We start from the raw sequence: 70,168 nt of genomic DNA, 5'->3' as shown, positions 1-70,168 counted from the left end.
ATTCCACCCATTCAAGGTCATGGAGGTCAAAGTTTTATGCCACAGCGCCCACTTTCTGCTCCATGTTTTTTGCCAGGCCATCCATCTTCAACTCGCTCAGAGTATATACACCATGTTTCTCCACGGTTTCCGTCAGGTCGAGGATATGTTGAATGTAGACCGGAAGTAACTCATGTGGATCAATTCAGGGGTGCTTCATATATTCAACACCCAGTTTCTAATTCATCGGCATTGAGACCAAGTAGTTTAACGTCTCCCCATCAACCTTATTTTCCATCAGCTCCCTGGGGTAATCGTACAGGGCTGGGAAGCTCTCATACTCCTGACCCTTCATTCTTTTCAACACAAAGTTCGAACACCCCTGCTTATCGAGGAATTTCAGGTTTACAACCATATGGGCCTCATGGAAACCGTCTCCCTTTAGTACAGAGTTCGGACACCCCTGGTTATCGAGAAAATTCAGGTTATCAACCATATGGGCCTCGTGGAAACGGGTTCCCTTTGCCGCAGAGTTCGAATGCCCCTGATTATCGAGCAGATTCAGGTTATCAACCATATGGGCCTCATGGAAACGGGTTCCCTTTGCCACAGAGTTCGAATACCCCTGACTATCGAGCAATTTCAGGTTATCAACCATATGGGCCTCCTGGAAATGGGTTCCCTTTGCCGCAGAGTTCCAATGCCCCTGATTATCGAGCAAATTCAAGTTATCAACCATATGGGCCTCATGGAAACGGGTTCCCTTTGCGGCAGAGTTCGAATGCCCCTGACTATCGCGCAATTTCAGGTTATCAACCATACGGGCCTCCTGGAAATGGGTTCCCTCTGCCGCATAGTTCGAACACCCCTGATTATCGAGGATTTTCAGGTTATCAACCATGTGGGTCTCATGGAAACCGTCCCCCTTAATGCTTCCACAGATTTTGATTTAACCATGGTATTAAATTAAATCTAAGTCATGACACTGAGATACTGTTTTGAGGTTGGGAGATCACCAAGACCTCATTTTGACGTTAGTCGCTGCATTTAGTGAGATTAGGCCACAGCGCCAACAGAGCCAATCTCGCACTGTGACCAAAACCGAAATTAAGTTTTATGTATTGAACAGCGTCCACCATTACGGTTCCATCATGAAATGGAAAGCGCAGGGATGCACAACTTAGTATGAAAACTGAGATTTAGTTCTACGGATTGAAGAATTTCCGTCATTGAAGTCCCTTGTGAAATGGAAAAATATTGCAGGGATGCAAATTTTGGTGTTCTTGTTAGAATTAGCCTCACCAAGACCCATATGTAATGGTTATTTTGTTGTATGAACATAGGTTTAAACTTAGCATGTTAACAATATGCTCTTTCTCTTTCTCCAAAGTATGCAGCTACCCAAAATGTAAATCATAAATTCAAATTCAAAAATTTGAATCAATGAAGGTTTCCAGCTGCTTCAATCTTTTAAACTTTCTACCTTTTCTGTGAAAATATCAGAGGGCTCGACTTAAGATTTTTTCTCCGGCCGATCTTTAACAGTAGCGACGACTTTTGCGTGATTTCGGCTACTATCGTATTATTAGTCATGTTACCAATTTATTTCAAGATCAGGTCATTATCTTCATATATGTGCTATTCTAAGCTTCCATAAAATTTAATTAAGTTCGGTATAATTAAGAATTGGTTTCATACAGGGCTTGAAAATCACCTTAAATCTAGTTCAACTCAATTCAGTAGATTTCCAGGTTCCATTCAGTCAAGTTACAAGTACGTAGTTTGCATCTAGTTTTAGTCGAGTTATCTTTCATCTGCTCGCTCTAGTTGAATTATTAACACAAAGCGAAATTCATCGTTATATCATCTCTTATGAGTTATTTTGTCTCCGCCGATTAGATCCCTTGATGGGTTGACTCAGTTAAACACAATCTTTCTGGGCGAAAAAAATGTTTTCCTTGTATTGGTGACTACAACAGTTGCAAGTTTGCCACTGAATTCAATGTAAATGAAAGCGCTACAGCTAATACAATCCATTATGAACAAGAATATTGGGTATGACTTCTGAAAATCCTAGCAGTGAACCTACAAAGCTATACCTGTAAGAAGAAAACTCTTCGTTCCCAAAAAAAACGATTGCTAAAAAATTACTCCCTACCATCTATCTTCACAATGTAGTCTCTTGTGTGTAACGAAAGAACCGTGGACAACTAGATCCGCAGAAATAAAGCGAACGAATACCAACCAAATCCGACGAATTTGAACGCTGTCCTTCTGGTTAAGCCAAGAAGCATACCTTATCTGCAACAACAAAAACACACTATAAAGATGGTAGCACAACACAATGATCTAACAACTTGTAAGCTAAAGCGTCACTACATTACTAAATATTGTTAATCTTATGAATCCTAGAGCTGATCGACCAGACTCAAACAGGAAATATAGGTAGGTTTACTGAGAGAGTAAGAGTATGTTAGGTATCGGGATGGTGAAAAATATAAAATAACGAGAGGAGAAACGGGCAAAAGGAAGCCACTACATGGTATATCAATGTACCAGATTACCAATTTGAGTAAACCATCTGTAAATGGAGTGCTTAAATGTTAACCCTTTCGTTCACAAACTGACGTAATCCGTATTGGGTAGTGTAAATGCAGGCGAGTGTGGTAATACCAAGTTCAAAAATAAAATAGTAAAAATGGGATAGATACTGAAGCTGGTCTTAGATGATGTGGAGGAGAGTAAAAGAGAGGGTGAGAACAAAGTTAATAACTAGGCATGAAATAAAAACACACTGATGAAAGCGGGATGAACTCTTGTGAGTCTTTGGGTACAAAATCACAAGTCTGATTGATCCTTTACAAGCCCATGAGTGGATATTACTAGTCTACTACTAGCTTTCCTCGACGCTTATCTTCCCAAAATGCAGAAACAAGAACTTGACATACGATTGCAAATATGAAACTAGAACTAGGCAAACTGCTCAACAACTTTTGCAAAATAAGGTGGTTTTGGTGTCAAGAACAAAGTACCTTGCCGAGAAGTACTACAGCAAAGGCGATTATCATCAATGTACGTCGACTGCAATCCCATCATCCATGAACCAACTGAAGTATCGTCATGCGCATAGGACTTCAAAGATACACTACAAAAAATAACAGAATTTTAGCATCATGAGTTTAGCTAATTGCAAAGCACACTTCAGGACATGAAAGATTAATAGCTATGGGCGTAATTTTGGATTTTGACAAGTGAATATGTGACGCAGAATATCTATACCATAATAAGCTTGAAAGCGTCGCTACCAAGAAGGGCAACCATGATATCTTTTATACGACTCAAATCTTGAAATTTAGTGCTTTATGCAATTAGAAATAAAGCCCAGTAAAGAATCGGCAAACCCTCTAAGGGGGCACTTTTCCATATAGGAGAAAATTCCTACAAATTCTATTAGTGCAACCAACTTTGAAATGACGAAACTTAAGGAATACATACCTATTCACGAAGATGTACTCTGCTAAACCTTTGGAGAGTATAAACAATGAACTAGCAGCATGCCGAAAATACCTGATGAAAAAAAACAGTTATCAATACATTAATACAGCAACTGATCATGTCACTACAATAATTAAGTTTTAGCTTGTGTTTGCAAGTTGCAATAGCAAGCTGTACAGGTATTGAACTATGGCGGCATGGTAAGCAGATTTTCCAGATTTTATTTGAAGTTGAATAGGCAGGTTTCTTTGTGTTGTAATAAAAGGGGCAGGTTAAGTAAATCTGAAATCCCTCCCCTCAACCAATCCCAACGGCCCAACCCCCATATGTGAGAACCTTTGAGGTATTGAAGTAAAGTTTTTGTTGTTTAAGTAGGCAGGCTGAATGAGAACAAACATCATTTAAGTAGGCAGGTTGAATAGGCAGGTTTCTTGAGCACGAGTATATATCCAAGTTTGCAAGTTTCGAACTCTCATATCCCGTCTCACTTTAGACAATTTCAAGTCTTCAGTTCATAACCAAAGGCAAATTAACATCCAAATGCTACAAGAGCAACTTGGGGAAAAATTGAACTACTTACGTCTTCTGATCACCAAACTTCCACCAGTCAGGCTCATACCATTGCTTTCCCCTGAAAATAATTACCTACCTACCATAAGCATCCTAACATTTTAGCAAGACACTATCTGTTACAATAGGTAGAAATATTCAAATTGTGACATAAGATATTAACATATAGATGGAATAAGATTTACTCTTCACTTATCACATCTCCAGACTTCATACATCCAATATAAGCATTATGTTGATCGCGCCGGCTCTCAAGAAGTCCAATCAAGCCGTCTGACCATTTACAAAAAAAACAAAGTGCTCTTTAGAATGTCAAAATTAAGAGAGAATGTGTATAACCTTGGCAAGGATGGAAAAACTTTTAGCACTTTACCTAAATCAAGGTCAATATTGTCATCAACTTTCACATAAAACTCAGCATCCCAGTTTTGTACAGCGGCACTGAAGAAGAACTTTGCTTTCTTTGACAGCTCTTCTTGAGCCTCCTCATGGCCCTCCTGGATATGTCATATAAAAAGCAATTATAATATGAAAAAAAAAATTCTTTAATCAAATTTCCTAAATGCAGCTGAGATTAATGAGACATAGACCGGAAGAGTGGCAGACAAAAAAAATCGTTTAGCATCAACCTAAATAAGCAAACAACATTGCCAAAATGCCTCAACGACTCTAGTAAACGGGGTAAGGGGAGGTCGAACATACACAGCCTTACACCCTTACGACTTAAGGGTCTGAGTACAGAGACACAACAGATAACTGATGGCAGCCCATTGTTCTGCCAAAAGGAAATGAAATCATTTCCCGTTTCAGTTAGCAACTAGAGAACCTGAATACTAAAAAGTCAATTTTCATACACAACATAATAGCACATAAAGAATCCGAATTCAAGAGTCAATTTGACCTAAAATATGTTTGCATCTTTGACATACTACAACAAAAGATGATGATATGATGTAAATCAGGGGTCAAGACTTTTACAGAAAATCACCTTAGATTTACCACAACCTCAATAAAAGTTGATGTCCAGGTATCCAATACAGACACGATCTTTTAAATGGAAAGAAGAATTATACTGCAATGGGAGTTTGCTAACATCCATCAATACACATATAGAACTATTTCCCCGAGAGTCCGAGACCCTCCTCCATGCAGGTTCTACCATCAAATACATATTATTGACGTTGCCAAGTTGTGGGGAACTTGGTTACCGCCTTGACTCACATTTGACCAAGAGCAATACTTGAAAAACCTACTATGGCAACAAATAATATCATCCTCCAAAGATAAGGCCCAGGGAGTTTTTCATAATTCATACCCTTGGAACATTCTAAATCATTTGTAACCTGAAGTGAGTTACTCTCCACGATGACTCTTGTTAATGAGGAAAGGCTATGAAATACCAATATAATGACGTACAGTAAAGAAATAATCAAGTACAATTACAAAAAAATCGATGAAGCAAACACCTTGAAATAAATCACATATACTGGATATTCAGTAAAATGGATCAAGGTCTTTCAAAGCAATGGCACTCACCAGTATCAAAAAATCTTCAGTTTTCTGGTTCTCGTCATCAATATTCCGATCCAAGCTATCACCTCGATTCGGACTGTATTAGCCAAATCAATAATAAAGTAGATGATTATTTCACGAGCTGCAGGGGTTAATCATGCGTGACAATGATTCACATCAAGTAGACTATTGTAATGGAAGTACAAGTATAAAAAAAAAGGAAGTGGGAAGAAGAAAAGACCTCCGACCAATTACAAAACGTATGACTACTCCTTTTTCCTCAAGCTTTCTTAAGTTCTCACCTGCACCAATGACATGTAAGAAAAAAATCACGCACTTCCTATGTTACTTCAACACTTCACTTTGGTGGCGTGTCCAACACCACAGGATACTCTGACACTTCATTTTAGACCAAAAAATTGAACACTTTGGGAAAATAAACGTATCCGACACCGTGTTGTGTCCGCTATTGGAAGCCCAAAATAACATAGCGCACTTCTGATTTGGATGCATTTAATTTGATACATTATGCATGTGTATTTCAGGCCTTTGGCTGGCTGATTGACTGTTCTAACTTAATATTCAACTAAAATTGCTTAATTTTGAATATGCAATAAAATCATCAACTATACACAAAAGAGTAGCAATATAAATTGGTAAACTGTAAAATAGGCTGAAAGGTGCCACATAAATAAATGGCATCAAGAAGGAAAGACCTTAGAAATTTGGCAATCACATAAAATCAAGAAGTCCAACCTCTAGGCATCCACGATCCTCTAAAAGTGTTACGCTTCAAATGACTTCCAAATCCAGTGTAGACTCCAATAACAGCAAGGAACTTCCTTTCAGTGGAACCAGTTTGTTTTGGCTGGTTTCTAAGATACCCCTGACTCTTTGCTAATGTCAAGTCCATCTCCGCCTCGGAAATCCTCTTCTCTAGATCTCTAAAAATACCAAAATGAACAACATCAGAGATGTTCTGAATATGCCAACTCAAATCCCAATAGAATGAAAGTTGTAGTCAAACAAGTAGAAATTGATAAAAGAAAAAAAAATGAGATGAGAGCATTACTTGCACCCTAGAACCACCAGCTTATCCTCTACCGTGAGAACCTTTGGTCTCTGCATGTGAAGGAGAAGAAACAATTGTCATCCTCAAAAAGGGAACCCCCATAACAAACTCAGATAGGAAGACTATGGGCATCGTTGCTAAAAAGGTCACGAGTGGCCTTCCTTCATTAACTAGTTAGAAAGGCAAGGGGAAAATCTATGTAAATAAAATACCTGGTTTAAATTCTTTTGGAGAAGGTTGACCAATACAGTTCGGTTTTCTGCGTCCTGCCACAACCTGGTAATGAAAGACACAGCATTACATAATGGAAGTCGATTCAAGAAACATCCATGTTCAAGATGTCAGTTTTGATTTTGCATAGAGATCAAAATTTTCTCCCAAGTAATTACATCTTCCTTGTCACTGTTCTACTTGATTTTTCATGGGTCATCTATTTTAAGTGTACTTCTGATTTGTCTTTGTATGGATTTAAGATGTCTAATGTTGTTAATACTGATGTGGCTAAGATAACTGAGACTCATTCCTCAACATGATAGGTATTGTTACTCCTAATTTGATTAAGGGTGAACAGAATACTCCATGTTGTGCAACCTTAACTTAAACTGGGTATGAAATTGCATTTTTGTCATATGGATACTGAAATTGAGGACGTCACGATTGAGTGCTAAGCCATCTGTAAAACAGATTCTGGAGACGATTGGAGAGGCCAAAAGTGAATTATTATAGAAATGGTTTGTTTATCTTCAAATTTACTAGTCAGAATGCTATGGATGAGATACTAAGATGAGATTTCTATACGACATGGTTCACAATCGGGGTTGTAGGACATGGTTGATGGGCATGTCATTAATCGCAAATACAATTACTCCATCACCAAAACTAAGGTTTGATCAACATGATCAGTAATGGTATAGTGTTGCAGTATACAACATGATCAATAACGAGATCATATAATTCTACGCAAAATCATCACTCAAAATAACATGATCAGTAACAAAATCCAATAAAAGCCAATGCAACAGCGAAACCAAGACTCTATACAACTACACCATACAAAAACCAATCAAAGATCTAGAAACGTACAACCTCAATCAATCAAACGACAAACTACGAATTCCAACAAACTAATCACTCAAAATTCAAACGACGAAGTACAAATTCCGACAAAACCGTCAATCAAATCAAACACAACTGATTCAATCATCAAACTCAGTAATGGATATACCTTCCGGCAACGTAGAGCCATGCGAAACAGGAAAGAAAGGCTAATAGAAGCGAAGGTTTGAAGGTTGAAGATGAAGATGAAGATGAAGATGATTGAGGTTGTGAATTGTAGTATGAAGATAATCTTCCTCCGCCACCGCCACCACCGCCGCCTGATACGGCGATTCTTCGCTCGATCTTGGCCGCAGCCGCTGCCGTTAGTGGCAACGAGGACTCCATTGACGCGATATCTGAAACGACAAGGGAATTGGGAATTTTGGATTCAAACGATTTGTTATTTATTTATATTTACGTTATGTCATCGTAACATTCGTAACGATTAGTAAGCAACATCAAAACTTATTTCGCCGTTTGTTTGGGGGACGATTGATAATGAGATGAGGCAGTTAGCGATTAGCTTAAGTTTAGATCGGTTAAAGCTTGGTCAAAGTTTGATTTAATAACGAGTCGAATCATGTTATAGTTGGTTCGGCTCGAAAAGCTTACAAACGTTTCGAATATGTATGATTAGATAATATCTTTTTGTTATTTTGTAAAATATTTATCATGATGAAATAATATCAAATGCTTTTATTGATTTGTTTAAAATTTCTATATGTAATCTGGAATCATGGTATTGAAGAAAAAAAAAAAGAAACCAATAACGTAACAATTATATATGGGCTTGAATTGAATTCGAACTCGGGTTAAAGCTCTGTTTGGTAAGGCAAATAAGGTACTTTATTTCACCAAAATTGTTTATCTGACTAAAATTTCAGCTATCTTATTTGTTTGGGGGTGTTTGACAAATGGCTTAATATAAGATAACTGAAATGAAAAACTAGATAGAGTAGCATTTGGAAAAAATAAGGTACATGTTTTATTTTATTTTACCTTTTTACCCTTTTAATTTATAATATTAATATTAAATACTCCCTCCTATTCTACATAACATTCTCTCTTTCCTTTTTCATCTATTTACAATACCTTCCCTATTTTCTTATTTAGTAAAGTTTTATACTTATTTTAATCACATCACCCCACAACAATACCCCACCTCACCCTACAACAATATTTATTTTAATCAACTTACCCCACAACAATACTTATTTTAATCATCTCACTCACAATAATACCTCACAATACATTCATTCTCTCCAATTACTTAACCCCACTATAATAAAATACTTTACCTAATTTTAATCCATCTCCTTAATTCTAGTGCCCCCATGAATATGGAGGGTTATTTAGAATAGGAGAGAGTACTTCTTATGCACTTTTATGTCATTTTGCTAAAACTTAGCTACCATTTCAGGTAGTTTGCCAAATATTTGTTTTGTATAATCAGATACTTTATCAGCTCCTAATTTTCAACTACCTTATAAGCTACCTTTTCAGGTTTCAGTTAGTTTTTAGCTTTCAGATACCTTTTCAAGTTTCAACTAATTTTTGAGTTAATTTTGTCAAACAGAGCCTAAAGCTTTCGAGCATGGTAATGAGCTCAATTTTTACGAGCTTGGGTAAGCTCGAGATCGAGTTTTGTTTCATGAGCAAAAGTCGAGCAAGGTCAAGCTCGGGCTCAGCTCATTATTAACCCTACTTTGCCCAATCTTTTCAAAGCATTTTTTTTTTTTGCTAAAAACATAAATTGCCCATCCACACAACTATTTAGAAGTTAAAAAACCATTTTTTTCTCAAGGAAATTTTTTAAAATGTCATTTAGAACATTAAGCTTAAAAAATAAAAGCTCTTTTTTTTTTTTACCGGGCCAAACATGTTTTTTTAGCTTTTGTTTTGGCTTAAGGTTAAGGGAAAAAAGAGGGGATCATTTGGGTTGTTGTTATTGAGTGATAAATGGATAATAGGTTAAGTGGGAAAGTACCCTTTAAAAATACACCAATTCTCCCTTGTGATGGTCACAATTTGCGACGGGCAAATGTGACCAATTTTTGATTAAATGTAACCACTCAAGTACTGTTCATAAAATGTTACCTATAAAAAAATGGTCACATTTTCTCATAAAATGGTCACATTTGGCCCGTCGCAAATGTGAACAGTGTTTGTGACGGAATAGTACCCGTCACAAGGGAGAATTTGTGTTAAAAATATACCTAATACAAAAAGGTAATCAAATGACTGAGACGCTTATAAATGGAATAAGGTAAACAAATAACCGGGATGAAAAAATAGAATTTTATTTATAATAATGTTATTAATTTTATTTTTCTTATTGTTTTCGGTTCATAATGACATGGGGTGTACTCGATGAACAGTGGACACAAGAATTTCTACAAGTGTTTGTCGCCAATGCAACTCTACTTATTTTTTTTTGGTGCACACAAATTCTCATTATAGACGGACACTATCCGTCTATACGTATAGACGGATACCATTTTCCCTCACAAAATATCCATTTGTCATTGATGGGGCATATTCTGCACCGCTGACCAAGTCAACATATTGAGCAAGGTCAAAGATATCCACAGCAAGTCAACGACTTAGACAGCCTAGCCGATGCAGCCCATCGGCCTGCTAACCTGGGTCTCGGCATGGCAACCTGCCAGCCGGGGCACACATCCGCGTACTCATATCCAAGACCCCTCGGCGGTGAGGCAACAGGGCCCGCCGGCCTGCCATAGGTCCCTCGGCCGAGGGGTAGATCAGTCTTTCCACCTGCTAGCCACTTGGCCACTACGTGACAAAAGGTGAAAGACTATAAATACTCCTCAACCTTCATTGAGGAAAGGATCCATCAAATACACAACTAAACCTAAATACACTATTCATCTGGTAATATCTTCCTTATCTCTCTACAATATACGTTCAACCAAGTAACAACTTATCCTTTAAGTTTACTGACTTGAGCGTCGGAGTGAGTACGCTTGGCACAAAGCCAAGCCCTCAGTTCGTTCATTGTTGCAGGAGAGGCCGAGAGGAACGATTAAGACCAAAGGAGAATCCAACTCAAGACATCATTCAACAAGCCACGGGTGGTAACTATACTTGCTCTGGAATTACACCCGGAACAATTGGCGCCGTCTGTGGGGAAAAGACACTAGAAGCTAGTCACATTCATTCCCAAACAACAAAAACCCACCCAAAAAGCTAAGATGTCAAAACAACAAGACGCAGTCGTGACCGACGAAACCGCATTCTACCACGATGATACTTTCAACAATTCTGGAGTCGTGCAGCCCTCCACCGGCGGGGTAATCCAACCGGAGTTCGGGATGCCAACAATGCCGGACACGCCGCTGCCAGCCAACCAGATCACCATCATGGGACATGTGGTTGACATAGCAAAACTGAAAATGGTCCTGGACCTAATTAGTAATACGCCTGCTCACACTGTCACGCCGACAAGAGCGGCGGAAACCGCCCAGGAGACCAGGGCCCAAAACGTGACTCCGAGAAATTTGAACGGAGCACTGGGAGAAGCTGACCCAGCCAAGTCGCCGGGGGAGCCCAAAGTGGGCGTGGTAGACCTAAGTCCTTCCCGCACTCATGGGAGGACAGCGTCCCCGCAATACGAACGAGGCTTACCCCAAAGGAACCAGAGGAGCCCGACTCAGCAGAGTTGGAGAAGAAGTCCGAGTCGAAGAAGAAGTCCTTCCCGCTACGAGGAGAGGAGCCGGATTAGGAATGCGAGGAGCCGATCGCCGCGTGTCGTTCGACACGTGGTCAGACACCCCTCAACGCCACGTCCTAGAAGTCCGGTGCCAACTAAGCTCAAGTTGCCACCCCTATCATACAAAGGAGATAGTGATCCAGCCGACCACGCTGAGGCTTTCGAGTCTTACATGTCGGTATGGGAGCAGCCCGATGAGGTCTGGTGCCGAGTCTTCCCAACAACTTTGCATGGGATGGCTCAAAGTTGGTACAAAGGGCTTCCCGACGGCTCGGTATACTATTACGCCGACCTAAGGGACGCCTTTCTAGCCCAGTACTCTTGCAACAAGAGAAGGGCCGTGGAGACATCGGACCTCCTAACTATCAAACAGGAGGGGGGCGAGTCTCTACGAAGCTATGTGAAGAGGTTCGATGGAAAGGTCCAGCAGATTCGAGAAATTAATCCCGAATTGGCGGCCTTCGCGCTGATGAAAGGCCTCCCAAGGGGAGACTTGAAAAATGAGCTCATCAAGTGCGGAGGCCTGAACTTGGACGCCGCTAGGAAGATGGCCGACCAGGCCATCAAGGTAGAGGACTATCACAAGACCTGGGTAGGCCCCAGCGAGGCCGAGCACTCAGAAAAGAAGGGTCACCGGGAGGACAACCCGGATGAGAGACGCCGTGACAACAACGGGTCACGGTCCGATGAAAGACGCCGTGAGAATAATAGGTCACGGTCGGACAAACCCGCCGGGAGACGGGACTCGACAGCGCCGGGTGGAGTTCGGGAACGTACCACCGAGGCGGTATAGTGATAAAACCCCTCTCGTCGTATCGCCGCCGAGGTCTTTGCCCGAGCAAAAGCGAGGGCCGAAGTGGGAGAGACCCCCAAGCCAAAAAGTGACGGTGACACGAGCCAAGATTTGTGAGTACCACGGCCACACCGGCCATTTAACCAACGATCGCCGGCATTTAAAGAATGCCATTGAAAAGTCGATCCGGAAGGGGAGCCTCGGCAAATACGTTGCCAAAGGCCAAAAGACCGACGCCGAAACGGTTCAGTAAGAAATCCGTCTTCGAACGGATAGGAGTGATCCATGTTGTCATCGGGGCAACGAGAACGGAGGGTCCGCCCATGGGCACAAACGGCACCTGAACGAGCTATATCAGGCCATCAACTTTGTGCCCAACACAACGATCCCCGCTTCCAACATCCCCGATATAACCATCGGAAGGAAGAACTACGAAGGAGTCATCGCTCCTCACGGCCGACCCACTTGTAGTCAATTTGGACATATCCAACCACCTGGTCAAGAGGTGCCTGACCGACACACGGGCGCGTACACGAACATCATGTTCGGGGAGTGCTTCCTCACCTACCGAAAGTCAAGGACTTGAGCCCCCGCACCAACCTACTATACAGCCTTCTCGGGGGCCGGCCTGGTACCACTGGGATCAATCGGACTCCGGTGACGTTCGGCGAAAAGAATGCGGCTAAAAATGTCCTAGCTGAGTTCGTGGTCATCGACGGCTCGTCCGCCTACAACGTTCTCATAGGCCGAGTCACCCTGAGCGAGGCTGACGCAGTGATGTCCATCCGGGCCCTAACACTGATGTATGTCTCGGACCGGGGGGAAGCGCATAAGCTCGTCTCCAAAGACGAGAATGACGAGGTGGTCAACGTCCAGATAGCCGCCAGAGGATGCAACATGCAATCCCTCAAAGTGGCAAAGAAATCGGAAAAAGGGAAAAGTCTATCCTTACAGCAGGAGGGCGACCTCATGGATGTAACTAGCGGCTGACTAGGACGTTGTGCCTTTGATAGGCCATTAGGACGCTGGTAATCTCGGGAATAATCTATGTAGCGGCGGAGGTGTCCAAAACAGCTGTGGGCACCCCGACGCATGTTTTTACCTAAATGAAAAATCATCCAAGTCTTCCATCAAAATGTTCACTCTTCCCATAGTCACTAGGAAGCAGCAGACGCCGACTCACACTGTCATACCGACAAGAGCGGCAGTCTTTATCAGTAAGCAGATGTCGGCTCACACTGTCATACCGACAAGAGCGGCAATCTCCTTGAAGAAGTAGGCGCCGTCGCAGTCACCCCAAGTAGTAGACGCCACGGCAGTCACCCCAAGAGGTTGGACGCCGTCGCAGTCACTCCAAGTGGTAGACGCCACGGCAGTCTCATGAAGAAATAGGCGCCGTCGCAGTCACCCCAAGTAGTAGACGCCACGGTAGTCACCCCAAGAGGTTGGACGCCGTCGCAGTCACTCCAAGTGGTAGACGCCACGGCAATCTCCTTGAAGAAGTAGGCGCCGTCGCAGTCACCCCAAGTAGTAGACGCAACGGCAGTCACCCCAAGAGGTTGGACGCCGTCGCAGTCACTCCAAGTGGTAGACGCCACGGCAGCCTCATGAAGAAGTAGGCGCCGTCGCAAGACGCCACAAGTGGTAGACGCCACGGCAGACAGTAACAAGAAGCAGATGCTGGCTCACACTGTCACACCGACAAGAGCGGCAATCACGACCAGCGCAGTTGATACTCGCAAAGCAATCAAAATGCCTTAGAAGCGTTAACACAATTGAGATACGCGCTTAGATCGCTCGCCAAGCCGAGGCGGAAACAAAAGAGACACTCAATTAATAACGTAAGGAGACAACCCAGACGAAGACAGAGACGCTAAAAGTACAGTTGAGGCTCAAATACTAGCGCAAGAAAAAGAAGTAAGGTAAAAACCTCGGCCAGGCCGGAGGCAGAAGAAACGAGCTCTTATTAAAAATGTTCAACGAATTACAAGAAATTACAAGGACAAACCAAAAGACAAAAGGCTACGGATATCATCTCCCTATGTCTGCCGTTGCTCGCCATCAGCAGCGGTAGCAGCACCTTCTTCGAGGGGCAACCCAGTAGCTCCCTTAGCAGCCTCAGCTTCAGCAGCCCCAGCCTTAGCCTCGGCAGCCTCAACTGCCCTTGCCCAATCGGCTTCCTCCTTGGCCGCTTTAGCCTTCTCAGCGATAGCAGCTGCCTCCTCGGCCGCCTCTTGCTCTATCTTCACTCTCACCGCCTCCTTGACCTTCTCCTCCACAGCCTTCTCCTTAGCTTCGAGCTTGTCGTCAAACAGCTCGTCAAATCTGCCCCACGGAAAGGAACCTTCAAGAGGAAAGAGCTCCTCAATTACTTCCCTGGCAGCTGCTTCGGCCAGATCCCGGAATTCGGAACACAGGTCAGGGAGCATTTTGGTTTGGAGCATCTCAATGTCGTCCTCCTTTTGCCTGATGATGGCCTCCTTGCTCCGGATCACCTTCCCCTGGATCTGAAATTTGCCCCTAAATTCATTCCTCTGCTGGAGATAAAGGTCGGCGTGCCTCTGAACAAGGTCACACTTCTCCAGCAACTTTGCAACTTCGGCCGCAGCAGCCTCGGCCTTGGCTCTCTCAGCAATGACCTCCTTTTCAGCGTCCTCCCTAAGCTTTCTCTCACCCAAGAGCGCTTTCTCGACATCTCCCTAAGCCTTTGCTCATTGAGGAGATCGGCCCCGCCTTCGCGGCCACCTTCTTAGTGACATCAAGCTCAAGAGCGGACTGAGCCACGGCCTTCTCTTGCTCTATAATGCGAGCACCGGCCAGCTCGTTCCACCTCGCCAGCTCCTCGACCAACTTCGCACCTCCCGCCATGAGCCGGGAGGGGGAAACCTTCTGGGATGAAGAGTCAGCAGTGACATTTCGATCACTAGTCTGCGGTCGGGAAAGGGAAACCTTCTGGGATGAAGACCCAATGGCGACGTCATGATCATCAGCCTGCGCGGGTTTCTCTCCCACTTGCTGCTCAATAAGAGCGGCGACTGACAGCGACTGATCTACAAAATTTAAAGAAAGCATCAGCATCAACATACGTCGACATGCCGAAGAGCCTGTCATCGGCAGCGCCTGATGAACCGGCTAAATCTGAGCCACCGGATAGATCAGTACCGTGCTTGGCCTTCTTGGCCGAAGGGCGCATCTCCTCGTCGGCCAGCGAGGCAACGGCGGCGGTAAAAGCGTCTCCGCTTTCTCTTACGGACAAGGGGAGACCCCTCCTCCTCGTCAGAGTCATCCCCATTAGAGATGTAAACGATCTCCACCGTCTCCTTCTGAACAGGGGGGATGGAAGGTGGAGCCGATGTCGACGCCATCACCGCCGAAGGCTTTGTTTTTCGAGTATGGCGCGGCATGTTACTAACAACCTTCGCCTGGGCCTCCACCGCATTCAAGCTTTTCAGCCGCTGGTCCATAAGATCATTCGGCGACGTCCTACGGTCATGGGCCAGAGCCTTGGGGTGCAGGTTAGCAACGGTTTTGTCTTTGTGCAGCCCCATTCTCCGGAGGATATCCTCAGACAAGTCCCGTCCAAAGTGGTCTGCGAAAAAAAAAAAAAAAAAAAAAAAAAAATATAAAAGCAAGAATTAAGTAGAAGAAATAAATCGAAGTTCGAAAAACAGGAACATTAAGAGCGGTGATGGGCCTCACACCGACCCCACTCACCCTGTGCTAGGGCCGGTATGAGGCCGACATGGCAGAGCGGCTCATCCTGAAGAATGATCTGCGTTGGGGAATCCATCTTTTCGGCACCCCACCCTTGTCCGCCTCAAAAAGCCTCATCGCCGCCTTCTCATCCTCTCGTAAGAAGGACCTTGCGGCATCCATCTTGAGCTTCTTAGGGCCGACCCATCCGTCATGCTCCGCCTTAGTCTCACACCGCAAATTCACTTGGTCTTTGAAAGGAGAGGGCGGCGGATAGTCATCCAAGCACCTTAACATACACCCACCGATCTCTCCAGTCTTTACAAGAAGTAAGTTTGTCAACAGAAACATAACCTTTCTCCGTGTGCACACTGTACCAACCGACGCGCCCGGCCGATTGACGGTACTGGAGATAATGAAGCCGGCGGAATAAATTCACCGTCGGGGCCTCCCCCTTGAAGAGACAAAGCCACACAAAGCCGACTATCGTCCTCATGGCCAACGGATGCAGTTGGGCCACGGCGACGTTCATAGCCTTAATGATGGCCATGACGTACTCATTCAGCGGAAACCGGAGCCCGAACTCCAAGTGTCGCATGTATACGCCGGTATGGCCCGGCGGAGGGCAACAGACGGCCTGACCCTCCTCGGGGATAACAATCTTGTACCCCGCCAAAAAAGAAATGACCCTCGAAAAATTCCTCACCGAACAATCGCCAACTTATGGGTCCAAGTTCGGTCAACGCGCACCCTGCGACGACGTCACCGTGATCCATAACGCATCGCCTCACCTCTTTGGGACGAGCCTCTTCAAAGATCATCACCAAAATCGCCCGCGTCATCATCGACATCGAGTCATCCTCCCATTCCTCCAAAATTCGAGGATCGACTTCGGGAGAAGGAGACCGGGGCCCCTGTGCCTTATCGGAGGGCGTCCAACTTCTCCCCCTCATCAAGACGCGACGGGGAACCCCGGCGCCGCCTACTAGGCCTGGCATCGCAGAAGACATGTTTACCATAAAGACTTACAAAATTAAGAAATGGGAAAGTTTGTTTGTTACCTTGAAGAAAAAACACTCACGGAGTAACAACTCGAGAATTAGAAGACCAAGAAAACCCTTGAAAATTTAGAGAGGAAAATTTTGGGGAGAATGAAATTGGTGGCCAATTTCACGGGATAACTGCCCTATTTATAGGGAAAAGCCCATAAAGAAGGACCAATCAACGAACGACCCATGAAGCGTCAACCAATCAAAGATGCGCAGACACGTGTCGGACATGCAACCACGGATGTCAATCGTTGCAACAGCTTAGACGTCAATCAATGCACAGTGACCAAGCGTCTTCAACACGCCTATTCATATCTCTACGCCTATTCGCCTTCCTCAACAAATTCCCAAGCATCCGTTTCTCCGCCGGCCATATGATCAACCAAGCTAAGTAGCGCGGCACGGGGCAATCAAAAACAACCTAAGCACACCCAATCCTCGGTCTCGCCAACGTCACTTTCTTTTCCACATCGGATGCCCTTTACACATCCATGTGGAGGGGGATATGGTACGGCCTAAGAAAGACCAAAGCCGAGGTAAAAGAAGCCGCCGCAGAAGAAGCCGATGCGTAAATTTTCCGCAAAAACTTACGCAGAATATACGCTCAAACGTACATCGGAGCCCATACCACGGCATAGACTACGCCGGGGGCAAATTGATGGGACATATTCTGCACCGCTGACCAAGTCAACATATTGAGCAAGGTCAAAGATATCCACAGCAAGTCAACGACTTAGACAGCCCTAGCCGTGCAATTTGCAACGATCGGCCTGTTAACTGGGTCTCGGCATGGCAACTCACCCCGGGGCACACATCCGCGTACTCATATCCAAGACCCCTCGGCGGTGAGGCAACAGGGCCCGCCGGCCTGCCATAGGTCCCTCGGCCGAGGGGTAGATCAGTCTTTCCACCTGCTAGCCACTTGGCCACTACGTGACAAAAGGTGAAAGACTATAAATACTCCTCAACCTTCATTGAGAAAAGGATCCATCAAATACACAACTAAACCTAAATACACTATTCATCTGGTAATATCTTCCTTATCTCTCTACAATATACGTTCAGTCAAGTAACAACTTATCCTTTAAGTTTACTGACTTGAGCGTCGGAGTGAGTACGCTTGGCACAAAGCCAAGCCCTCAGTTCGTTCATTGTTGCAGGAGAGGCCGAGAGGAACGATTAAGACCAAAGGAGAATCCAACTCAAGACATCATTCAACAAGCCACGGGTGGTAACTATACTTGCTCTGGAATTACACCCGGAACAGTCATAAAGTGGGAAGTACATGGGGGTGCCCCACCTTGTCCCCCCTACCCATTTTATTAGAGGTCTTTACCGTCTGTTCGTCCCACCTGTCTATACCAAGACCTATTGTTTGGTGCAAGATGCAACTCTACTTATCAAACTACCAAAAATGAGATTGGATAACCACTAATCGGTAGTCGCTACCGAGTAACTTGAAATTTTGTTAAATGTTATTTTGTGGGTTGGGCCTTGGAATAGCCCACCACCTTTGACAACCTCCCTGATATGACGTGTTTATACAGTCTTTATCGAGTAAATTCTTAGCTATTTTAGCCTCGATTTATGTTATTTATAGTTATTTTAGCTCGCTTATGTATTAGAGTAGTGGTCATCTTTATCGAGAAAATTCTTAGCTACTTTAGCCAGACTTATGTTATTTATAGTTATTTTAGCTCACTTATGTATTAAAATAGTGGTTGTATTGTTTGGATATGTTTATTCGCATTTTAGGTTTAATGTGTAGGTGTCGTGATTAGGAATCGTATTCCGAGCTTGGGAAGCGACTTGGACACCATTGCACCATATCTTGGAGCAAAAACATACCAACAAATAGGCTAAGCCCATATTCTTTTGAACTGAAACCGTCTGAACTTAAACCGTCTGAACTTAATGGAGCTGAAATGAATTGAACTGAACTTAATGAAGCTGAACTGAATAGAACTGAACTGAAATAAGAGTTAATTTGTGAAGAGAAAAGCTGAATTGAACTGAACTGATTGAAGCTTAATAGAACTAAATTAAAATTAGCTAAAATCAAGTCCAAAAGAACATGGTCTAGGTGTTAGAATCTTGTGATTTTGAAAAGTCAAGGCCCAAAGTATAAAAGTCAAAACAAAGAAGCAAACAGGGAGGAAAAACCGCTATAAGCGACCAATCAGACCGTACCAAAAGGAGAGCCGCTATAAGCGGCTGGCTCGCTATAGCACGTCGCTTTGTATTGCTTTCTTCGATTGCTACATCGGTTTTAAGACCTAAAACTTGGCTATAATTAATCCTTAATTTTATCATTATGATCGTTCAATGGACTTATAATCCGAATTGAACTCAATTGAAAGAAACACAATTCATTCTCATTATTTTAGGCTGATTGTTAAAGCCTCATTTCGGCCTTACACAATAAAAGCCCATCAAATACAAAATTCAACCCAATAAATTCAGACCAAATCAAAAACTACTCCACAAATAAGCGAATCAATACTTTGTACATTACCGAAGCCAAGGGAATACATTTCTGGTAAATAAATACTCTCTGTTCGGTTAATAATTGACACTTTTTTTCCCCCTCAAAAAAAAAATAATTGACACTTTTTTTTTCCAGCGTTTCAGTTAATAATTTACACTTTTTTTTTTTACTAAATAAACTAACCCATATAACTGAGGTCCATTACATTTCCTCCTCATTTCAAATTGCTTTTGATTTTTTTAATAATTATAAACTCGTTTATCTCACTTTACCTTAATAATCATATATAAAATAATACGGAGTAGTAAATTATCTAGTGAAACGGAGGGAGTATAAATGTATAATTAACACTTTGTAAATCATGTGCTTACAATATTATGCCAAAGTTAGAGTAAATTAAAATCTCACTTTTTTGGAAAAAAAAAAAACTTTTCAAATCCAGTTTTTTAAAATTACTCCCTTATATAATGTTTTTCTAAAATTACTCCCTCGCTTTTATCAAAAATTGCTTCAAAACTCCAATTTAGGTGACTTATTCTGTATGTTTTTGAACTTATTATCCATTGTTATGAGTACCTTTTAAAGTGTAAATTGGCTAAGCCACAAACAGAATAAGTTCATAAATAGACAAAATAAGTAACTCAACTTGGAGTTTGAAGCAATTTTTGATAAAAATGCATCTTAAGGGAGATTTTAGGAAAAAATTTTATAAGGGAGTAATTTTAAAAAAACTGGATTTTAAAAAAGAGTTATTTTTAATTTACTCCCAAAGTTATAATAAAAACGATACTATTCAACTACCATCATTCTTTTTGGATACCCATGATGCTATGATGTATTGTCATGATATCTCTGTAATTAACCAATAAATTCATGGGATTAGAATTCCATGAATTCTGGTTTTTGGAAGTTGTTTGCTTATCCCATTTTATTTTACAAAAAAATGGGAGAGTTTTAAACTTCATAGGAGTTTCCAACCTCTATATAAAGGTTACCGGAAACTCCAAGGAAAAGGGAGTTCCAGCATGGCAACCAAACATAAAATCGCAATTCTAGTTAGTTCTAACGTATGAAATTAAATCAGGTAAATTGCAAACTAACACATCATTTTAATTCCTATATGAACCAAACGAGTTCAGTATTCAATTACCATCAATCATCATGATTGTGAAAATGAAGCCACTTGATCATTCGGAGTAATTAACATCCACACACACAAATCAAAACAAGAGCAAAAACAAATTCTTGAAGAAAATTTTCAAAAGATACAAACATTTATTAAGCTAGACGTTCGACAAAACGGGCATGATTGATGTGTAGGAAGCCACTTGAATAAGCATCCTCTATGGAAAACATGTTTACAACGTACCAATTCCGCAATTTCGCAATGCAATTCCATCTTATCAACAATATTTCGCAATTGTGTAAACTCAATGGTTTCCTTCACTTTGTTCATAAATTCAGGCATCGCGAGCCAAGTTAACTTATTTCCCGTATTTCCATTAAAACTTTTTAGCTGTGCTATTATACTACTAGTGTAGATCCCTGTGTTACAGCACGGTATTTTTTATAACGTACTAATATAATCTTAGTAAGAGGTAGAAAATGAAAGTTTATTTATTTTTGTCTTAAACCATTTTTATATTACTTTACTATAAAAATTAACTCTGTAATGCTATATCATTGCATGAAACTAATTTATGACATTAAATTACAATTAAGTGATGTAAAAATGTAATCTAATTAAAACGCATATAAACCTTATAAAAAAACAGGTAAAAACAGTATACCACGCACTTCAAAAGACGATTTACGAATAAGTAGACTAATATATTTTTTTTAATTAAAAAAATACATTAGAATTGTTACGTCCTTTAAAATATACACCATATTTAGAGTGTAACTGATGAAGGATAATATAAGAAACAGATTTACGTAATTTTAAGGTGTAAGTGATGACAATAATTATGTTAAAAACTTCATAAGAAGTAGGTTTGCGTAATTTTAGAGTGTAAGTGTGTAACTGATAAAGAATAATATTTATGGAAATGAAAATGATTGCATAATAAATTATGGATTTTAATGAAAAAGTCATAAATATGAATTTTAATTAAAAAATTAGATTTTAATTATAAGAATATATTAATTAAAAAGATAATAATGTAATGAAAAAAAAAATTTACTTGTTACCTTATTTAGCTAGATGCTTTTTGGAGGGAAAATTAAGAGACTTTTTATTCTCTTAGTAGTAGGGGATTCCTGGTTTTGTAGTTTAGAAGGATATATGAGAATTTTTTGGCAAATTGGTGTTTATTAGCAAAATAATTAGGGAGTTGGGGTTGGTTTGAAACTATTTTGACTTATGGTGTCCACGTCATCAGTTTTTATTTTTTTTCCAATTTTTATGGTAAGCCGCTAAGTTTATTTTCTTTTTTTTTTTTTTTTTTGAAAAAAAAAAAAAAAAGTGAATAGTAAAGCCGCTAAGAAACCTAGCGGCTTTACTATTCATTTTTTTTTTCAAAAACCGCCACCTTCTAACACTGATGACAACTTATTCTAGAAATGAATAACCACCAAAGCCGCTAAGAAAGTTAGCGGCTTTCCTATTTCTCTATTTTTCATAAGCTTATGACATTTATTATCTAAAAAATGACAAAGAGACAAAGCCGCTAAGAAACTTAGCGGGTTTGCCTAAAAATTGGGAAAAAAATGAAACTGATGACGTGGACACCATAAGTCTAAGTATTTTCAAACCAACCCCAACTCCCTAATTATTTTACTTATAAACACCAATTTGCCAAAAAATTCGATATATGACAAGGAAACATGACAGTCGATAAACGAAACCTTAGTCGAGATTGCATATGACATTTTTTCTCGTTCAAGCTGACGTCCTAAACAGATCACATCCGACAGTTGATTAACGTCCTTTTGGACCTTTTCTAGGTATTCTCCAAGATTAAGGGCATCCTCATCGCCCGAGTGATTATGAACATCGGGATCATAATCAACAACGATATCAGCCAAGAACACAAGTCGAGGACTAGGATCATCAGTAATAGTAAAAGAGTAGCAGCTGCGAATATAGTCTGTTACTTGCGTAACAAGTAACTCGACCGTGTTAGGGTCGAAGAGTTTTGTCCTGTAAATCACGTCTCTTGCAAGTCAGTCGTAATCTTTTCGACGAATAAAATTGTGACTAAAGTACCTAATCATTTGAGTTTGGTTGTTTGGGTATAAATCAGTGCTATGTATTTTGAATTCGTCTTCTCTTCCTCCTAGTATTAACATACTACTGCTCGGACATGGTTTATGAGAGATGTAGAAGAGAAACAAACCGTCTTCGGGCGGAACGACGTCGTTCCAAATGAAGAGGCTTAAGCCTACGAGTTTTGCGTCTTGATGTTGTATATTATTACTCATGTCTTATTTGAATGACGGCTACAAACTCTGAACAAGAAAAATTTATGGGGTAGAGTTAAGTTGGAGGGTTCTATATGGGTTTGTTTTGTGCGTGGATATAATTTGTAATCTAGGTAGCACCAAAACGGACACGGACACGGACATGACACGGACACGTGACACGACATCCCATGAAATTTAGGACACGGGACACGTTATTTAAATTTAATAAAATATATATTTTGTAGTTATATATGTGTGATTTTATTTTTGAAAATGTATTTGATATTAAATTTAAATAAATGAAGGTAAATTTGACGTTAAATAAAACTTATTCTCATTTCTAAAACCAAAAACCAACTTATCAATGCTATATATTAATTCCAGAAACCAAGGGACTTCAATGTAATTAAAGAAATCTATATAAATTAATTATACTATATAGTTTTAAATCGATAGCACCGTGTGATGGACCTGATAAAGGGATCTCAATGTAAATATTATATAGTTTTGGTTAAAAGTATAATATACAGATTCTTTGATAAAAAATATTTATGGAAATTACATTAAATTAAAGTAATTATATTTAGAAAATACAAGAATATAGTGATTTTCCTTAAAATTAACATGCCCCACTTATGGAATTAATTAGTATCATCATAGAATTATACATTAAATAAATGTAGTAAAAGTAATAGTAGTAGCAACGAGATTAATAAAATTAGCGGTAGTAATGTGGGAGTAGTGACAGTTATAATAATGATAGTGAGAGTAATGAAACTAACTACGAATGTAGTGAAAGTAACAATGGTAACAATGAGAAAAAGCATGAACAATTAAATAATCAATCGACTCAAGGAAATATTTTATTTATTTAAATATAGGTCGGATAAAATTAACGGGAATAATGAATTTAACGAAAAAAAATAGAGGAATTAGTAAAAGAAACAATAGTAACCACGGGAGTAGTGAACGTAATGATATTCAGAAAGAATGTCGTGAAAGTAATAATATTAATAGCGGGGTAGTGAATGTGTCTCATAATTTGAAAATAAATTTTACATTTCATCATAATTACAAGATATGCCGTAGTTAAATATATTACAAATAGTAAACGTGTGAGTTAGACAACTCCAACATAGTTTATTTCATTGAAAATAAAATTTAACGGTAAACAGAGGTAGCCCGGGCGAAGCCGGGCACCAAACCTAGTAATCAATATATTTCGACATCTCATTACTTGTCTAAAGAACATCATTTGCCCACCAAATTCAACCATATAACAATTCACGTCATTTACTTTAAATTCAACTATCCGTTTGAAGGTGTGTCCAAATACCATGGACACGGCTCAAAATACCATGGGCACGCGTCGGACACGTGCCCAAATAAAAGATGAAAGTTAGACACGGTTTTACAGGTGTCCGACACGTTTCGACGCGTGTCTGACGAGTGTCGTGTCCGACACGGGAACACCGATTAGGAGGAGTGTCCGTGCAACCTAGTTTGTAATTAGGGGTGTTTATTAGTTCGAGACCGGACCGGATCGGATCAGGTTAAATTCTCTAGAACGAAAACTAAACAAGGGTTAAAAGGTGGACAGAGTATCGTCGGACCATATTAATATTGATCTGGTTTGTTTTTGACTAGAAAAATGGGTGGACCAGATCAGACCGGACCAAAGTGGATCACGTATAATTGTCATCGACATGATGTGGTATAATAAATTAGAACTCTAGAAGTTCGTGATATGAACAAAATAAGAAACGTAATCTTTTCACTACATTTAAGTACATTACTACATATTATGTATTGTACTTAATACTCGTACTTGTAAATAAAGTAGAAAATAAATCAATAAAGTTATAATTTTAAAGATTTTTTTGTCATATAGATTCGGTCCATGGTTCGGTATGTGGTCCATTCAATTTGGACTAGGATCGGACCAAAGACGAAAATTAATTAAGTAAATAGGCGGACCGTGGACCGGACCAAATAATATACAGTCCAATCTAGTCTGGACTAAATGGTCTAGTTTTGTCTGATCTTTAGTCCGGACCACTTAGTGAACACCACTATTTCTAACCAGGAATTACATCGTTTCAACTCGTTCATGGATATGGGAATAACAAAACACAAAAGGTAAAAAATAAAAAAATGATCACGGTAATTGTTAGGGAATATTACGGATAATAAAGAGTATAACATAATAAAGGAAATTGTATTATTATTATTCAGTTGTCTCTAAACGATTACAGTAGAAGACTAAATATAATGCTCATAAGTTTGATAACCCTAGATTTAAAATCTCCTTTAGTTTATTCCACAAGGCAATAATATATTATTACGATTTCCGTAATATTGCCTAACAGTAATGCTTGTATAGACAATCGGAGTAAATAAATAATGTTGCACTGCATCATATATTCATACTCCTATACTAGTTCCTAACCTAAAAACTCAGCAATATTGCTTTGGCGTCATGGCTAAAATGGCAGTCGTATTCGGATTTTATCTGTTACAAGTCCTTGTGTTACTACTTGTGTCTAACTGCCAAGGTATGTTCTTCACTAATAAATTGTGATAATTAGCTTGTTTTGAGATGGACATTGATCGGATATACCCGTCTTAAAATTATTTCTTTGCTTAGTTTACATCCAAAAAAATTGTGAGTTCGTGACAATTATCTTAGATGTGTACAAGTTTTCGACGAGATGCCACCCACTAGCGTAGCCACATATATCACAAATATGGTTGTGGGGGATTGAACGAGAAAAAGGATTGTACATTAGATGTACTAATATTTAATGATTTTTTTTGAGTTTTTGTATATTTTTTTCGAGTAATATAGATTTTATAAATTACATTTTAGTTTTATAATGTCAAAAATCAAATTTTTTTGAGTTTATATGTAATTTTTTTGAGTTATAATGTAACTTTTTGAGATTATAGTTTAAGTTTCAAAAACTTTATAATAAAACTCAAAACATTTAGATAAAACTCAAAAACTTTATCTTAATGCTAAAAACTTATACCATCTGATCTACTACATCAAAATTAAAAGTATAATCCAATTACTGGCTTGAGACCCACAACTTTCCGACAATTACATTAGAATAGACCCACTGGCCTAGCCACATATATTGGCTTGAGACCCACAACTCTTTTCGACAATTACATTAGAATACACCCACTGGCGTAGCTAGACCTGTACTCGGGCCAGGCTAAGGCCGAGTCGGGCTGGCGGGCCTTAGCATTTTATTTTTTTTACTTTTTATTTTTGCTAAAATGTCGGGCCAAGGCAGGACCGGGCTGGAATTTCAGGACCCGGGGCAGGCCAGGGTTAACGGCGGGCTAAGGCCGGGCCGGCCCGTTCAGGCTAGGCCGTATAAAATAACGGGCTAGGGCGGGCCGGGGCCGGGCTTTGCCGGGTCAGCCCGTGCTAATGGCCAACTCTAGGCGTAGCCACATATATGGTTATCCGTTTTGAAAATTTTATCTTTAAGACCTCGTAGTAAGAAATGATTAATAATTACATTAGAATAGACCCACGGTTAAAAGATTCTGGCTCCGCCGCTGATGCCACCAATAAGAAAAACTCATTTAGTCGATAATAATATCGCATCCTTCTGTTCATGGATACACTTATGCTTTTCCGTTCAGGAAATCAGCAAGTTCATTCGAGTCCAAGAATGCATCACAATATGAATCGTATTTTTTCTTTGTACAAGTTTCTCTAATACATGGCCATTACATGTCTTTCCTTAATCTCTTGACATTGTTAGGGACGGAGAATTGCGGTTTAGGTAACATTCAGTATGGAGTGGTGAGAAGTGGAAGAATAGTACAAGGCCAAGATGAATGGAATGTGACAATGCTTCACACTTGCAAGACTTGTTCAATGGGTCACATTGTATTTGGAAACTGTGATAATTGGAACACTGTCGAACCTGTCGATCCTGATCTTTTACTAAAGCGCGGCTCTCTTTGTATTCTTAAAAGAGGTCAATTCCTTGCGCCTGGTGAAACTGTTCAATTCTCTTATGCTTGGGATCCACCCGTTGTTTGGTTCCCTTCGTCTGCTGACGTCCACTGTATCGGCCAGCCTGTTTACTCTATTACGGCTTAATTCTTTAGTCTTGACGATGATTATTTCGACAATAAACCAGGAAAAAGCATTTGGACTAACTTAGTAATTGATGTAGTCGGGGAGGATTTTAATGAAATTGTCGATCCTACACTGGTAATATAAGATCTTCTTTCAAGAAACTATTTGAGTTTGTCACGTCTATTTAAGTTTTTACTGCGTCGATTATAAAGGATACATGAATCAGCATTGAGAACACAGAATGCAACAGATACTCTGTAAATGACAGAAAACACGAAAAAGATAATGTCGTTAATTTGAACTAATGAAGTGATTTTGACTGAATTGGTACAATTTGATAATGAAAATATTGAAAGTGTGTTTTTGGCAACAATTGGTCTCCCTTGTGACGGGTCACCATTTGTGGCGGATATTTTGTGAGTTAAAATGGTAACAAAATGGGTTAGTGGAGAAAGGGGACCACATGAATAATGTTGCAGAGAGAGAAAAAGTGGGTACTTTGTGAGGTAAAATGGTATCCGTCACTCCAGAGTGACGGATATGTGCCGTCACAAATGAGATTTTGTGTTTTGGCAAATATCAATTCCAATTTCTCAATCATGAACAAATTTAGTAAGGAATAACAAAATAAATGGTAAGAAATAAAAATGATCACAGCAGCGAAGTAAATAAATAATGTTGCACTACATCATACTCCTAGACAGTAACAAAAAAAAAAAAAAAAAAAAAAAAAAAAAAAAAAAAAAACTGAAGATATTGCTTTGGCCTGCGCCATGGCTAAAATGGCACTCGTTTTTGGATTTTATGTGTTACTGCTAGTGTCTAACGTCACGGGTCAAGGTATGTTCTTCACTAATAAATTGGGAGTATTAGCATGTTTTGAGATGAAAAAGTCATTGATCGGATATATCCGTTTAGAGTTGACATTGGGCCGTGTTGGGTCGACCGGCCCATCGTGCCTTCCCCCAAAATGGCCCGGCCCAAGCACGGATATTGGGCTGGTCGTGCCTGGCCCACTCACTCAAACCCGCGTCGCGGCCCGCTCCTGGCACGTCTAGTTTCGTGCTCAGGCCGTGCCTGGCCCATGGGCTAATCGTGTCTGGCACGTGGGCCAGCCCAATAGTCATAATATTTTTTTCCTAAATACCTTTTTATTATATAAATAATGAATATTAATGATTTAAATATATATTTTATTAAATATTAATGTACTTGATGTCTTGATTAATTGATTACTTGTATTTTTAATATACTAGATCTAATTAAATAATTAAAAAACGATATTAAAAAAGGAATTTAATTAAATAATTAAGAAACGGGGCAAATCTCGAGTCGTGTCGTGCCAGGCCCGCCGTGCCTGGTTCCTGTTGTACCCTCCGTGCTTAGGCCGTGTCGTGGGAATTCCCAAAATATGCAGCCACAACCCGCCTTCAACCCGTTCGTGTCATGCCCGTGCTGTCAGTACTGTTCATCCGTGTCATGTCGGACTCGTGCCGTTCCAGTGCCGCCCGCCTTAGCCTGGTCCGGATTGCCATCTCTATATCCGTTGTAAAGTTTAGTTAAAACCTCGTCTTAAAATTATTTCTTTGCTTAGTTTACATTCAAAAAAATCGCGAGTTGGTGACAATTATCTTAGATGTGTATAAGTTCTCGACGAGATGCACCAATACTAAACTCACCTGTTTCTAAACATTAGATATGACTCATATGAGTCATATTTTTCTGTGTGTAAGTTTTTCTAATATACATACATCTCTTACCTTAATCGAACTCTTGACGTTAGGGTCGGAGAAGTGCGGTTTAGGTAACATTCAGTATGGAGTGGTGAGAAGTGGAAGAATCGTAGGAGGCAAGGATGAATGGAACGTGACAATGCTTCACACTTGCAAGTCTTGTTCGATGGGAAACATAATATTTGGAAACTGTGAAAATTGGAACACTGTCGAACCTGTCGATCCTGATATTTTTCTAAAACACGAGAGATTTTGTATTCTTAAAAGAGGTCAATTCCTGAAGCCTGGTGAAACTGTCCACTTCTCCTATGCTTGGGATCTACCTGTTGTTTCGTTCCCTTCGTCTGCTGACGTCCGCTGTAATGGCCAGCCTACTTACTCTATTACAGTTTAATTCTTGACGATGATTATTTCGACATACCGTTTTCTTCATTTTAGTTGTTTTGAACTAATTGAGTAATTGATATGGTGGGTGAGAACTTTAATGAAATTGTCGATCCTACACTGGTAATATAAGTCCGTCTTTCAAGAAACTATTTGAGTTTGTGACGTCTCTTTTAAGTTTTTACTGTGTCGATTATAAAGGATACATGAATCAACATTGAGAACACAGAATGCAACAAATTAAATACCCTGTAAATGACTGAAAACAGAAAACAGAAAACAGAAAACAGAAAACATTCAGAAGTATACTGGGAGTTAAAGGAAAGTGGTAATTATTCTCTAGAAAGGAAAATGTCAACTTGGGTTGATACATCTGAACAAATGTTAATTATTCAGTAATTTGTCTACGACGGATTGATTAACTCACAATTGAACAAGATTACTACCGGTTTAACCCCCTGGAAACAAAGAAGACAGCTAACACATACGACGAAAAACAAGTGTGTTAATTAAGCATTTAAGCTCCTTTCCTCTTCTTTGAGGGTGGCTCCTCCTTTTCCTCATCTTCTTCTTCTTCTTCTTCTTCTTCTTCAGCATCATTGTCGTCATCATCATCTTCCTCACCAGCATCATCATCGTCATCATCATCGTCGTCATCACCGTCATCGTTGCCGTCCTCTTCTTCCCCTTCTACTCCCTCTCCATTGGCCTCAGGCTCATCCTCGGGAACTTCTTCATCACCATTTGCTTCCTCACCTTCATCGTCCTCATCAGCAGCCTTCTCATCAGCTTCATCATCGTCTTCATCATCGTCGTCATCTGCATCTTTGCACTCGGAATCAGGTTCTTCCGTCTTGTTGAACTTGGCTATAGAAAGCCTACAAAGTCATATATATTGATCAAACATTGTAATTTCTCATCCATCTCCTTAGTATCAATAAGTAATACTATAACAAATTAATACATCACTCATTAACTCACCATTTTAATGAGCTAGGCTCCTGTGGGAGCATGATGTCACCACTTGGAAAAGTTCCTAGCTGAAACAAACCGAATAACAAAGATATGTATTAATCACAGCATCACGAGAGCATACTTAAAGATATGGAGCTAAAACCAGGAACTGTTGATCTCAACTACAGTTAAGACTTAAAACTTAAAAGACTTGAAGAAATTAGTAAGCAAACTTCACAAAACTTAGGGTGTGTCTGGATTGGAAGATTTGGAGGGAAAAGAAAGGGAGGGAGAGTAGGGGAATTAAAATCCCTTGTTTGGATAGCAAATGAGGGTGGAGAGAAATGGAGGGGGAGTGATTTAGAGGGGTTGAATTTCCCTCCTCCAAGCCTAATCAAAATCTCTCCACAATAAGCAAGATTTGGAGGGAAATTGTATCCAAACACCCACACCCCACACCCCATTCCCCCTCCCCTTCGCCTTCGCCTTCGCCTTCCCTTCTATCCCTTTCCCTTCCCTCCTTCCCCCTCCCCTCCCCTCCCTTTCCCTCCACAATAGGCAAGATTTGGAGGGAAATTATATTTACTTAATTTGAATCTTCTAAAAGGTGGCCATTAAACTTAAGTTGTCTTTAGACATAGAGAAAGGTGGACATAAGGTCGTCACATAGCTCGAAGTTTCTCACACTCCCTCTCATCTAAGTTAGTTAGTTAACACATATATGCCCATACGAAAACCAGCAAGTATCAACCCTGTCTGGCTGTCTTCATACCCACCTTTTGAGAATGTGCAGCAAACCATCTTAAACAAGAAATAAAATGTGCTATTTTGTGTCCCTCGAAAGAATACATCGCGGGAGTTTCAAAATTATAAGAGTTAATTTTACTGTCATGTAAAGTATTATCGCGCAGCTTAGACAAACCCAAAATACAAGAAAATCTTTCCACAGCCAAGGTACATAGGACTCACTAAAGATCACTCACTGAAATAGGCCAATTACCCTATGTGATTCTCCTATAACTCTGTTCAGCTAAGCAAAGTCTGTAACCAGCAAACCAATAAATCAGCAAATTCGACGGAAACGACAACAAAATTCACTCTATCAGTTTATGACACACTCAGATCTAGAAACAAGTACACAGAAACACAAAATTCTTAGAAGAACAAATACAATTACCAATCAAAAACATAACAAATTGCAAAATATACTCAAAATAGCATTGTTCTAAAATTTAACCATCAATTAGCAGGAAATTCAACCAAATGAAGCTCTAAAAACAGCAATTAGGATAACAAATTACCATAAAAACAAAATTGAAGACAAAATTGAGCTAAGAAAAGGGAATTGTAGGTTATACCATAGCAAGAACAATGGAAAGAGACTGAACAGCTGCAGAAGCAACAATTTCAAGCAGAAAACTTTCTAAAACGGCACCGTTTGAACATAAGCTTGCAATCTCCATTGAAGCACCTGAAAAACCACGTAAACGAACAAAAAAAGAAAAAAGAAAAACAACGAAAAGAAAGAGTAGAAATTGAATTGAGAAAGGGAGAGAGGAATTTAAAGATGGTGGTGAAAGAGAAGAGAATTGATTCTTCGATAAAACCCTACAAAACAGGGAATCGAATTGGGGAAAGTGAGAAATTAGGGTTTTTCAATTGTTTTTCGACAAGTCTTTTTCATTTATTTATTTTTGCTTTATTGTTGTTTGTTATGGGTGTTTGTTAGCTTTAACTTTGCCCATTATAACACTAATTCTCAAATAGAATCGTTATTCATCTTACTCATTCACAAATTAAATCAATTGTTATACGGATACAACGTAAAATAACTATACCGATTTTATTTAATGGGTCCTTCACGTTATTTATATAGTTAAAGCGGTAACATATTATGAGACCAATTACAAAATTTACTAGAGTTTGAACACTTAAAATGGAGAGGAAAATAGGCGCGGTTCAAGCATAATTACCTCTTAGTCCCACAAGATACATGCAATGTTTGTGAAGGAGCCTATTACGAAACCTCTTACATACCGAGTAGTTAGTTTTAGTACTCCGTAACGTTTTATTCTAATTTCCCGTTTTAATGTAGTGTATGACTCCCGTATTATGATAATGTGAAACAATCTCTTAGGGTCCGTTTGGATTGAAGGAATTGGAGAGAAGGGGAGGGAAAGGGAGGGATTTAATTTTCTTTGTTTGGATAAAAAATATGGGAGAAAGGAAATGGAAGGGGAGAGAAATGAGAGGACTTATTTTCCCTCCTGTAGAACAAACTATAATCTTTCCAAGGGTGGCAAGATTTGGAAAGAAAACATTATTTGGACTCTAATTATACCACCAACATCCTTCAATCCTCCATCCATTCTTCATCTCCCTCCTTCCTCCCCTTCCATTTCCCTTTATAATTTTTGTTATCCAAACACCCACATCCCATTTGCCCTCCCCTTCTCTCCCCTCCCTTCACCTCTCCTCACTCCCCCTCCTCTCCCATTCCCTCCTAAAATTGTATCCAAACGGACCCTTAGAGAATTGACTCGTTGAGCTTGGTATTTAATTTAAAAAATTGTAGATTTAAAACGTGAAAAACGACGCTCTAGAATAGAATTTGTAGAGAACTTCCTACATAATACTCCGTATTTATTTAGATTTCAAACTTTTTAATCAAATTGAAGTAATTCATAAAATAGTAGCTAATACTTGGGACTTAGGAGTACAGGTTACAATCAATATGAGACACCAAAGCTATTTGGTTGATTATTGGTTAATGTATTGCTAACAGACTAACAGTGATCTAGGCCTTGTGTCATTGTGTACCTGACTGAAAACTAACCGCAAGTCTCCCTTTTAACGGGTAAATCATCACAAGCTTGCGACGGATCAATTACTAGTATATTATACATATGGGTAGATAAGACAAAACAGAATGCGTCCTGTATATCCATATGGTGATATGGGTAGTATTTGACCCGTCCCAAATTTGTGAGAATTTGCGAAAAACTATAGCTCTTTTTTTTTTTTTTTTTTTTTTTTTTTGACAGCTGTAAAGAAAAACTATAGCTCTGAGCGCATTAATGTTCATGTTTCATAGTGTCACTCTTAGAAGGTAAAGAGTGACTATGTTGTATTTGGTAAGATCTCTTAAGTTTAAAGGTTGCAATTGACAGATCAAGGACCTACAAAAGTGATGGTTTACCCTTAATGTTAGCATTACTACACTAATCACTCTTATCATTTGTTGTTTAAGCAACATCTATGGGTATGGCCTAGATACTTCCCCTTAATTTCACCACTCCCCTTAAATCTAAACTCATTCTCAGAGGAATTAAGCATCCCGACACGATGACGAGTGAATGCAGCTCCTGCAAACACTCTTTCGATATAACCAAATCAAAGCGAACCAGAAGAGGCTCTAATTTGACCAAAGGCGAAGATAAGGTCACTCCTGCGAGTCATTCAGATTGTTCAGAAGAAGTTGAGAAAGATGCGGAAGAGATTACTGGACGTGGGAAGCTTAAGCAGTTCATCAAAGTTGACGGGCTAGATCAGGATACATCTGGAGAGAAAGACAAGGGTCGGGCAGTTCTCAGCAAGCATTTTGCAGACGAGAAACAACTTCAGTTGGTGATCAAGAGGCCTGATGGTGGTACACAAAATGTGAAATTCAAGAGGTTCGTTAAGCGTTATGTTAAAGCTTTGAGTCATCTTGTCAGGTCTAAGCGCGGCCAACACCTCGATAAACCCGTTCTACGCCTTACCATGTGAATCACAAACTGAAGCAAGTACTGTTTTCATTAATGATCACAGTTGTTATGAAGTAAAATCCATATCCAGTGGATCTTATATGCTGTGTAATGAGTATTCTCCTTCAGCCTGTATATTGTTGAATGGAATGCTATCGATTGCGAGTATTTCATTTCCATCCAATCCAAACTATTTTTCCCTAATAACAGATAAATTAAAAATGAGAGATATTTGAAAGCAGCTGTATAAATATAGCTAGCAACTCCATAAAATGTGGCCGCGTAACTCGTGAAATTAGAGGTGATCGTGGATCAGGCCTCTGCCAAGAAGAGTCTTGCATCGGCTAGCACCTGTAGTTGCAAGACTCTTCTTTAATTGAAATTAGCATTTATTTATAAGTTAAACCAGTGATCTTGACGAATGTCTACTGTTGTCAATTCCTGCATGGTATTCACAGAATCACAGTTGCACCAAGAGTTCTATTAACTCTGAACTTAAAAGTTGAAACGTAAATAAAAACCAAAGTTACAACTTAGGAAGGTTGAAAAGAGACGAGAAATATAATCAAGTCCCCTACTGACTAAAATGCATCGCAGGAGAAGCTAGACTTTCAGGTATCAAGGTTCTACCTTGGCTGCTGCTGAAGCATAGCTTACACTGCTATCTCTCATGCTTTTGCATTGGCTCGATTGTTCATATCGAAGGAATCGAATCTTCATCTTAGTCGAGCAATTCTTCATCATCTGAAAAATTAGAATGAATTGTTAGATACAGCGACATTGAAAACTATAAATACACTCAAAAGGTAAAAAAAAAAAAAAAAAAAGATCATTTCAGTTACTTCATCAAGTTAAGTACACTACGGAGTAAGAAGTAAGAACATGGATTATTATTTGGCCTAAAGAAAGCGATGTAACGAAGGCTCCATATATTAAACTTACATGAAGGAAAACACTGATAGGATGACGACCACAAATAGTGTTATCAAACTCCAATAAATACTGTTTGAATGCATCGGGATCTCCTGTTTCTATAATATCCATGCCCATTCGATCCAACGCTTCAATGGACTTGTGGATGGCTCCATGTTTCTTCTCATAGTATGTGTAGTTGAAACTAAGTAATAAAATCGAGTCATTTAGTATTTAAAATGAAACTATAATCAGGAATAAGACAGGCATCATAAAAAAACAGCTTCGAGAAAATGACAAACCGGGAACCCCAGTGACAAAAATCGGATGACACTGAAAAGAAATTGCTGTCATCATCTATATATTTTGCCAGTAGTTGCCCATATAAGGCCTCGTTTTCAGCACTTGCTGCACCAACTAAGATTGGAACAACTTTCACTGGATGTCTGCAGTATTTTCAGATGTAAGTGTAAGAGGCAATGTATAATCCACAAACTAGAATAACAGATATATTAGTGTTACCCTTCGAACACTTTCGCAAGATAAGGCAAGTGCATTTCCATGCTATGTTCAGCCTCATCAACCCGAATATCCATCATTTCAAATTTCCCAGTTGTCTTGAGCTCCTCAATTACTGTTTTGCCAATAAGCGCAGTACATTTGATTAATCTTTCGATAAGCACATAATGATTTGACAACAAATAATGTAGCAATGTCACACAGTCGCTTGAATTATGATTGTTTTGGAGCTAACTACTCCGATCCACTAAAACGCTCTCAACATAAGTGACAAAGATTTTACTAAGATCCAGGTAATTGTATAACAACGCCAATTTTTAAGTGTAGAAGAGTTCAGTTATATTTTACACAACCATTTTCCTTTACAGTTTACAACGAGCCAAACGCTTATTACTTTTGGTTTTGGAATAAAACAAAATGGCTCATTAAACCCCACGGGTTTGTTCTACTGCAAAGTATTAGTCTGTCAATGCAACTATCATTAGGTCTTGCGGAAACAACCTATCGGTGTTCTTAGTGTTGACAGTATCAAAAGCATACATATATATAAGCCTTCCTGTCCCACCATAAGTAGGAGGACTTAGAACCACCATAGTAGTTGTTCTAGAAGAGACTTTGGAATATACAAGGAAGAGAGACAAATAATTACAAGCGCATACCTTCAAGATCAATTGGGAGATCTCCTATAGGGGTTTTGTACACTGTGGCACTCGAAAGAGCGCATTTTGGGGTATAATAGTGATGCGATGGACCAAGCAGGAAAATGCGCTTGCTGAAAGGAACGTAGTGTTTATCAGCAACTCAGAGTAACAAAAATAAGATACAAATTCAAATTTTAATCTCCGACCACAATTTAGTATTTCTTTTCTTTTATTTAGCTTTTGTCCTGAAGACATTACTTACATGTTAGTTGGGTCAATGTTGCCAAATGCATAAGCAGCTGCACGGCCGGAATATGAGTATCCTGCATGCCTGGTTATAGAGAGTTTCCGATGGTAAAGATGACATTCGCCACACAAAGATTAGATGCCATATAAAGTAAACTGCACAAATACTTACGGAGCAATAACTCCTCGTACATCAGAAGATTTGCTGAGGTCAGCTTCTTGAAGCCAACTCTCTATTTCCAAAGCTAACTTGCTAGCTGAAAAGAAAAGATAAGCCTGCCTTAAAAATGCAAGAGGAATAAAAAAACCAAACCCTATTGCACAACCTTACGACTAAACAGCCATGATAGCAAGGTAAAACCTCATAACATTCAATCAAATACAATAACATTGCAGTGTGCCCAAAAAGGCTTCCACGTATTGCTTGTTAACAGGACGGACGACCGCAATCTTGGCCCCATGTTGAACCCACAAAGAGGCAGTTTAAGGACTATTCATAATTTCATAGTAAAAACTGCATTGAGGATCACATCGTACATCTACTTTACTACATATTCTATCAACTACATGCCCAAAATTACAGCCCTACAAAAATACAAACGGTTACACATGTTTAAAAACAACAAGAAAAGAATCCTCAAAGAAGTGGCCAGAATACGAGTTACACAAATGGCATGTCAATGTCTCAACCCTACTATTATTCAGATTGGTAGGCCCTATCTAACATGGTACCAGGACACTTCCAATATGACCAAAAAGCGAACAGAAATGTCTGATTCTCAGTATTAATTTAATACAACCATAACAGAGTCCCAATCCCATAGCTCATCTCCAATCCATGAATCTCATTAACATACTCCATTGAACATTAGAAATAGACACGTCAGTTATACATCAAATAAGTATCCGTCATCAGTAATCACTATGAGTACGACTTGCATTTAAATTATCTTCTGAACCATTCAAATTAGTTTCAGCTACTACACCAGACAACCATGGTCCATGGTTATCACTGCTAAACCATTGCTCCAAAAGCACGAGCTATTGGAGCTTGAGGAAATGCAGTTTTAACTTTTAAGTACGCCTTACATATTTCCAAATGCCGTACATTCATATATTTAATGGAGCAGTACCAGGGGCGATTAGTTCTCCTTAGCATGCCAACAGAGAATAAGATTCTCTTACAACTAACTCCCAAAGTCAAGATGTATGAAACTATGAACTAAGTTCAGCCAGTCAGCCAAATATTGGTTATGGAGTTAATTATATGATAATGTTATCCAATATGCAATTGAAACCATTTACCCGGAATTACTTTCCGAAAAAACTCTAAAAAGTCTGTTAATCTACTCCTATTTCTTAGCTGATGAAAAGCTCAAATTGTTCAGTTGCATTGAACAAAAAACGTTGATGGGAAACCAGTTGAAAAGCGCGTACCGAGCTAGTCTTGCTTAAGACCGTCTTAAACTTCCAACGATAGACAGTATAGCTATCACTAAATGAGCTACATGACACGGAAAGAGGCCGTCTTAAGCTTAAAACCCGTCTCAAATGAAATTGTGTGCTATTGTATAGATGATTAATCAAATTCTAACAACCCAACAAATCAGAAAACACGAAAACAATACCAAAAGCTTCAATCATACTAAAAAAAATCATCAATATCTAACAATTTAAACTCTTTAATTTCTATTTTAACATCCCAGAAATTAAAAGTTCCAAACTTTCTAATCCAACTAATAGTAATCAGCAAAATCAAAATTCAAATTCTCAATATCAAATTTCCCAGTAATAAAGAGGCATAGCATGAAAGATTACAAAATCCCAGGAAAAAGAAGTACAAAAATTGAAAGAAAGATATCTTACGATTGTTGGTGTACCAAGAACCAGCATGGGAAGCTTTCCTGATGATCTCACCCATTTTGTTGATGAACAAGAACCCTAATCACAATTGAGATTTTCTGGGTTTTAATACTTAATTAGTGTAATTGGAAATTGGAATAATTGTGAAGTGGTGCTTGCGTGAAAGAATATTTGAACAACACTGTATTTTTGATGATGATTCCGTTATGATTTTTTTCTCTTCAGGGAATTTTTTTTTATTTTTTTTTTGGTTTTAAGGGTAATTTATCGGTTTTGTTATGTAATGAAAGGAGTTCGGATAAAACTGAACCGATCTGAATTATATTTTACTGACTTTATCAGTATTTGAGTAGATTATTCGAAGTAAAATACTACTCCGTACTTCTTACAATATAATATGCAAATTAAATTTTTCGATTTAAGCACTAACACACGCGCCAAAATAGCTTAATAATATATCTTGAACTGACCCAGTACAAGGTGGGAAATGAGGCGAGTTTCTAAATCGTTGCCACCCTAGCTGCCAAGAATCTTCTCCCAATAACCCGGGTTTTACACTCGATGCACTTTAGATATGGGAAAGCGTCTCGGTTCCATTACCCGTTGCTTGGATTGTAGAATTTGAAGGGACGCGGTGGGAGGGGATTTGGAGAGGGACAATTCCCTTTGTTTGGTTTAGCAAATCTTTGATGGTCTGATCAAGATGCTAAAGGCCGATTTCAGTGCTACTGCAATACGATTCAGTATTCACAGAATAGTGTTGTCATAAAATTCTGGATTTTCACTTTTGCACGCGGTCACCAACTTTGAAACAGGTTTATATAAATAATGAAAAGAAATAAATTCACTCTTTCAGAGTATCGAGTATAGAGTAAATCAAAAAAATGGATTCTTCCCATGTAGAATCCTTGAACCAATCCAATACAAGTACGATTGCTATATAAAACTGAGAATCAAGCAAAATGAATGAGAAAGAATGACACCAAAGCATTCCCAAAATCCTGTGTGGATATATCTATCTTCCATGAATGATTATATTTGTTCCAATCTTAAAGACTATATGATGCAAACTATGACTGTAGACCATCAACAGAGCTCCAAATGAAGATGTTATTCTTCGATAGTCATGTCGGGGAAATAGAAAATGTATAGAGAAGTAAACTGAACTGGAAATCACAGTCTTCTGATATAAAACCAATTGTTTGATAAACCTTCTGTCCTTCGACAGGCAAAACCTACATACACCGATGATCGGAGATGGATGACACCTACCAAACCTGCAAATAATTTTCATCAGGAACTATATTCCAAAAACATAATTGAAGGCTATAGCAGTCAACTAGCTTTACATATAAGATAACAGTCTGCGGATATTACATTACATTAGTGCAAGGAAAACTTCTACTATAAGTGTCTTGAGGTTTAAGCTTATTCCATTTCGATGTCCTAACATTTCAGAAATTCTACTTTTGGTTCTCAATTTTAGACAACTTCTCACTTTGTTTCATCGTCAGTTCGATGAATCAAGGGGCAAATTTATTTCAAGCTATCAAATGAGAAAGCAAACCCAGAACCATACAACAACAACATACTCCAGTGCCTCAATGGCTCCCGCAAATTGCGGGGTAAGGAGGGGTCGGATGTACGCAGCCTTACCCTTGTGTTAGCAACACAAAGAGGCCGTTTCCGAATGACCCAAAATGAAAATTGCGTCGAGAACTGCATTGAAGGACCGCTACTTCACAAAAGAAAGAAGCGCAGCCACTCTTGATTTATTCCATTATAAACCCAGAACCATATTGCAGCAAAAAGATTTCATGTGAACAAAGTGAGATGTTAATGTTTTATTCAAAGTTCACCGAGTCTTTGTTGTTTTGCTCAATGCCGCCACCAAATTCGAGGTCAGTAGAACCTTTATCAGAAAGTGAAGTTTCGAAAGCCACTGAAACACAGGAGAGTTTACCCAAAATATAGCTACATGGCCTACATCTCGAGCATGAATTAGAGTCGGATAACCCAACGATCTCTCCCTTGCATAGTTAAATATGTGTTCCATCAAACAAGTGACTTGTTAACATCATTCAGCCTAAAAGGTCGTCTACTTGGGGAAGGTACAACCTTGCTTATAAACCAGCAAAACCACTTCCATTTCTTCGATTGTTTATATATATACTACGTAATACGCTTGAACACAAGTACCAAATACCAAACACTATAGACCCCAACGGCAGGAAAAGATGCAAGAAATATTCCATGAAGATGCAAGAAAAGGTCAAAATCGATTTACCCACATAAAATGAAAACCGACAAAATGGACAGCTTACTAGCTTGTTTGGTTATTCCCATAAGCCAAATAGACTTTTTTAGCTATCATCACATCAACATTACAATTATTGGTTAGGATTTTATCAAGTCTTTTAGTCCCTAAAAGCCTAAAATGATCTGGAGTCGGCTGAGATCTTTAATTCAAGCATAAAGAAACAAAATTTATCATAAGTTAGAGATGCGCAATATCATTTCAATCATCGACAAATGTCCAAGTGATTGACCAGTGACCACTTCTAAGTTCTAAGTAGACTGTCAGGTTTCTCTATAGCTTCTATATTGAAAAAATGTGACGCCTTAATTCTCAATGTAGGACTACATAAAAGTAGTGATACGTGATGAGATTGAACCACCGAGGAGATTATGACCAAACAAAAAAAAAAAAAAAAAACTCAGAGAATATAAGAAGCTACCTGTATAATTTGGCAACACCAGTCAGCAACGAGATATTATGCTGATGCTATTACCCGTCTAGACAATGCAAAGTATTACCATATATACAGTATACTCAAAGATGCTCCAAAATTTGATTTAATCTTGGAACTCTCCTGCGAAACAGTGGCTCCAACCTGAAAGACGGAACCCCAATCTTCCACCTTTTTGCATCGTACATCTCATGCCATGCCTGAATAATTTCATCAATTTTGAACGCCAACCCTACAATAGAAGAAAACCATTAGGAAATAAGAAACCATTTCAAGGTGTCAAAAACGAAGAGATTCATTGCCTCAAAACGTCTCTTTATAAAACGGTTTTGTACAAATATATCATAAACCATAAATAACATGCAGTTTTCAGGTGCTACTTTTTATACTGAATATTGATAAATAACATGCAGTTTTACATTAATGCATATGTAAAACTGTCTTAGTGAGTATTTTTGTTCTTTCATGAACAAGATGTATAGGAAATTTACCTATCGGAGCAGTGTTGCTAGAACAATGGTTCTTTATCATAACAGTTATGTCTGTGTGGGAAGCACCAGCAAGTTCAAACTTTTCGACAGCAACCTCTAAACATTCTTCCCAAGATGGCAACCCTAACTTGAACTCAGTCACTGATCGCTCGTACAGCAATGTTCCCCACAAAATGTATATCTGTGACCTCATAATTGCAGCCTGCTCCAAAGCTTCATTTGCAGACAAATCTCTCAGTAGACCATCCAAACCCAATTTCTCTAGCTTAGCCTTATACTTCTCTTCCTTAGAGAGTCCATTTAAACGTCGCTCCTCCATTTCCTCCCAAATTTGCATTCCAGCTTCCATGTTGTCCTCAGCCTTGTTGTACAACAAAAGAATCTCTTGAGCCGCATCATGCTCCACATCAGAAGCTGCCTTCTGAGCATAATGCCAACTCAGCTTTGCTTGTTCAAATTGCTGCACCCCTAGGGCAAGGTGGCCTTTATAGAAGTCGGGTTTGATCTTAAGGGCTTCTTCATACCTCATCCCGGCTTTTGTGTACTCCTTTTTTGCCCACTCAAAGGCTGAACTAATCTGTAAATGCAATGATTCTCCAGAATTGTCCTCTGAAATGGGAGCCAACTTTTTAGCCTTAGACATATGAACATTGCCCATATTAAACAGGGCCAAAGCTGACATTTCTTGAAACTTATCAGAAGCCATGTCAAAGAGCTCCTGTGCATCTTCACTAGAAATCGTGTCTTCGATAGCCTCTGAGTAAAGCTTCATTCCAACCTCATGGAGGTCCAAGTATGAGTCTGAATCAAACCCAACATGATTTTTGAAGAGCTGTGCAAATTGGATAATCCAACTGTCAACACAAGTCGAATCTTTCTCATTCTTTATATCATCATAAACTTTCTTCTCCGATTTCAAACTTTCCCCGTTAGCAAAACCATCATAAACCGGTTCTTGATCAGCAGTAACTGCTGAAATATATAGCCTCAGAGAACCATGTGCTTCACATAATCGTTCCGCCTTCCTCAGTTCTTCAGTTGTGGTAATTGTGATAAAATCACCTTCACCATCCCTATATTTGACAAGGGCAGCTTCCAAAGTAGGAAATCGGTCACGAACAACATCCCTCATTAAAAGCACATTACAATTAATAGGCAATTGTGCACACCTTATGTCATCACCAAGAACCAACTTCACAGTCCTAGCAACAATTTTCTCTTCCTTAACCCTAATCTTCTCTTGCACAACCTCCTTATCCTCGGGTTTGGACTTATCCTCAACCTGTTTATATTTTAACTTAATATCCCTCTTTTTCTGCTTAACTTGCTGAGGTTTATTCACAACTTCCACCTTCTTCTCCTCAACAACAAGTTCATGTTTAGTATCCTCAACAACAAGACTCCTCCTCTTCTTCTTCTTCGACGACCACTTCTCCTTGACTATCTTCTTCTCTTTTGGAGACATTGGGGTTTCACGAGAAGGCGTACTACTTGGAGAAGTAATCTTTGAGATAACCTTTTCAGGGGTTCTTGCAATTTCAATCTCCTCCACCTGAATACCCTTCTCTTCCATAATCTTCTTCAAGCCATCACTAATCTCTAAAGCATTTTGGTTATTAGGTTCCATATTCAAAACAAGACTTACATCCCTCCAACCCAACCCCACCATATTCAAAGCCTCAAAACACTTGGCCCTCCTCAACAAAGCCTTGCTATACTTAGGGGCAACCTCCAATGCCAAATTACACTCGCTTATCGCTCTCGGAAATTCCCCTAAACCCATTTGCATATAACAAGCAGCCATATTTGTCCTCAAACTAGCTACCTCTATATGGTTATTTGGAAGCAATTTTAAAGCCTTTTCATACTTTAACATGGCCCCTTCATAATCATGTTTCTGAAATAACTTATAACCCTCTTCCTTAAGCTCCTGAGACATAGTAATGAAGATGGCTGTATCTTCATCAAATGCTTTTGAGGTTCTATTTGAGCCTTTGCTCGATTTCGAACCGCTTTCTTGCAAAGGAGTTTCAGGTTTCTTCTTACCAATTGGTTTCCCCATCACTAAATTAACAAGTTCACTAACTCACTACCCAAATCTCAAAAATTGAGTTTTATGAACACCAACCAAACTTTTGCCCAAACCCCAACTCCTAAAATCAACCAAATATGCCCAAAAACATAAAAAAGTTCAAATCTTTCTAAGAGAAATGAACAAATTACGCGAAACCCAACTCCTAAAATCAACCCAATATGCCTCAAAACACAAAAGGTTCAAATCTTTCTAAGAGAAATGAACAAATTACACAAACCCAACTCCTTGAGTCGAACAAATATGCCAAAAAAACATAAAAAGTTCAAATCTTTCTAAGAGAAATGAACAAACTACACAGAACCCAATTCCTAAAACCAAACCAATATGCCAAAAAACATGGAAAATTCAAATCTTTGTATGAGAAATGAACAAATTACACAAACCCAACTCCTAAAATCAAACCAATATGCCAAAAAAACATAGAAAGTTCAAATATTTCTATGAGAAATGGACAAATTACACAAAACCCAACTCCTAAACTTGCCAAATTTGAAAGATAACAAACAAGAAGAATACGATAAACAAGAAGAAGAAAAAAGACACAAACTTTAGCTCAAATTTCCAAGTTGTAACAACAAATTGAGCAATAGGACAGAATAAATTACTGAAAAAAGGGAATATATATTAATATTAATAGAGGAATAAAAGGGAACAGAAACCGTATTTCGAGAAGACAATATATGAGAAGAATTGTGCAGCAGAGAATAATGTGGGAAATGAATAAAATAGTGTGAAGTATAAGAAAAATAAAACTTGAGGTGTATGTGTAGTGTAAGAAAAACTAAGAAATCTTTGGTCTTTTTCTTTTATCTTTATTGGTTTTTTTATGATTATATGATGAGATGAGATGAGATGATGAAAATATGCCAAAACTTGAAGGCAAGCTACCACCGTCCTCTTCTTGCGTAGGCTTCTACACTTGCCTCCAACTTGGACATTTTCAAACCATACTATAACGGTTTTAGACCCACGCGATTTGTTCAAGCGAGTGAGAAAATTATTAGAGAATTTTGGGGGTGATTAATGATTATGAAAGTTCAACGTAAATCCGTGATTTGTATTCCATGTACTCCCTCCATTCAACTCCACAAGGCCATTATCTCTTTTGCACACTATTCACAAGCGGACATTTAACATCAATTTTCTCTCGATACATAAGTGAAAATATATTCATGTGAGATCTTATTTGATTCGTCTTTAAGAGTATATTAAAAATATCTAACTTTTATAATTTTTACAAATACGTAACTAAAGATATTTGCCAAGTAAAAGATGCGTTGGCAAACGTGATACAGCATAATGGCCTTGTGGAGTTGAATGAAGGGAGTATATTGCAATTTTTCAAAATGTTTAAATAGCTACACGATCGTCTATGACACCTTTTTACGGGGTAGAGTTGATTATTTTAGTCGGCTCTATATTTTTTTATTTTTTTTAGAGAAAAGAACAATTCATTAATAGAACGTCATACGGCACTTATAAAGAATAATTATAATCGAAAACAAATCTAATGGAAACCAAAGAAAAATAATTTTCTTATAAACTAGGGATCTCAAAACAAAGATTCGATTAATTCGGTCATGGCCCTATTATCGCTATCTTCATGTAGCTTTTGAGGGGATCCTTCGTTTGATTTATGAGATAAAATTTACCTCTGACTGGTTCCAAAGATTGTTGACAAATCACTTTTACCCTTTGAAAGAACACGCTGCAAACCATCAACGAACTACTCTTGACCATATTACTGATGAAACTAACCCCATGAATAAATGGAAAAACCCCGAAATAAGGGACGGAAAAACGATTCTCACTAAAAAGGAGACTTTTATTGAATCAGGACATTATTTCATTTTTCTTGTGATAAATCTGGTTACCATTTACTAATGATACACAAAAGTTACTATAAAGGCATGAAGCATAGGAGTATTCTTAATCTTAATTAAGTAATTAAGAATTCAATGTATGGCAATCCCTTTCACACAATGGAAGTTGATATTGTATCTCAATCGAAAAATTCACTGAAAATTCCTCTCAAATATTGAATATCCGTAATTTTGAGCAAAAATTCTTGCTAGAAATTTAGAGAAATGAGGGTTTGACTTTTCCTACACATCTTTATTAGAGTTGGCCATTAACACAACTTGACCCGGTCCGACCTATCATTGGCCCATTATTTTAGGTAATTTGGCTCGGGTCTGGCCCTGGCCCTAAATTTTCAGATGCTCTGCCATTTTAGCAACAAAAAAAATGGTAAGGCTAGCCCGGCCCGCCTAAAACAGAACACGGACCTGGCCCGGGTTATATCTCCCACAGCCCGGCCCAACCTGCCTCACTTACGAGCTTGGTCAGAAGATCCCGACCTGGCCCGAACCCGGTCCGAGAACACCTCTAATCATTATAAACAGTAAATATAATATGTTTGGGTAATGAACACAAATTCTTATTTATGAAACACTTCTAATGATTTTGTATATAGATAAAGGTTTTATTTATATTAAGTTGTACTTTCGAATCTCTTTATATTACATTATTTCCTACAGGCATTTCCTTATTTTCCTACACTAAACCATGGTAAACTTTCAAATCTTTTTTTATGTTAGCGTCTCTTTAAACCAAATGCTAGGTATAAGAAATAGTGAAATACTCCCCTTATCTACAAATATTATCCTACAACCAGTTGTATATTAGCATTGTACAACAAGTTCAAAGTTGTTGAGCTCTCATATAAAGTTGTTGAGGTATTTTACAAATTATTGAGCTATTTTACAAAATTATTGAACTTAATAATTATTCTTTTAAACTCAATAACTTTGTATCATACCTCGATAATTTTGTTAGTAGAGCTCGATAACTTTATAATAAAGTTCGACTACATTAAATAAGTTGTATATACAACCAGTTGTATAATACATTAACTGCCCCTTATCCTACGGTTATTGTTCCTTTTTTTTTTACTTTGTGAGGATTTAAGAAAAATAGGTGAAAATACATATTCTATCTATAGAGTTAAAAAAGTTGAGACAATAATATTATTATGGTAGGGAGGGGATACTTAATAATTTAGGGACAATATTATATGTTCAAACTTTTTCATTGCCAAATTTAAAAAGAGGATAATTAAATTTTGAAAAAAAGGAAACAGTAAAATTGGGATGAAGGGAATAGCAAATAAAGTGCCACGAACATATTTTGGCCAACAAAGTTTTATGTGAAGTCCGAACTAAAGGGCATAGAAAGTGTTAGCTAAGATGGACAAGTCGCCATCTTTTTAGTTATTAAAATCAGAATAGACAAATAAGCAAAATGATGAATGGAGTGTTTAAGAAAAAAAATACTAACCGCTTTAATCATAACAGGGTTAATAATGGGGGAATTAATAGTTACTTAACTCGTTCAATTGAACAGGGCCATTTAATTTGAAATACAATAAAATAAAATGAATTAAGTTGGGAATAACCATGTTTCGTTCTGATAATCAGGGCCGGTTTAGAGGGTGTTCAACCTGTTCAATTGAACAGGGCCCCCGATTTTGAGGGGTCCCATAATCTGAAATTCAGTCTGTTGCATATGTATAGTATATAGCGCGAAGTAGAAGCAGAGAATGATGTTTGTCGCAGTGTTGTTGGTAGGATTTGAACCCCCAACCAAACACCATAAGTGTGAAGGTAGAACCATCTGATCAACAACATTATTTCTTGCTATTTAGTGGAGTAGTGTTTTTATATAAGAAAATAAAGAGTTTCTTGTTTCGCCAAAAAAACTTGCGTTTATTACGAGTTTTTTTCGTAGCAATTTACAAATTTACATCATATTTGAGGTAATGTAAATATTTTTGGAGCCTATTTTTGAAATTATGCACAGGGCCCCGAAAACGTCGAAGACGGCCCTGCTGACAATAACAATCACAACATTCCCAACCATATCTTAGCTTTAAGTAATTTTTATTTTTAAAGGTATTTATATATCATAAAAGGATGCATGAGGTGTTAAAAAATAAAGCCGTTAAAATATAAAATGGGACACGAAAATAAAACAGATAATCGGAACTCTTTTTATTTAAAGGAAGGCAAATCAAGTCGCCCATCATTTAGCTAAACTTCAACAATTGACTTAGATATCCTAAAATGGAATAGATAAACAAATGACCGAGATGGAGGGAATATATACACTCTCTAGTCTCTCCATCCCGATCATTTATTTATTTTTGATTTTGGCATAAAAATCAAGTAAAATTGAGGGGACCAGTTATATATATTGTTATTGAATGATAAGTGGACAAAGACGAATTTAACTATGTCAATGATCAAATTACAAGTATTTTCAAATTAAAATGGTAAATATATTATAAACAAATAAATGGGACGAAAGAAGTAGAATTACACAAATTCTCATTTGTGACGGACATATCCGTGATAAGTTTGCGACGGGTTAAATACTACTCACATGGGGAGATAAGACAAATGTAAATTGTTTAGGGAATAACATTCTCTTTTGTCTTATCTAGCCATGTGAATAATATTTAACCCATTGCAAGCTTGTGACGGACATACCCGTTATAAGGGAGTCTTACAGGTAGAATTATACTCCCTCCATTTAACTACACACTACCATTATCTATTTTGTACACTAATCATAGTTAAGCATTCAATTTCAATTTTCTCCTAATACATAAGTGAAATATATTCATGTGGATCTTGTTTTATTCGTCGTTACGAGTAAATTAAAAATATCTAACTTTTATATTTTTTACAAATACGCAGCTAATAATATTTAGCGCGTAAAAGATGCGTTGACAAACGTGAAAAAAGAAAGTGATAGTGTGGAGTTGAATGGAGGGAATACTTCCTTGAGTTATGGGGCATATTAGGTGAAAAGATGCGGGCCACGCGCGGGTGGTATCAAAGTGAAGGATGAAGGCCAGATAAGTGGAGGCGCCTTCCAGCCTGATTCTACTCAGATTTCCCCACCTGGGCCTGGCCCACCTCTTTTACCTTTTTTATTTGGGTTTGCTGTCGTCTCATTTCCTCATTTTAGGTCATCTCCTTGGCCCACTTATAACCCGATATGTCCATCCTCCACTAATAATATTTGCACAAATTCTTATTTGTGACGGAGGGTATCCGTCACAAATAAGAGACGGGTACCATATTGTCTCACAAAAAACCCATAGGGGGTGAGAGAAGGAGCACATGGGGTGGGTGTCCACCTTGTCCCCTCTACCCATTTCCACTCACAAAATACCCGTCGCAAGATCCGACCCGTCACAAGCAAGACTTATTGTAATATTTGAATACGAAATTTATTTTCACAGTATAATTTTACTTATTACGGTATTTATGTGATTAGAGTACTTTACTTTAAAATTCTAATGTCTACATTTGGAAAATAAACCATTTGACTATTATTTGTAAAAGTGAAAAAATTAAATGTGAATTCACCCTCAACCATATTGTTCCCATATTATCTTTATTTTTGTTTTTATTAAAAAAAATCAAGTAAATAAGAAAGTTAAGAAATATTCGAGATAAAGCTTGTACATGTAAAGATCTACTATTAACTTGCATAGCTTAAAATGAAAAAAAAAAAAAGTTAAATGAATGAAGTATTCTTATAAGAAACTATTAGAGCTGAATTTTTTTTAAGAATTTATCACCAGAAATTAATGTACAAACTACTCGTGTTTTACCATAATTAATGAATGAATTATTCTTATAATTTGCTTTCTAATTAGTTTTTTTATAGTGTACTCTTATAACACATGTTAAAAAAAATTGTAAAAAAAACACAAGCAAATGAATAAGATGAAAAGTTAATTTACCAAAACTTAAGTGCTCCAACCCAACTCATCAAACCCACTACATATATTAAGCCGAAGGTGTCCTCACGAAGGTGTCCTCACACCTCACTCCCAACTATAGTTAGCTGTCTCTCTCTTAGCTTTTGCGTGATTAACTCAACCATTACCTACTTTATTTGTTATAATTAATCGTCTATCTAATGAGCTCACAGTTGGTTTATGTTAACATAATTCTTCTTCTCTTTGCATTTGACCCTTCTCGTATACATTAATATTCCAATCTTGTCATTGTCTATTTCGTCTTTTGGACCGTTGACTAAGTTGGTAGAGTCCAGTCTAATGACACGGTCGCTTCGACTTTTAGCCCGGCTTTATTTTCATCCGTCATTCAGTCTACTCCCTCCGTCTCGGTCATTTTTTTACCGGCCAAAAAAAAGAGGAAAAGACCGGTTATTAGATTAACTGGACTAAATTGAGTGTGTAGAGAATCAAATTGTCTGTTCAGACATTCCTAATATAGAAACGTAAACAATTGATTGAATGAAATAGGTAAACACATGACCAATGGAGAGCGTACTAGGTTATATCGGTCTATGGATTGAAAAATCATGCCCAGTACAAGCTTACGGCTCGATGAAACACCAACCATGCCATGGTTACCGGATTTGCTATGAAAAAAGCCGTTACCGATTCGCGATCCTAAAGGTGTGTTAGTATGTATTTACAATAAGTAGCGAGATAGAATTCGCTTCCAACAATTCGCGATTCGTTGAATACATGAGCGAATCCGGTAACCCTGGACCATGCCAACTCGGAAAACTATCATGCTGGGATCATGCTAGGGTGATGTCCCATGGCCCAAGTTACACCCTTTACCCTAAGATCGAAGCCGTATGGCCCGTACTGGTCGATCATCATTCATCAATTCATCAGCTATTTCAAGACGAACTTTCACATGTGGAATACTACTAAATCAGAGCGTAAGCCAAAAAAACCTTTACAAATTAGGAGGTTGTCTCTTAAAAGTTTAGTGTATAACTATGCATAAACTAGAGCACATCAAAGAGGGGTTGGATTACCAATTACCATTTCTTGTTACATTTCTCGTGACAATTACAACCCGGGGACAACTTTTTACACTACGACTTTGCAACATCAGCTTTTCTCATTAGTACTCTACTTCCGAATGCATCCTTGATTGACATTCTGGCTTGAAACTCGAATGTTGTTAGAAATTAAGAAAGCAGCCGCGAAAGGGAGCACCGATTTTTGCAGTCCCAGCAGCAATTCAGAAACCCCATAATGCCACTTTCCACAGGTTGAGCAATTTCCTTCGTTCGTTTCTGCAGCACTCTCAGAAACTCCTCCGCGCTCAAGTTTCCATCGCGATTTGAGTCAAACACGTGGTAAATGACATCCACGACACTGTCGCTGAGGGAGACACCACACACCTGGAGAAAGAAAACAAATATTACTAAATATTAAAATGAATCGAAGAATAATCAAAACCTTCATGAAGATGACAATCAAGCAGACATAATCTAAGATACGCACAGCACTGTGGAAATAACAGTTTTCAACCATGTTAGGTGGAAGAGTCTAGTATAAGGATTACCGCAAAAACATATACTCGTACAAATTACCGACTAGGAAATAACAGCCTAATGGAAAAAAACATTCTACATGTACTGCTACAAATATTCCAAGCGGAAAAACATTCTGCACATATTGGCCAAACACTTGTTTTTGCTGTGATTAGAATAACTTCAGTATAGGATTTTTCAGTGTTTATTCTAAAAAATGAGGGGAAGCCTATCATCAACTATCCGTGCCATCTTCCTATTTCTTTCATACCAATATGGCAATATACCAACGGGAATCCTAGCTACTTCCTTGATCGGTAACTAAACTAAGAAAAGAAAAAACTTTCAAGCAGTAATTAAGCTAGAAAGAGATAAGTAATGCAATACCCGAGAGGCAGCTCTTTGGAAGTCCGCTTTAGTCAATAAGCCATTGACTTTGCCATAAGCAAACAAGGCCAGTGCAAAAGGCTCCAGCTTCATACGCAGCTCTGCAAATTTACGGAATTCATGCTCTGTAACTCGCACATTACTAAGGTTTGGATTGTTGTCTATATCATCAACCCGATCAAGCAACTTGTTAATATGATTTATGTCAGCAGAAGCAACCATAGAGAGAGCAAAGTCCTTGGCTGATATAGTTCCTTGTGATTTATAGTCGTAGTGGGAAAACTCCAATCTGACAATCTGAGAGCATATTACATGGTCATAACTCCAGCCTATATAAAGAGATGCAACGTCCATGCTAAAATGCTTCATCCCATATATATCGTCTTTATTGACTTTTATGGACAAACGATGTTGTCATTGACCAATATTTTTTTCCAATATACTACCTTTCCAACTTTGAAAATGCTAAAACGGAAATAGTTGTTTTGATCAATTAAATATTGCAAATTGTTCATTTTACCCCTACATTGGCTACATATACTTGGAGAAGTTAATGGTCAGAGCTGGCAGTGATTGACCACAAGAGTCGAATGAAGACAATAAATTTGGGATGCAAGCCATAGACAAAAGAGTGCCTGGTGGAGGAGGGAGGTAACCAAATGGAAAGTTCTAAAACTTACTTCATCATGAAGATGCCTCAAGAATTGAACAAATTTGTCATGATGCAACTGTGTTTCACCATCTTCACCAAAGAAGTACTCAACCACGCCCCCATTTTCTACAGCTCCCCCTATTTTAACCCCAGCACGAATCCCAGTACGAAGCCCATCTCGGTGATTAGCCCCTTGCCTATGCTGAGCTCTCATCAGCGCCATAACTTGTTTAAATTCATCTCTGTCAATCTCTCTAGAATGACGTACAAACTAAGTCAGCATTTTTTATAAAAAAAGGGGGAATCTGAAAAGGGGTGAAAAGATACAAAAAGAACATTTGTGTAGGTATAATAATTATAAAAAAAAGAAAAACTAAGACAATATTGAATGATTCTATAATAACAGTGAGATAAGACGCACCCATTATTGTCAATATCAAACATCTTAAAGGCCACTGAGAAGCTGGATTCTGGAATGCTCAGTAGAGTAACAAAGAAAATGTATCTGTCAAAACAAATTACAATATTTACAAACGGGTCAAATGAATGTCAAACAGCGAAAAAATTAAATGCGTAAAAGGACATTATCAGTTGACATTGTACATGAAATAGAAAGTACTCACTCTTTGAACGATATTAGCCCATCATTGTTCACATCAAAAAGCATAAAGAACTCGGAGGTAGGACATCTTAGCTCGCCTGGGGGCCTTTCTCCTGGTAAATACCCATCTCGGACAAGTTCGGATTCAGAAGGGGGGAAGACGGGGACAACAGCACGCATCAGATCAGATGGCTTCATCAGTATTTCTCCATCTGAATTTCGAACTGATGAGAAGTACTCAAATACCTTTATGATATCCATGGCAAAAATTAGTTACTCGGGTATAAATGTGTACGAGATTAATGTACAGAAACTGAGATCACCTGAAGCTTTAAGTGCTAAAAATGCATCCTCTATGAGATTGTCAAGTTTCATCAAATATTCCACTGTATTAGGATGTTAATAGTTCATCTATCTCGAAGAGCCTAGTATGTATATGAAGAACATAAGGATACAAAAAAGACTAAGATTAAAATGGCTAAGTATATACCTTCTCAGGTGGACTCCTAGTCCTTATACGTTTTTCGTATTTAAAGAAGACCTTCCTCCTATATGAATCTGCGAGAGAAAAGAACAGTTCAAGACTTGAGACGGATAAAAGAAGAGATTTGGAGAGACAACTCACTCAATCCATCCCCCCATCCTCCCTTTGTTCCCTTCCCTCCTTTCCCTTCCTTCTCCCTCGAGTTCCTTTACCTCCCATTTTTGTATCCAAAAGAATGTGCAACGCTAATTAAAATTCCTCCCTCCCATCCCGTTTTCTCAATTCATCGATTGTGTCCATTGTGATAAAATTACCTCTGTGCATTTCCCTTCCCTTCTCTCCCCTCCCTTTCCACTCAAATCCTTCTATTCAAACAAAGGGTGGAAATTGCAAATGCATCAAAAGTCAATTAATACCGAAGGTGTTTAGCACAAAAAGCAATTGACCTTCAATCAAGATTGAAGACTAAACCCTAGAGCTTCAATTTAGCGTTTACAACACTACTCAAATTCATTGCCACTATGAGCAAGTAATAGAATCAACAATAACATCATAGTATTAATCCCAAAACATTGGATTGTTGACCACATAAATCATCCTTTGAAACCGTAATATGCAACAAATTCCTTCTAAACCCTTAATTAAGCAAGTAATACGCCACCACCAAATTAATTAGGTGTCCGTTAACATGAATCATCCTTACAAACCGTAACCAAATACGCAATGAATTAATTTCGAAAACAATACAACATCGAGCATTCATTCTTAAGAATTTACATTGCTGGTTTGACATGATCATTTCGAAAAATTCTGAGAAAGGCCAAAAATGGAAATCCTTCGGAACTCTTAGCTACGATTGACACATAATCACGCTTAACAATTCAGCATCTAACAAAATATCACCATTAATGTAATTACTAAACATACAATCTCCTACAGATCCCAACACAAAACTAATCACAATTCTACTTTTCGCAACAAACCCGTAATTAATAATCCCACCGTCTCATTCATTTGTTTACCTTCGAATTAAAACACCTCCCATTAAAAATAAAATAAGGAAAAGACGAACATACCCTTGAAGAGAAACCTGGGTTTCTTGTAGGATAGAGAAAGAGGAGGATGAGAAGTAGAAGGAGCTTCTGCTGAGGTGGGAGCAGCTGACCAATCAGCAAAGGATAACATTGATTTACAATTCCCTTTAATTCTGCCAATTACATTATCATTAACATCATTCTTATCATTATCATTATCATTATTATTATTATTATTGTTATTATTATAAGGTGAAAAAGGGTATAATAAAGCACCAAAAGTTGACCCAACTGCAATTCCAGATACCCATCTCAATACCCACGAACTATCCGGGTCAACTCCGCCGCCTCCTCCGCTGCCCGCGGTTGTGGAGAGGTAGCGTACGCGGTGGTGTTTGATGGAGGAAGATAGGTGGCGGATTGATGGTTTAGTTGATCGTAGAAAAGACATTGAATTAATGTTGATGAAATGTGAATATGTTTGTTTCGTGTAAAAAGATCTTTTGTCGTAGGTGTTCTCACGAAGAGGTAGACGGAGGAGAAATAATGATTAATGAAGGAAGGAAGGAAGGTATTTGTAATTGTATTTGTGTAATTGTGTTGAGTTTGTAAATTAGTTGTTGAATGATGATAATGACGATTATATTATGTAGATAGATAGACAGATATGGTTGGGGGGTGGAGTTAAGTTGACTAAATAAAGAGGGGCGGACCATAGAATTTGGGAATCATAAACTGTGAGCTCAACTAATCAAACGGCTTCAGGATTCACATTTTTATTCGGCCTAATTGTGTCCTCCTATTATCCTTTCAGAATACGGAGTATTAACGACTAGTAATATCAAAGTTGACGGATATGAGTTATAAGGGTTTTCATCTCTAGATAAGTGGTTTTGGGTGTATTTGATTTTTGACTATTACGAATGAAAAAAGGCCGAATTTGGAAAGACGCTATTCATTAAATTGTCACTAGTATTCCGATCGAGATTGTCTCAATTGTCAATATCACATACTCCTGATCAACACCAAAATTAAGGAGTAATAATTGAGTATTAATCAAACACTAATGATTTGCAAATCAAGACTTTTTTTTTATTTATTTTTAATTTTGTTAATACTCCTCAAAAGCTCAAACCCAATTTTCGGCAAGCATATTACAATAACAACAACGTTACCTCAGTGCCTCAATCGAGGGCTCTCGCAAATTGTGAGGTAAGGGAGTGTCGGATATACGCAGTCTTAGCCTTGTGTTAGCATTACAAATAAACTGTTTTAGAATATGCCCAAGATGAAAATTGTGTTGAGAACGTACTACCAGTACTTCACAATAGAAAGAAGTTCAAACACTTTAGTAAGTTATTTTGTTTTATTACATTATAATTCTAAACCAAGGAATAATGAAACTTTGGCTCCTTAAAAAAATAGAAAATTCGACGAACATATTAACTTGTATTAATCGCGAAAATACGTTTTTGTTGTTGTTTCTCCTAAACAAGTAAGAGACATTTAAATTTTGCTTTGTAAAGCCTCTTGAGAAGACATAAAAGAATACATTTACTTGTATTAGTCCACATTTACTTTGCAACGTGAATTGAGAAAGACACGAAAATAGATAGTAATCTTAACACTTACTTCGTAAAGCCGGATGAGAACACAAAAATTCCAGAAAGACGATTTTTCAATAGTGTTATTAAGAGATCTCTCACATGATGGGGTGAGAGACCTACTGAATTTCTTTTTACCCTATTATATCTCCCACTAAATTAGTGGAAGACGGTCTCTCATGAAATCTACTGGGATGAGAAAGGCATGGAAGAATGTAATTTTAATAAAATTTCATGATTATTCACTCAAATTAGAAACACAAAAACTTCAGAGAGACAATCTCCCAATAACGTTATTGAAATATCTCTTACATGATAAGGGGAAGGAGTTCTTTAATGTTTGTTTTCTAAGTTATGTCTCCCATTAATTTAGTGGAAGACGGTATCTCACAAGACCTACTGAATTAGGAATAACAAAATAAATAGGTTTGGATTGAAAAAAAAGGAGAAGCAAGGTAGTTTCATTGAAAATTACATAAACATTGTTTTGACGTTCAATTTTTAATACTCCCTCCTACTCTCTATTTTCTTCCCCTTTTTCGTGGGTATAAGATTTAAGATTGGGTAGGGTTTGGTGATAGGAGAAAAGAGATGAATAATTAGGAATTTTTTTTTTTGGTGGAATGTAAGATATCATTAATACTCAAAAGCTATTATAAGCTACAAGATCGTCACCTTTACTACAAACAAATATATTTTAAAGACTAGCATAAATAACATTAATCCAGTCCTCCCCCTCAACACTTCTCTTTTGGTCTGGTCCAATACTGAGCCGGCCTGCTTCGCAACTGTTTAGTGATTTGTGTAATCACAACCTCAGTCTCGGCACGATCCCTTCCAGTCTAGCGTGGTTCCTTTGTTGCCAGATAACATGATATGCTGCCATCAGCACTTCTAAACACACCCTCTTCTTAATTGATGACCACTTCCTGCGTCCAATCCAGATTATGCCATTACCTGTGGGAAGACTCTACACAAAGACCTGAAATTATCAGTCTGGTATAGTCACAATGCTGGAACAAGCAAGTGAACAATAGTTTCCTCAGCAGCATGACATATGCAACAATCTGCAATATCACTAATCTCATACCTGTAGAGCCTCTCTCTAATATTCAGAGCATTCCTGAATATGAGCCAGGCTAAGAATATATGCTTGGGCAGACTCCATGAATTCCAAACAAGCTTAGTGTGACGATCCGCACACTTGAACCCTTAGATTTATTTATACTTATGTAATTTCATTTCCCTTGTACATTTGTAGTAAGTATTTTCTTAATAGTTTTAGAATAGGTTTCCATAAATAGGTATATCGCTATTCTGAACTAAACTTGTAAATTCAATGTTTCCTGCTACCAGGACCAAACTATCAAATTTGCCTCTTTGAGAGGTGCTAGTCAATGAAAAACCGCTTCTCATCCAAAAGCTTGTTGTTGCTTGTTGCTTGCTTTCAATAATCGTATTGCTTACTTTTATTGCTTTCGTGTCTTAGGACTTGATAATCGTGACTAGGATTCCCGACACACACCGACCCGAGACCCGAGTATCGTGCTAGTGGGCGATCCCTCACTAGTACGAAGATCCTTGTCGCTTGCATCTTGCCTTGAGACGGGCAAGGGTGCGCGCCACGGTCCGGCAAAAGTAGCGGACCGTGACATTTGGTATCAGAGCCCGGTCTTCGGACGGGCGTCTACAAGCCGCATTTGTTTATCGAGATCGAGAAAATGGGCGAAACAATCGAGGACCGAGTGGATGCCTTAGAGGACACAATCGACGTCAAGCTTCCCAAACTCGAAGACATCGTTATGCGGATGGCCGCGAGCCTCGAGGAGTTGCAAAAGACGATTTGTGACCTTGAGACGAAGGTGGACGGGATGGACACCCGCATCCAAGCGATCAGTAGTGCGATCCCCGACGATCGGGAGGAAGAGATCAATCATCTGCATCGAAAGGTCGAGATGTTAGAGAACACTTGCGCCACGCTCGTGAAAGCGGTGGCCAATGACGGGAAATCTGTGGGGAGCCATAAGGTGAAGGCCCCTCCACCTCGTGCCTACGATGGGGCGAGGAATTCGAAAGCGGTGGATAACTTTATCTTCGATATGGAGCAATACTTCCGAGTAAGTGGGCTCGACGAAGACGCGGAAGTTGTCACGACAAGCATGTATCTAGTCGACGATGCCAAGATGTGGTGGAGGGCTAGATACAAGGAAATCGATGCGGGCACGATTATGGTGACATCGTGGGCCGACTTCAAGAGGATCTTGAAGGATCACTTCTACCCCGAGAACACGGAGTTTGTTGCTCGGAAGAAGCTGAAGGAAATCAAGCACACCAAATCAATCCGGGAATATGTGAGGGAATTCTCAGCGTGCATGCTCGAGATTACCGAAATGTCTGAGACGGACCGGACATTCGAATTCATTGATGGGTTGAAGAGGTGGGCACAACAGAGGTCATGAGGCGAATCCCAAAACTCTGTCTTCGGCCATATCGGTGCGGAGCGCCGCTCGACTTTCACGGGAGCGAGAGGCACCAAGAGTGGTGGCACCAACGGGGAATACGGTGCGTCACGAGTGGGTACAATGGACAAAGGCCACAAAACAGCGCCATTTCAGTTGGGAACAGTCGGTTCCGCTCGCAAGGAAGTCAAGCCCAATCGGCGAGCACTACAAACTCGCCCTCAAGCTCGTCTTCGAAGGTGGGAAACTCTACTGCTTCCACAACGAAGAGACCGTTCGCGTGTTTTGTGTGCAAGGGTCCTCACAAGATGGCCGATTGTCCGAACCAAGCGGAGTTCAATGCCATGTTCAAGAAGATGCCGAAAGGGGCTCAAGAACGTCTTGATGGGGCGTTGGCCGACTATCACCAAGAGTGTAACGAAGACTCGAGTGATGGGAAAGACCAACCACGGATGGGCTCACTCCAACGGATCAGCGCGATGGGGAAATACGAAGAGTCCTCCGCCAAGAAATCCAACGGGCTCATGTACGTGGACTTGATGGTGAATGGGAAGAAAGCACGAGCCTTGATCGACTCGGGCGCCTCCCATAACTTTGTTACGAAAGAGGAAGCGGATCGGTTGGGGCTAGTTCTGCGGGATGCTAACAGTGTTTGCTGAAGCGGTCAATGGGAAAATGAGACGCATCCAAGGAGTGGCTAAGAAGGTCGCGGTCCAAGTGGGTGAGTGGGCGGGGGAGCTCGACTTCACCACCGTTCATTGGATGACTTCAAGTTAGTACTCGGGATGCAGTTCTTTCAGAAAGCATTGGTGGTATTGAAACCGAGTGACGGATCAATGCTACTAATGGGGTCTATCGTAGTGAAGACGGTAGACAGCGACGAAGACAAGGGGCAGCATCGAATTTCGGCTATGAGGGTGATACCGACGCCGAAACAAGGGATGCGACCTTGGAGAATGCCTAAAGGTTCGGTGGAGCCAAGGGCGAACAAGACCCAGGCTAACTACGATGCTAAGTGGCCTGGGGGACGAAAGAAGAGTCTACCCCCTCACCGAGGAGTAGACAATGAGGGCCGAGATGCCCAAAGAAGTAGGCCTCGTACCATCGAGGTGCCGCGTCGATGTCTTTGAATCGACGTCCTGGGTTGCGGGTCAGTCGACCCAAGAGATAAGGCCTCGTACCATCAGGGGGCCGCGTCGATGTGTTGAATCGACGTCCTGGTTTGCGGGCCAGTCGACCCAAGAGAAAAGGCCTCATACCATCGGGGGCGCGCCGAAATGCCGATTCGGCGTCTGGAGAACTCACTTACCCTTGAATGCATGTCTTGAAGTGGTGATGGACAAGGTGAAGGTGCGATGGAGCAAGCACCTTGAACGATCTCGTAAAATTTCCGCTCGAGCAACGAGGACTTGGACTTTCCGAATGATCGAGGCGAGTGATAAACTTGGAGGACATGATGTTCGGGAGTCTCGCCGTCAAGGAAATGCACTCTATTCTTGAAGGGACGATGAATCCGATCATGGTCTGGACCGAGAAGTATCTACAAGCCGGACTCAAGATAAAGCCAAACCACAATGCAGCATGGACGGCCACAGCTCACCGAGGATGTCTCACTGAAGCGCCGTTCGAGATTTTTGTGTTGCCGAGGGCGGCAACAGATTAGGTGGGGGAGAGTGTGACGATCCGCACACTTGAACCCTTAGATTTATTTATACTTATGTAATTTCATTTCCCTTGTACATTTGTAGTAAGTATTTTCTTAATAGTTTTAGAATAGGTTTCCATAAATAGGTATATCGCTATTCTGAACTAAACTTGTAAATTCAATGTTTCCTGCTACCAGGACCAAACTATCAAATTTGCCTCTTTGAGAGGTGCTAGTCAATGAAAAACCGCTTCTCATCCAAAAGCTTGTTGTTGCTTGTTGCTTGATTTCAATAATCGTATTGCTTACTTTTATTGCTTTCGTGTGCCGGACTTGATAATCGTGACTAGGATTCCCGACACACACCGACCCGAGACCCGAGTATCGTGCTAGTGGGCGATCCCTCACTAGTACGAAGATCCTTGTCGCTTGCATCTTGTCTTGAGACGGGCAAGGGTGCGCGCCACGGTCCGGCAAAAGTAGCGGACCGTGACACTTAGCCCAACCCACTTTCTGCTCTTTATATCTGAGCCATTCATATCCTGAACTGACAGTGTACCCTTTATGACTAGCAAGCCATCCACCTTGATAATAACCAGCCTGGAATGTGTCCTTAATCTTGCAAATAACCTTCCAATTCCCACTCATATGGGATTTAGGCTTATGATTTTCCCGAGCATCAATTTTTAAATATAATTGATGTATCCATTTCACCCATAGGTTGTCAGACTTGCTATAAATCCACCACACCAATTTCCCTATAGTAGCCATATTCCAAGTTAAAATGTCTCTAATACCAAGGCCACCCTCAGATTTTGGGACACACACACATGGTCCCAGCTGACCAAAGGAGTTCTCATAAAGATGTTAGTCCCATCCCACATATAATTTCTACAAATGCTATCTATCTTCCTCAGGACCCCTTTTGGAATTAAAAAGATATTAGCCCAATATGTGTATAAAGATGTTAATACAAATTGAACAATCACTAATCTGCCTGCGTAAGAAATTTTTCTTGCGTCAATGGACCTTATTTTTTCAACAATTTTCTCTACAAGTACCTGACATTCTTTTTTTCCCAATTTTCCAACATTAATTGAAATGCCCAAATATTTGAAAGGTATAGTGCCTTCCTGACAACCTGACCTACTAATGATCTGATCCCTGAGAGGCTTCTGAACCCCATTGAAGTAGATGTTGGATTTTTCCTTATTCATATGTAAACCAAAAGCTGCAGAAAATGTAGCAAAAGATCTTATCAAAACCATCACAAATTTACTATCGCCCCTAGAGAAGATCAGCAACGAATCTCGGAATTTATCAGCTCACCATTTATAGGATCAGTTCTCAGTTGATCCTGTATGAACTCCAACACCTTCCAGGCTATGACAACATTGTTTTCAACATCATTAAATAATGCTTTATTTAACTTATTTATGGGATATTTCAACATTTTAAGCTTGCTAACAAGTTTGTACATAAGAGTACCCCCTTATCTGGTTATCCCATACTGATTGAACACAAGGGATAAATTGATCCACTCCACTCCACATATTGAAATATTTAAAACAAGTCTTCCTCTTTAGGGAGATACCATATCTCTGAATAATGCAAGGTGTGTGATCAAAATACCCTTCCACATGAAAATGTGCATAGTAATCAGGGTTGTGCAAAAGCCAGGAGGTGTTAACCAAAGCTTTATCCAATCTACTATAAACTCTGGTACTAGCCTCATGCTTATTATTCCAAGTAAAATAGGAACCAGTTGCAGCAATATCCACTACATTACAACGATCCAAACAATCTTGAAAGTCAGCCATCTCTTCCTTAGTTGATTGTCCCCCCAATCTTTCACAGGATCTAATGACATTGTTGAAGTCACCACAAATAAGTTATGGACCTTGAATCTGCACACAAAATTGTTTTAATTTCAATCACAAGATCTTTCTCTCTTGAACACCATTAAATGCATACACCATAGTGAGGTGGAAAGAGGCACCCAGTACCAATTCCATCCATCAATACATGAATGAACTGTGCATTATACTCAATGAACTAGATATGAAATAAGTTAGGCTTCCACAACAGCCAAACCCTTCCCTCCTTATGCCATTGAGAGTTATTAGAGACACACAACCCTTTACATATATTCTGTCTAATATTATTTAGAGAAAAAGGTTTTACCTTCGTCTCAAGGAGGCCAAATAATCCAGGATTATCTTGATGCAAGAATCATTTAATATGTTTCTGTTTGGTTGGACTATTTAACCTCCTCACATTCCAAAAGCCTATTATTGGGTACCACCCCTCCTCAGGGGGTAATACAAGGGATTTTGTGCCAATTCCCACCTTAAGTGTGACTTTATTCAGAGCTTGAAGGAAAGAGTGGTTACCAAATTTTGTTAAGGAACTACCCTTATCAATTAATTCCTGTCTGCTCAACCTAATCACTGCTCTAGTAGGGGTAACAAGCTGATAGGTGCCATTCTTAGTCCATACTACCTGGAAGGTACTTAGCTTTTCAATGGTGTGCTGGTTGGTATTACCTAGGAGGAGTAATCCCAGGCTTTGTGTAATACTCCGTATTTATGAGTCTTGGGGTACTCTATCGAGTAGGCCTTACTCTGTCGAGTAAGGGAGTTTTGCGAAATAAAATAGTTTCTGACCTGTTGGTATAGATACCTCATTTCTGCACCTCCCGCAAACCACCCGGTGATGATTGGGCCGCATGTTTGATACGCGGAACGATTTGTGACAGTTCGTAATATTATCGTCAAGTGATTGCTCAAATAGTAATGTCGACCTCTTAGTTGTCATCTACGTCCCGATACGGTCGTTTTGGCAGTAATTAGAGTACATTCGGAGTCCGGGTCAAAAACCGTCTCCATTTCCTGATAACTGTTAAATCCCGAGTCAGAATGTTCCGGATATTTCTATTCCATATTTCACAAATTTTATCTTTTGGCAAATAATATCCCGTAATATTCATAAGATATTCGAATTATTTCCGTCCTACCATAACTCAAACGCGGAAATCTTTCTTCAAAGAGGAGGAAACCTCCGGGAATAGACGCAGCCAGTCTTTGCGCCTCTTCCAAGAGACGCAGTGGCTGCTGCGCCTCTTCCCAGGCCCTTTTCTGCATATTTCTCGTATATTTTTCATATCTTTCCGAGTTCACTTCCAAAGAGTCTCCGAAACCCTAATTCCTTCACGTGATTAGTATAAATAGGAGCCTTCGCTCCTCATATTTCTGACGCGAGTGTCCGCCCTTCTCTTCTCCCTTTGCATTCTAGACTTTGTTCTTACTTATTGGCGCCTACATGCTTGAACTTTCGACCACGTAAGCTCGGATCTTTCCGGGTACCAGCCTCTCCGTTGCATGACCGACCAATTTGACCAACTACACCAATAATCAACTTAATTAATTAATCGTTTTCCTCTTACGAGGGCACTCTCTTTGCATTCGCGTCGAGCATCACTAATCGATATCTTAGTTCTTCTCGTTTCGTCAACATGTAAGTCTGAGGGTGTATAATTCCTCTTTTATTTATTGTATTTTAATTATTGTATCATCATCAATTGTAAGGTTTATGTCGAAAGTACCATTAAAACCGATTTCTAAAAATATGCTTTAAAACCTCTTTTTTACGGATTTCCAGTCGATAACCGTCGAGAAAGGACGCAGCAACTGCTGCGCCTCTTCGAAGGAGCGCAGTTCCTGCTTCCTTTCTTCTTCGTTTGTCCTCTGTAATTCGTATTCAAAATCTTTCTTTTGCTTGTTCGCTTGTTAATTCTTCGTCTTAATGTCATAATAATTCCACATGTATATCATAATTGTCATCATTCACATGTTTAATTCATCAAATCCGACTTAAAACCCAATTAATCCAATATTTGCGGGTTTTCGTCATTAAATTCAATTCCGAGTTGTAGAAGATCAATTTGTTCATATTGGGTTTCTGGAATTCGTCTTTGATATAGCTTTCATCTGTTTATTCATATATTCATCGCATATTCGTCATATATCATCATGTTTAGACTAGTTAATTGATTTCAATAGAGGACTCATTAATATTTTTCACTTCTATTTCATCATGTAATTAATCCGTTTGCATCCGTCTCATTCATGTTTATCGCTTTTATGACCTATTCATATGTTAAATAACCTGTTATTCACTTTCATCTGAGTAAATAATTTAATCCATCATTAAAATCACCAATCGACATTAACGTCTTGCAATTACGGCTTCACAGCCAGAACTGAGCCAAGGAACAGACGCAGCGTCTGCTGCGCCTATTCCAAAGGACGCAGCTCTGCTGCGCCTGTTCCTGGCTGAGTTTTGTCCCTGAACTCCATTTCTGCCTTGACCTAGTTTAATTAGCATACGTATAATTGACTATTATTTGTATTATCGCCTTCTGACTTGTTTGTTAATTCTTTTGATTCTTTCTTTTGTTCTTTTCTCAAATTATCCGTTTTAAAGGTATTTTCGACATAAATCACCTAATCCATTGTAATTAATGTAATTTTCATTATTGTATTTCTTTTATTGTATTTCTTTCTTTGCTTGTATGTTTTCACATGTAAATGAGCATTAAATCCTACTTCGACCCAATTGTTTGCCAATTAATTGTCAACCGACTTAGTATTAATTCTCACATGCTAGGATTAAGACTTGGATGTTGCATTGCATGCATATAGCCGACGGTATATCGAGTACGAATAACTTCCCTAATCATTAGTAGAGGCCGCTATCGAGGCGGGCGGGATTAGGTGTTCGATCAAAAGAGCTTCCTAATACGTACCCTCACCCCTTACTCCAGATATCTGTGAACACCCGTGTTCATTGGCATCCACGAGAGTCATTCTAGACATAGAATGCTAAGGGTAACGATTGCTTAGTGTTCATGTCACTACTTTGTGTCTTGACATGACACGAGGTATTCGAACGGTTCCAATTTCCCATAAAAATTGGTGGCGACTCCATACAAAATGCAAACGCTTGTTTCGTTCTCACCAAGCGCCCCCGTGGGCGGCCCGCTGTCCACAGTTTGGCGACTCCGCTGGGGATAATACACTTACGTGTAGCCAAGGGTGAAACTTGAACAAGGTTAGGGAATAGTTTGTACAAGACAATTGTCGGTTTTCATAACTCGGTCTTCCTAGACCGTTTAATTCGGCCTTCCTAGGCCTAACCCAACCCATTCGACCAATCGTCCCGTCTAAACGGTCCTAATTCTTATTTGGGCCTAAGGATGGATAGCGATTGACGTCATCCATACAAGCGTCAAGGGCCTTCACTACTTGAGGAAATGGACTAGGAATCGGCCTTACTCTTGTTTGGCACGAGCCTCTCCACAGACTTCGGGTTTGATGGTTCGGTATGGCAACCCACCCTTTAAACCAAAACCCTTCTAAATGCACTCGGCATCCTGTTATAATGCTTGTATAAATGTGTAAACCTTACATGATCACCATTTCTAAACAAAACCATGACGAATTTTCAAAAAATCAAAACCCTTTTCAAACAAGAATTTCGAAATAGGGCTTCTAATTAGCGCAAAATCCGGTCAAAACTCTGTCCGTTGGTCGTGTCAAAATTCGGGCCACAAACCCATTTCAAAACCTCACTTCAAGTCCACTCCTACAACTACACTACAGTTGACTAGGACACACATTTTCAAAGACCTTGTCTTTCTTCAAAACTCACTCAACACAAGTGGCACACACCCACTTCACGAGTCAAAACTTTTCCTTTTTTAGCAAGTGTGATAGAATGGTCGATCATGTTTTGATTCGTCGCCGATCTCTTATCCAGTTTCGAAGATGCCCGGATCAAGTGATGAAACAAATTTCCACCAACTCCAGAATAGTAATGATCGAATCCTGGCCGCGCTAGCCCAAATGCAATCTACTCAAGAACAAACCTATGACCGCCTTGAACTCATCAAAGGCCGTATCTACGCCGTAGAGGGAAGGTTGCCTCCTCTTGAGAGTGAAGTACTACGTAATTCCGATGATGAATCTAGGGATGAGAATCCTTTCATGGGGATGACTGCAGCTGAGAAAAGACTCCAATACCTAGAGGAGCAATTGATGTACCTTAAGGGGGATGACATTTATAGGGAGAACAATCGCAAGTATGAAGCCGTCAATTCCAAATTGCCAACTAACTTTAACATGACGGATATCCCTAAGTTCAAGGGACACGAGAACCCTTTGAACCACATCCGTGCCTTCAAGGATTACATGTCTATCAAAGGCATCAAACCCGAGATGTTCTTAAGGATCTTTCCTTCATCTCTTGACACCATCCCGAAGCAATGGTTCTACACTTTAGATCACAAGAAGGTCGCTACTTGGGAAGATGCCGCAATCGAGTTCTCTAAACAATATGCGGATAATGCCGAGATCCAAGTCAACATGCGTACTCTAGAGGTTCTTACCCAAAATGACAAAGAAGGATTCACCGACTTCCTAAGTGGGTGGAGGAAGACTAGCACTCAACTAGTTGAGCGCCCGGATGAGGCTACTCTTGTGGAAAAGTTCGTGGATAATCTCAAACCCATCTATGCCAATCATTTGAGATATCAAAACATCAAGACTTTCAAGGACTTAACCGTATTAGGGACACGAATTGAAGATGACATCCGTAAAGGACTCTTGTCCAAAACGGTAGGTCGAGGATATCAAGGGTCCACAAGTCGTTCATACGGCTCTTCTAGCAAGACCGATGAGGTTAACCTTCTCGAGCCATCCAAAAAAACTACCCCACCAAGGAAATTCATGAACCTTGGGGATACTTACTCCAACGCTCTAAAAAGGCTAATGAAGCAAGGTAAACTCCAACCCATTTGACCTACTCCCGAACCCGAAAGGAAGTCCAAGTTTTGGGATGAAAATTCCTACTGTGAATACCATAGAGGCAAAGGGCACGACACAGAAAAATGCTACAAGTTGAAACACGTGCTTCAAGATATGATTGAAGATGGTCGACTCCCAATACCACCAGGAGGTAAACCCAACAACACTCAGAATCCTCTTGGAGTTCTAGTGATTACAAGTGATGAATCTACCTTAGATTGTTCACACCTCATTTCTCCAATTGAGGATGAGATCCACGCGATCGAGAATGAAGGGAACTATTCCACCGTTTCTCCAAACATCACTATGAATCTATTGTTTGGAGAAGATCGATTCATTAGGGCCGCGCAGGATGAGATCATTACCATGATACTTCAAGACGATCGCTTCAACCCCACCGCATTGATCACAGAAACCGACGCGAAGCAGCAGAAAGGATGGAGAAAATCAATCAAATGGACCAACAATCAAGGAAGACTCTTCAAGCTCACCACTGGAGAAGGAGAGATGTTCAAAGGAGAACCAGAAGACGATGAGTTCGAGTCGGAGTCGGAGTCGGAGTCAGAGTCGGAGTCTAGAGAAGTCATTAGAGAGTCTACTCCTGTTGTCATCCCCACTCCCTTCGTTTCTCCTAGCTTAGCCTCGAGTAGTCACAATAGTTCGGGAAATGCCCCAACCACTGTCCCTTTGCCGCCACTGACCATGAATCAGTTGGCTTCTTTGTTTCAATTTTACTCAAATCTTAATATGAATAAATCAGGTTCTGCTTACTCTTTGTGTTATCTTGAGTGCAATTCTGTTTATGATGATACTGAGGATGACCAAGACCCAGACTCAATCGAAATACCTCCCTACGTAGCCAAAGAAATATTACAAGAAGGGGAAGGGGGACCAGTAATAGAGGACACTGAACCCATCAATGTAGGAACCGAACTAGAACCCAAAGAACTTAGGATAGGGACTACCTTGAGCTCAACCGAAAGGGCCGATTTCATAGACCTCCTAAATGAATTCAAAGACGTTTTCGCTTGGTCCTACAAAGACATGCCAGGAATCGACAGGGATATTGCCGAACATAGGATTCCGATTAAGCCAGGTTTCAAACCTGCACTAGTAGATAAACCCCCTACGGTGGCGGTTATAAATGACCTTTTGTGGCGGTTTTTAGAGATTTAGGGTGCGTCGTTTATCGCGGCGTCGTATAAACTTTACGGCGGTTGTAGGTGGTTGTACAACCGCCGTTATAGCTCTCCTATAGTGGCGGTTGTTATACAAAACCGCCATCATAGACTTATATAATACGACGGTTGTTAGACAAGAACCGCCAATGTAACTCATCTATAGTGGCGGTTATCGTAAGAAAACCGCCACCATAGATATTTCAATGATCACTTTGATAACTATAGTGGCGGCTTTTAACTTAAGAATCGCCACCATTGATTATCTATAGTGGCGGTTTTACTTAAGAACCGTCACTATAGCTCGTGGCGTTTCTAACTTAGAACCGCCGCCATAAATAGGTATTTTTTTAAAAAAAAAATTGCTACCTAAATTTCTGTAGCAACCTCCCATAAATTTGACAATCCAATATCAAAATGAACAAGCAATACATACACAAGAATGTAACCAACTATCCAAAAACTTTCATATCATCGACAGAACAATAATGTCCATGTTCAAAAATTTTACATCGAAGTGTATAAATAATCACATACACATCTTATTTAATAGACTAATCAACATTTACTTATTCCTTAAACATTTGGTAGCCTACACCTCTTTAACATTCTTTATCTCGTCAATTGACACTCTTACTCTTAAATCTGCAATGACACAGTAAACAAATCCCATAGTAAGAAAATCAAACTAAGCATTATTAAATCAACGTCTAGCGTTACTAAAAATCAAATAATGAAAACAAGGGTACCTATATAAATATATATAAAGCAAAAACAAGATAAAAAGCTCAAAAGTTTGAATTATAGCACCACATACCACATATATTTCATGTCAAAATAAAACGAAAAAATGAATTCCTTGTCTGCAGCAGCTTGATTTCATGTCTAATATACACCCGTTAGCTCAGTCTGAACACAAGACGAACAATGACACTTGTAAAAAAATAGGACTATCATGAAAGATAAGAGCTTACAGTTGACTGCAATCTAGGAAGAAACCATTCAGCTAGATCTATTGCACTAGCGATTCCTGAAACAAGCCAAACGGCATGAGAATAATCTGGTATACTAAAAGAGATATGGAATATTAAAAAGCTTAGTACAAAAATGCAAGCAAATTAAAAGACTCTCAACAATGATTTATACTTCCAATATACCTATTAGGATACATCTTGAAAATGACATCAGAGTATACATAAATAGCTCGTGCAGCACTTCATCTCTCGTGACAAGGTAGTCCACTCACAATAATTAACAACTGATGCAATATAAAAGGAACAGATTTAAGCATCCATTTTTAAAGGTTCATGTACAAGATCACATGTAAGCCTCTTACAACAACAACTTCTTATCTGGCAACTACGCTTCTTGTGCATATAGATTTTGTATGTTCTTCAGGGCAGTCGTCGAACCATTGATTTTTTTTCTTTGGTTTTAAATCTGAAGTATTTGCATATGAGAAATACATAAACATTTCATAAGAAATGTCTAACAAGAAAATTCTTACAAACAGAGTCATTTTCGATCAAGCAAAGATACCTTAGAGAAGATTTGAAGACTTGGTTGAAGAATTACAATTCATATTCAACACATTTGGCTCCGAACATTTATCCGCTCGGAAAAAGACGCGTCCAGGAATGAGCACGTGGAAGTGTAAGAAGACCTTGATGAATTAAAGGCTTTGGAGTTACGACCTTGGCGCAAAACAAAGCGAGCAAATGGTCGATCGTAAAGCGAGTTTACATCCTAAAATCAATGGCGATAAAAGGGTAATCACCAACTTATAAACTAGTCTCCATGGCATATTTGTCACAAAGATCTGAATTTCGAACAACATTCAAATCTAGAATTCTTGTTAAGAATTTTATTGATTTCCTTCAAATTCAATCCTAGATACAGAAATTATAGACACATGAATTAGGGAATCTTTGCAGAATAAGCTTTTACCTCGGTATACCAACTAAACAAAGTTTGCTTAACAAATGACTAGCTTAGTGAGTTATTCTGCATTAATTCATCATAGGTTGAACCAATAGATTAGGAGTCTTTGGCTCCATTAAAAGCAGAAATACTAATTCAATTCCAAAAAAGAAATTTAACTCTTACCTATCATCTCTTTAACTTTAGTTAAGACCTCTCTTATGGAAAAATAAAACGTAAACAATTGACTGAGACGGAGGAAGTATTTCTAGGATTCCATTTCGGCTTAGGAAATAAATTATCGGAAGATTATTTAAGCGGCGATCTGCTCGACGTTAACAATTTATCACTAAATTCCTTGTCAATGGAATCAATTCCCAAACAAATTTGAAAAAAATGAAACATAATTACTCTGCGAGTGATATTGAAGTGTTAGAATCCGAGAGGAAAGAAGCGCCATTTAATCCTTATATTAACCCGGTCGGCTCAAGTACTATGATCATGATTCCTATTAGTAAGTGGAAGTAGCTTGCTTAACCATTTAATCATTACATTCTCATTGTTCAAAGAAAGTTTGGAACAAAGTTGTTTAACTCGTCTTAGTAACTCAATATTATCATTCATTCACTCAG

At 39.1% G+C, this 70,168-nt stretch overlaps 7 protein-coding genes and 3 long non-coding RNA genes across 13 annotated transcripts in view; 3 read left to right on the top strand and 7 right to left on the bottom strand.

Moving 5' to 3' along the window:
• LOC141612265 (uncharacterized) overlaps positions 1-1,454 on the top strand; it is an 8,706-nt gene extending 7,252 nt beyond the window's left edge. For all 4 annotated transcript variants that reach the window (XM_074431001.1, XM_074430999.1, XM_074430998.1 and 1 more), the window contains one exon: positions 1-1,454. This exon is cut by the window's left edge and continues 786 nt beyond it. In XM_074431001.1, the coding sequence (XP_074287102.1) occupies positions 1-909 (909 nt within the window). In that variant the 3' untranslated portion in view covers positions 910-1,454.
• Positions 1,455-1,912: 458 nt separating this feature from the next.
• Positions 1,913-8,278, bottom strand: LOC141612262 (hydroxyproline O-galactosyltransferase HPGT3). The gene is made up of 12 exons (XM_074430995.1): positions 7,854-8,278; positions 6,841-6,904; positions 6,629-6,678; positions 6,313-6,500; positions 5,798-5,858; positions 5,581-5,653; positions 4,418-4,541; positions 4,230-4,317; positions 4,055-4,105; positions 3,475-3,546; positions 3,012-3,124; positions 1,913-2,280 (listed from the first exon to the last, which is right to left on the bottom strand). The coding sequence occupies exons 1-12, from the start codon at positions 8,069-8,071 to the stop codon at positions 2,258-2,260; spliced, it is 1,125 nt and encodes a 374-aa protein (XP_074287096.1). The 5' UTR covers positions 8,072-8,278; the 3' UTR covers positions 1,913-2,257.
• A 17,078-nt stretch (positions 8,279-25,356) lies between these two features.
• On the top strand, positions 25,357-27,153 carry LOC141615290 (uncharacterized). Its single transcript, XR_012529782.1, has 2 exons — positions 25,357-25,442; positions 26,670-27,153. It is a non-coding gene; the product is annotated as an uncharacterized LOC141615290 (long non-coding RNA).
• A 621-nt stretch (positions 27,154-27,774) lies between these two features.
• LOC141614606 (uncharacterized) lies at positions 27,775-29,119 on the top strand. Its single transcript, XM_074433352.1, has 2 exons — positions 27,775-27,832; positions 28,776-29,119. The coding sequence occupies exons 1-2, from the start codon at positions 27,775-27,777 to the stop codon at positions 29,117-29,119; spliced, it is 402 nt and encodes a 133-aa protein (XP_074289453.1).
• A 305-nt stretch (positions 29,120-29,424) lies between these two features.
• LOC141612261 (uncharacterized) lies at positions 29,425-31,815 on the bottom strand. Its single transcript, XM_074430994.1, has 3 exons — positions 31,422-31,815; positions 30,091-30,149; positions 29,425-29,987 (listed from the first exon to the last, which is right to left on the bottom strand). Exons 1-3 carry the CDS (start codon positions 31,524-31,526, stop codon positions 29,627-29,629), a joined length of 525 nt encoding a protein of 174 aa, XP_074287095.1. The 5' UTR covers positions 31,527-31,815; the 3' UTR covers positions 29,425-29,626.
• A 2,408-nt stretch (positions 31,816-34,223) lies between these two features.
• Positions 34,224-38,241, bottom strand: LOC141612264 (uncharacterized). Its single transcript, XM_074430997.1, has 8 exons — positions 37,994-38,241; positions 36,300-36,384; positions 36,144-36,212; positions 35,900-36,012; positions 35,244-35,355; positions 35,024-35,167; positions 34,752-34,926; positions 34,224-34,553 (listed from the first exon to the last, which is right to left on the bottom strand). Exons 1-8 carry the CDS (start codon positions 38,046-38,048, stop codon positions 34,428-34,430), a joined length of 879 nt encoding a protein of 292 aa, XP_074287098.1. The 5' UTR covers positions 38,049-38,241; the 3' UTR covers positions 34,224-34,427.
• Positions 38,242-38,795: 554 nt separating this feature from the next.
• On the bottom strand, positions 38,796-44,370 carry LOC141612263 (protein PHOX1-like). Its single transcript, XM_074430996.1, has 3 exons — positions 41,232-44,370; positions 40,729-40,972; positions 38,796-39,267 (listed from the first exon to the last, which is right to left on the bottom strand). Exons 1-2 carry the CDS (start codon positions 43,291-43,293, stop codon positions 40,824-40,826), a joined length of 2,211 nt encoding a protein of 736 aa, XP_074287097.1. The 5' UTR covers positions 43,294-44,370; the 3' UTR covers positions 38,796-39,267; positions 40,729-40,823.
• Positions 44,371-50,072: 5,702 nt separating this feature from the next.
• Positions 50,073-54,642, bottom strand: LOC141612260 (calcium uptake protein, mitochondrial-like). The gene is made up of 7 exons (XM_074430993.1): positions 53,907-54,642; positions 52,837-52,904; positions 52,369-52,592; positions 52,167-52,250; positions 51,774-51,999; positions 51,094-51,390; positions 50,073-50,574 (listed from the first exon to the last, which is right to left on the bottom strand). The coding sequence occupies exons 1-7, from the start codon at positions 54,313-54,315 to the stop codon at positions 50,359-50,361; spliced, it is 1,524 nt and encodes a 507-aa protein (XP_074287094.1). The 5' UTR covers positions 54,316-54,642; the 3' UTR covers positions 50,073-50,358.
• Positions 54,643-68,061: 13,419 nt separating this feature from the next.
• LOC141615288 (uncharacterized) lies at positions 68,062-69,043 on the bottom strand. Its single transcript, XR_012529781.1, has 3 exons — positions 68,774-69,043; positions 68,434-68,646; positions 68,062-68,261 (listed from the first exon to the last, which is right to left on the bottom strand). It is a non-coding gene; the product is annotated as an uncharacterized LOC141615288 (long non-coding RNA).
• Positions 69,044-69,231: 188 nt separating this feature from the next.
• LOC141615287 (uncharacterized) overlaps positions 69,232-70,168 on the bottom strand; it is a 1,861-nt gene continuing 924 nt past the window's right edge. The window contains exon 3 of the long non-coding RNA XR_012529780.1: positions 69,232-69,310. This is a non-coding gene — a long non-coding RNA (uncharacterized LOC141615287). The remainder of the gene's footprint in view (positions 69,311-70,168) is intronic.

Source organism: Silene latifolia, chromosome 11 (genome assembly GCF_048544455.1).
Source record: "Silene latifolia isolate original U9 population chromosome 11, ASM4854445v1, whole genome shotgun sequence".
Classification (NCBI taxonomy): Eukaryota; Viridiplantae; Streptophyta; class Magnoliopsida; order Caryophyllales; family Caryophyllaceae; genus Silene; species Silene latifolia.
This window is presented reverse-complemented; position numbering and strand designations above follow the sequence as displayed.

What these genes read in the sequence shown, in the direction of transcription:
- LOC141612260 (XM_074430993.1), bottom strand. Translation starts at nt 54,315, where the DNA reads ATGTCTTTTCTACGATCAACTAAACCATCAATCCGCCACCTATCTTCC. An exon ending in ACCCAGGTTTCTCTTCAAGG is followed by an intron (nt 52,905 to 53,906) that starts GTATGTTCGTCT and finishes TTTCTCTCGCAG; the next exon opens with ATTCATATAGGAGGAAGGTC. An exon ending in CTAGGAGTCCACCTGAGAAG is followed by an intron (nt 52,593 to 52,836) that starts GTATATACTTAG and finishes GATATCATAAAG; the next exon opens with GTATTTGAGTACTTCTCATC.
- LOC141614606 (XM_074433352.1), top strand. Translation starts at nt 27,775, where the DNA reads ATGGCACTCGTTTTTGGATTTTATGTGTTACTGCTAGTGTCTAACGTC. An exon ending in GTCTAACGTCACGGGTCAAG is followed by an intron (nt 27,833 to 28,775) that starts GTATGTTCTTCA and finishes TCTTGACGTTAG; the next exon opens with GGTCGGAGAAGTGCGGTTTA.
- LOC141612262 (XM_074430995.1), bottom strand. Translation starts at nt 8,071, where the DNA reads ATGGAGTCCTCGTTGCCACTAACGGCAGCGGCTGCGGCCAAGATCGAG. An exon ending in TGGCTCTACGTTGCCGGAAG is followed by an intron (nt 6,905 to 7,853) that starts GTATATCCATTA and finishes TTTCATTACCAG; the next exon opens with GTTGTGGCAGGACGCAGAAA. An exon ending in CGTTTTGTAATTGGTCGGAG is followed by an intron (nt 5,654 to 5,797) that starts GTCTTTTCTTCT and finishes TGGCTAATACAG; the next exon opens with TCCGAATCGAGGTGATAGCT.
- LOC141612263 (XM_074430996.1), bottom strand. Translation starts at nt 43,293, where the DNA reads ATGGGGAAACCAATTGGTAAGAAGAAACCTGAAACTCCTTTGCAAGAA. An exon ending in TAGCAACACTGCTCCGATAG is followed by an intron (nt 40,973 to 41,231) that starts GTAAATTTCCTA and finishes CTTCTATTGTAG; the next exon opens with GGTTGGCGTTCAAAATTGAT.
- LOC141612264 (XM_074430997.1), bottom strand. Translation starts at nt 38,048, where the DNA reads ATGGGTGAGATCATCAGGAAAGCTTCCCATGCTGGTTCTTGGTACACC. An exon ending in CTTGCGAAAGTGTTCGAAGG is followed by an intron (nt 35,168 to 35,243) that starts GTAACACTAATA and finishes AAAATACTGCAG; the next exon opens with ACATCCAGTGAAAGTTGTTC. An exon ending in TTTTGTCACTGGGGTTCCCG is followed by an intron (nt 34,927 to 35,023) that starts GTTTGTCATTTT and finishes TTTATTACTTAG; the next exon opens with TTTCAACTACACATACTATG.
- LOC141612261 (XM_074430994.1), bottom strand. Translation starts at nt 31,526, where the DNA reads ATGGAGATTGCAAGCTTATGTTCAAACGGTGCCGTTTTAGAAAGTTTT. An exon ending in TTTCCATTGTTCTTGCTATG is followed by an intron (nt 30,150 to 31,421) that starts GTATAACCTACA and finishes GGTTTGTTTCAG; the next exon opens with CTAGGAACTTTTCCAAGTGG. An exon ending in GAGCCTAGCTCATTAAAATG is followed by an intron (nt 29,988 to 30,090) that starts GTGAGTTAATGA and finishes ATGACTTTGTAG; the next exon opens with GCTTTCTATAGCCAAGTTCA.